General features: G+C 36.4%; 7 protein-coding genes across 12 annotated transcripts in view; 3 read left to right on the top strand and 4 right to left on the bottom strand.

Moving 5' to 3' along the window:
- Positions 1-272: 272 nt before the first annotated feature.
- Positions 273-5,559, bottom strand: LOC114310986 (psbP domain-containing protein 5, chloroplastic). The gene is made up of 11 exons (XM_082903456.1): positions 4,869-5,559; positions 4,616-4,785; positions 3,591-3,699; positions 2,479-2,528; positions 2,179-2,246; positions 1,958-2,056; positions 1,577-1,636; positions 1,368-1,427; positions 1,228-1,282; positions 717-766; positions 273-496 (listed from the first exon to the last, which is right to left on the bottom strand). The coding sequence occupies exons 1-11, from the start codon at positions 4,946-4,948 to the stop codon at positions 398-400; spliced, it is 900 nt and encodes a 299-aa protein (XP_082759582.1). The 5' UTR covers positions 4,949-5,559; the 3' UTR covers positions 273-397.
- A 1,899-nt stretch (positions 5,560-7,458) lies between these two features.
- On the top strand, positions 7,459-12,011 carry LOC114311344 (uncharacterized). 3 transcript variants are annotated; one of them, XM_028257484.2, is made up of 6 exons: positions 7,459-7,679; positions 7,857-8,021; positions 8,131-10,278; positions 10,795-10,896; positions 11,111-11,229; positions 11,650-12,011. In XM_028257484.2, the coding sequence occupies exons 1-3, from the start codon at positions 7,509-7,511 to the stop codon at positions 10,132-10,134; spliced, it is 2,340 nt and encodes a 779-aa protein (XP_028113285.2). In that variant the 5' UTR covers positions 7,459-7,508; the 3' UTR covers positions 10,135-10,278; positions 10,795-10,896; positions 11,111-11,229; positions 11,650-12,011. The 3 variants fall into 3 exon arrangements, with proteins under 3 accessions (XP_028113285.2, XP_028113286.2, XP_028113287.2); XM_028257485.2 differs by lacking the exon at positions 10,795-10,896; XM_028257486.2 differs by lacking the exons at positions 10,795-10,896; positions 11,111-11,229.
- LOC114311360 (uncharacterized) lies at positions 11,589-12,051 on the top strand. The gene is made up of 2 exons (XM_028257506.2): positions 11,589-11,600; positions 11,650-12,051. The coding sequence occupies exons 1-2, from the start codon at positions 11,589-11,591 to the stop codon at positions 12,049-12,051; spliced, it is 414 nt and encodes a 137-aa protein (XP_028113307.2).
- A 1,746-nt stretch (positions 12,052-13,797) lies between these two features.
- LOC114311345 (DNAJ heat shock family protein) lies at positions 13,798-17,645 on the top strand. The gene is made up of 3 exons (XM_028257488.2): positions 13,798-14,766; positions 15,278-15,678; positions 16,830-17,645. Exons 1-3 carry the CDS (start codon positions 14,602-14,604, stop codon positions 17,266-17,268), a joined length of 1,005 nt encoding a protein of 334 aa, XP_028113289.2. The 5' UTR covers positions 13,798-14,601; the 3' UTR covers positions 17,269-17,645.
- Positions 17,646-19,276: 1,631 nt separating this feature from the next.
- Positions 19,277-30,525, bottom strand: LOC114311343 (uncharacterized). Of its 3 annotated transcripts, none has more exons than XM_082903455.1 (7): positions 30,296-30,525; positions 29,041-29,156; positions 25,080-25,129; positions 22,885-24,977; positions 21,613-21,733; positions 20,495-20,554; positions 19,277-20,391 (listed from the first exon to the last, which is right to left on the bottom strand). In XM_082903455.1, exons 3-7 carry the CDS (start codon positions 25,080-25,082, stop codon positions 19,378-19,380), a joined length of 3,291 nt encoding a protein of 1,096 aa, XP_082759581.1. In that variant the 5' UTR covers positions 25,083-25,129; positions 29,041-29,156; positions 30,296-30,525; the 3' UTR covers positions 19,277-19,377. The 3 variants fall into 3 exon arrangements, with proteins under 3 accessions (XP_082759581.1, XP_082759580.1, XP_082759579.1); XM_082903454.1 differs by having other exon boundaries at positions 29,041-29,134; positions 30,296-30,442; XM_082903453.1 differs by lacking the exons at positions 29,041-29,156; positions 30,296-30,525 and having other exon boundaries at positions 22,885-25,129.
- Positions 30,526-48,202: 17,677 nt separating this feature from the next.
- On the bottom strand, positions 48,203-52,855 carry LOC114298629 (uncharacterized). The gene is made up of 2 exons (XM_082901651.1): positions 49,121-52,855; positions 48,203-49,028 (listed from the first exon to the last, which is right to left on the bottom strand). Exons 1-2 carry the CDS (start codon positions 49,616-49,618, stop codon positions 48,942-48,944), a joined length of 585 nt encoding a protein of 194 aa, XP_082757777.1. The 5' UTR covers positions 49,619-52,855; the 3' UTR covers positions 48,203-48,941.
- Positions 52,856-52,989: 134 nt separating this feature from the next.
- The window catches only part of LOC114298647 (E3 ubiquitin-protein ligase At1g63170), a 7,174-nt gene continuing 1,808 nt past the window's right edge, over positions 52,990-58,355 (bottom strand). For both annotated transcript variants that reach the window (XM_028243256.2, XM_082901650.1), the window contains exons 2-5: positions 57,828-58,355; positions 54,842-54,967; positions 54,437-54,728; positions 52,990-53,653 (exon numbers count right to left, since the gene is read on the bottom strand). The exon at positions 57,828-58,355 is cut by the window's right edge. In XM_028243256.2, the coding sequence (XP_028099057.2) occupies positions 53,423-53,653; positions 54,437-54,728; positions 54,842-54,967; positions 57,828-58,355 (1,177 nt within the window). In that variant the 3' untranslated portion in view covers positions 52,990-53,422. The remainder of the gene's footprint in view (positions 53,654-54,436; positions 54,729-54,841; positions 54,968-57,827) is intronic.

The raw sequence follows: 58,355 nt of genomic DNA, 5'->3' as shown, positions 1-58,355 counted from the left end.
ATTCTGAATTTTGCTGGGAGAGCTTTAGTCAAATGGCATGAAGGCAAAAGGCATTCCATTCCAGCATTTGAAAATGGTGATGTAAATCTTTTGATGCACTACTTGTCTGATTGCAATCTCATTTTATAAAATTTTCATTATTGTTTGGAAGCCCAAAAAAAATCAATTTTGAGTTTGTCATGAACCCAAGTGTTAGTAAAAATTATGAAAATGGGTGCAAACACCAAAGTAATTTGCTATAATTTACAGCTCACAAAGCATTCTCAAGCAGAGACAAAGAAAAGAGACTCAAATTGCTATTCACAAAATTTCGTTACAAATTTGCTGCCCGAATTCTCTAATCCTTGTACTTGAATTAAATACAGTAACAAAAATAGAAATTAAAACTATTTACGGGTCACCAAAATCTCCAGGGATCCTTGTATGGAGGCACATAGTTTTCTGTGGGAGGGAGAAGGCGAAAAGATGCTGCAGTTTTTTCCAAGAACGGCCCCATCTGTATCACATAGAAGATTAGCATTAGTCATGAATTTTTATTTGTTTTGATTTAAAGACAAAGTAGAAGAGAAGCAAAATCTTATGTCGCAATGGATTCAAATTGCTCCATTTTGTTTCCCATATGCTTTGAAGATACTATTCCATGGTGGAGTGCTCATGTATTTTCGATAAATTTGAACGAATATATACAAATTTCAGAAACAGAAAGACAGACTCACAACATTCCATTGCTTGTTAAGAGTTGAAGCACTCAGAGAGTACAAATAACCTGCAATCAAGCACCTTTGAAGTTAAAAACATAACAAAAGAACATATATATATGTGTTGAAACCTAAATAAAACACACACAACATCAACCAAAAAAATAAACATAAAACAGAATTTCTATTACACCAATTTAAATTCTTCTTTTTTGTTTTCTTGGTTTGATCTACCAATGTAAGTCAACGGCGTTTCAAAAAGACCAGCAATAGATCAACCACGGTGAGCAAACTCAGCACAATTTTTCCTTTACTTTTTGTTTTCTATCCACTTAGATGAAATTTCATGCAAAAAGCAAAAGCCAATTCAACACTCTTTATCATGTTATTTTCATTTGGAATTTACCAATATCTCCTAAATTTTATGAAACCATCAAATCAATGTTAACAATCATGTAAATGGAAAAGATATAGTTACATAATCATGTTTGCATAACAATGAATAGTAGAACTGTGAAATAGGGTCTACCATCTCGTTCACAAGTAGAAGAAATGTAGTGCCGAAAAAGATTTGATTCTTGAACCTGCATGCACATAAAACGTGAACACATGACTCCAGCATTTATGTATCTTTCTGCTCTGATCTTATATAAGTGAAGTAAACCTTACAGTTTTCGTTGGTGATTTACGAATGAGGTATTCACAATACCAGTATGGCTCTCCATCAATCTGAGGAAGAAACAGTAAGTTCCGCGTATGCATATAGAAGAAGTAAAATGATGAAAACACTCTAACCATGCTAGCCATTATTATATTATGAATATTCTTGATTTAAAGTTACGAGTGCCATATAGCAAAGCAAAGTTTGGAGAACTCACTTCAGAAGAATGTGTGTCAAGAACTGAACTCTCAGCCATCCGTTGACTTGAGGTGATTCGCTGGCCAAAAAACATAAACATGCGGTTGCAATAGTACTGAGATTAGAGGGTTAACTTTTGGAGGAGACAAGTACAATAGACCCAAAAAGGACTTTGCCCGGTGGACATGATCATTAAAAGTAGAAAAAAATCTACACCAATGAAATTTCTATATCAATCATTAATTTAGAAGAGGCAGTGAATTATCAAACAGCTCAAAATATAAATTTATTTTTAATGTAGATGACTGGTTACGTTGTTGTCCACCTTGAAAAATTACCACATAGACTATCATAATTATCAAATACATTTAAACTGTGAAGAGACAGGTGGGCAAATTACCAAAGCAGATTTGTCAGATAAAACAGAATCAGCAACATCTTTTACACTCCATGTGCTCTTGTCCTTTGATTTCAAAAACTGTGAATTGGGGGGACCTATCTGAACCAAGGATTGAAAATCAACAAACCTTAAAACCTTAAAATAATAATAATAACAAAAAAATAAATAAAAAAGAACCATAAGGATCGCACTTAATAAGAGTATGATCTTATTGGAGTTACCGAAATAGAAATGATGAGGTTATCAATGATGTCCACACGCTCGGACACGATGCGTAGACGCGCATCAGCTGTAACATGTTGGAAGCAATATCTAGTAAGTTTTCTGTAGCATGCATAAAAGCTCAGGCAATTTAAAATCTGATATAAAACCAATCCTTTATGGTATTTCTGTAAATTCCATATTCCTTTGTGAAAATTGATCAAGGGGAATATATCTATCTATAAATCGTTAAGCATGGTTTCAATCTTCTGAGAAGTTCAATCTTTCCATTTGACCAGTAAAACACATTACTAACTTACGAGTGAGTGGTGCAGCTGATGAATAACGCTCTGGCTTTCTGGATTCCACCCTGCAAATGGATGAAACGAGTTAGGTTTCTACATGTTAAGTATGCTTGATAACCAAGAAGTGAACTTATTTGTATTCAAGTGGAATAATAAGAATAAGGGTCTGCTTGGATGTCTGCTTTAATTTATCACTTTTCACGTAGCCTTTAAAGGTATAAATTCATCCCTTGATTTGAGCCATGTAGGATAACGGTAGCCATCACAAAATTGATGTTTGGAATCCTGAATTTTGTGAATTCAGGGTAACCTAAAAAGAAGCATATGAATGATACTTAGGCCTCGTTTGGAAACAAGTTTTTTTAGTAACTTTTTGACTAAAATATAATGTAAAAAAAACTAGTATATTTGGGATGAATTTTTTCACTTTTTATAAAAAAAAATGTGAAAAGAAATAATATAAATAATTAAAAGTGGGTAATTTGACAGAAATGCGACAGACGGAAGATTGATGCCAAGGCTGCACGGCTGCTGCCTAGTACATATAAAATAATATAATATATTTGAAAACATATAAAACAATATAATATATTTAAAAATATCAACTCATCTTGTAGGCTGCTGCCTAGTACACTGTGATAGTACACTGTTACTTAGTACACTGTCACGGTGCATAGGTTTATAGGATAAAAATTGTAGCCTTTTTGGTTTTTTTGGTGACTTTTTGACTTTTAGGCTAAAACCACCACTTGCCAAAGGAGGCCTTAATTTTATACTAGCTTCATTCAACAGGTTGGACTTCTTTCTTACTTATCATGAAAGAGATCCCATGCAAGGAGATGTATTAGATAGCTTGATGTACATTGTTGGACCCATTTCACAATAAATAAAACTTTTCAACTGATTGGGACTTTAGCACAATCTGACATAATTTTAAACAATGCAAATTTAGATGTTTGAAAATTTAGCACCTCTATCCTATAAAGACAAAGTTATGGAGGATTTTCAACTCACCTACAGGCTACACATAAACCATTCATTTGAAGTAAAATTGTTGCTCTTCAACTTTAATGACAGTGAGCATTTAAGAATAAAATGCATTTCCGTTAGTTGCATAAAATGCCTACCATTTGAAGACAAACTTTCTAGATGGCAATTCTGCAGGGTACAAGTAAGAATAAGCATTTATGTCATCAACCATTGAAGTCATTTTCACTTCTTCAGTGGCACTGAACCCTGCAACAGTGATTAATGCAATGTTGATGAGGAAAACAAACCAAAACAGAAATTGAGCAATCATGTTTCCAAAATGACCTCAACCCATCTCGAAAATAAATAAATAATGCAAGCTTGTCAGTGTCATAAATATATATTGTTGATGTCAATGAATATCATGTAAGGTTTACACAAAATCTAACACATAGGAGAAGAAATGGAATTAGTGGGAGATATCCCTCCTCTTGTTTAATTGGGTAATAACTAACCGTTTTATAGTAATATTTTTTTAATAGATAAGCTAAGGAGGCTTGAACTTGAGTATTTTTACTGAGGGAATGGGACCTAAGTCATTGGGGTGTCCTATGGAGGGTGACCTTTCCTTCTTGTTTGGTTAGACAATAATTATAAAGGAAAGGGATGTGCATGAACTGAATGAATAACAGAAATAAGTTTTACTCTTAGCAACTCACAAACTAAGGGGTATACTTTGTAGTAAAAAATTATCTTAATCAAAACCTCCATTTCCCTCCTCTCTATTCAGTTTCTCTTCCCTCCTTAAAAACAATCCAAACATAGTGAATAATAAATATCGACCCTTTTCCCCGCCTATCCTTTGTTTCTCAAAAACCTTCAATCCAAAGATAGTGTAAGAGAAACTACTAATAAAAATTAACCAAAATCATCTCCAATTCTTCTTATAAAACTGCAAATTTGTCATTATCGCCAAATTATAAATTAATAAAGTATTCAATACTCTATCATTATCATCAAGATATATTACTAACGGTATGAATTTAGCAATCGTTAAAAGAATCCAGAAAACCCCATCTGAAATTTGTCAGGCGCTAAGAAATATAATATACCCAAAATTCAAATTCAAATACTTACAATAACCAAAGAACAAACAGCCAATGAATTGTGAAATTGGGTTTACCTGACTGTGGAAAGATCAAAGCAAGTGAAGAAGAGAAACCAAAAAGCATCAAGTCCCTCCTGAAAAAAATACCATTTTGCAAGGTGGCATTTGAAGGAGCGCACAAGCATACTGGAGTTTTCTCAAGTAATCTGAATTTCTTCTTAACTGAATCAACCCTTCTCCGATTTCTAAAAACCCAACCCCAAAAATCAGTAAAAGACCAAATGCATATACATAAATACATACACACATGTAGAGAGAGAGAGAGTACCTGAAGAGGGAAGCAATTGGAAGAAGAGGATGGTTGGAGGTAGAGAGAGAATGAGAGGGAAAAAGAAGAGATGTTGCCATGAAGAGAGAGATTAGAGAGCTCTCTCGCTCTATTTCCCCTCCTTTCTCTTCTTTTGTGGTCAGCTCAACCACTCAGCTTTCATTAGCCACAACGGGAATGATAGAAAGCTCTAAATATAGAGCTCTAATGATGTGTCAAAACAAAAAAAAAAATAAATAAATAAAATAAGGCACAAATATCACATTAAGGTGGAATTTACCTTTTTATTAGAGCTATTAGAGCTCATATATTAGAGGTCTAAAGCATTTTTGTTACCCATAAATGGAGTTTTTTTTTTTGAAATATTCTAAAAAAAAGAATAATTTTAAAAATAGATTCACTTTTCAAACGGATTTACTTTTCAAACTATCTAAGAAATTAACCTATTTTTTAAAATCATATTTTAAAATATGATTTTAAAATTAAAATTTGACATCGCATGTTGAAAATACAATTTCAATTTAAAATTATATTTTTAAAATGTAATTTTAAAAATCAAGTTAATTCTCCAATAGTTTAAAAAGTGAATTAATTTTCTAAATTATTTTTTTTATAGGATATTTATTAAAAAAAACTCCCCATATATGCTGTAGAATTGTATTTAATCTTGAATGCAAATGAAAAAAAAAAAAAAAAAAACATGGGACTATTTTGCATAAATGAAAAAGGGTGAACCTGTTTTAAAATTTATTGAAAAATACAGTTGCCGTTTGACAATTTAGTTGGGATTAAAAAAAAAGTATAAAAGGATATAATCGATAAAATAAGTTAATATGATAAAATGTTACATTCAAATGATAATTATTTCATTTTTTCTCTCACAACTATTGCATCCAAACAAAAAAAATTAATTTTTTTTCCTAAACGGAGCTAATTTAGTCAAAAAACCAAGCTAAGTTAGCGCTTCTCAAATGAAACTACAATCAATTAGGGGTGCAACTTGGGCGGGCTCAATCTAATCAACCTGAACCCTGCCTGGTTTTTTTTAGGGTTTGGACAAGATATTTTCAAATTCAGTATGGATTTGGGCAAAAATTTAAAAGCCTGAATTAAATTTGGACGGGTTTGACCAAAGACATCAAACAATCCGAGTTGCCCAAAGCTCAAATTATATATATATATATATATAGATATATAAAAATATTAAATATTCATATACATTATTAGCCATTACATGATATTAAAGTAATTTAGATTATTAAATCATATTGAATATATATTATATATACAAATAATACAAAATCTTATTTTTTTTATTTTCACTCGTAAATTGTGAAGGCTACCAAATTACTATAGTGACATCTTTCTTACATTATATAAATTATTTATTTTGATGGTATTAATGATTTTCTATATAAAAAAATATATAAATATAGTCAAATTTTAATAATTTAATAATATAGTTGGAAAAAAAATTGAAATTCGTTTACAATTCGGGCAACTCGAACAATTCGGATTTAACTTGGGTCGGGCTTGAGCAGGCAACCTCCGGTTATAATTCGGGCTTGGACGGGCCTGGGCAGGTCTCAGTACAACTTGAGTTCGGTTTGAATAACCTCCAAACCCAAGTTGCATCCCCTACAATCAATTTTACAATTTTAATATAATTATATTAATTTTGTTTTTAGTATACTTAAAGCGACCAAAATTAATACCAATTATAAGTAAATACTAAAATAAATAGATATATATATATTTTAGTAAGAAATATATGATAATATTTTTTTTTTCATTTATACAATTTATGAAGTATTGATGAAAATAACTCAATTATTATGTATTTTTTTATTTTTTTGAGTTCAGCAATTAGGGGTGGCTGGATCAAAGGTGTACTATTTATTTACGCTGGACTAAGGAATTCATAAGTAATTACTTTTTCGTAGCATGGCCTCAACAATTAAACTAAACCCTGAACAATTGTATGGAGCACATCCATCACTCGGGGGCAATTTTTAAAATTTAAATGTTATGTAAATTAAAATTTTATAAACAGTAATATAATTATGTTAAAAGTATGAGATTATTTATTGATGTATTCGATTTAATTTATTTTTTTAACCCTATAAATATATTAAAATGTATATTATAACGCAAGCAATGCAGGAGATCAATCTCAACTATATCATGCTATAAAAATATAACTTAAAAAAGATATAAAAAAATTGATGTGGTTTTAAATTATAAACAAATTTAAATTCTAAGGCCTCGTTTGGCAACCGAACTTTTTAGTTAAAAAGTCAAAAGGTTACTAAATTAGTCAAAAAACCAATAACTCATATAAAAAAGTCAAAGATTCTCTTTTCTCTCTACTTTTTGTACATTTTTTCATAAAAAGTAAAAAAATCATCCCAAACATACTAATTTTTTTAGTTCATATTTTAATTAAATAATTAAAAAATTACTAAATTAGCCTATTCCCAAAAGAGGCTTTAAGTGTTGGGCAATTTTATGCGTGTTGCACTTTTTGATGATTTATTTATTTTAAGACAATCTAACTGCAGTATTAAAGAAAAGAATATCCATAAATATTATGGCCAATAAAAAAGTGCTGCAGGTATTGGCCGAAAACGGCGTCGTTCCATGACTCGTCTCCCTGCTTCGTTCATATCTCTAGGGTTTTGCTGCTCCGAAGGTCCAGAGTGGAGGGGAAAAAAAAATTCCACAAAAGGAATCAAATCGAAAATCCGAAACATACCCACACAAAAACTCAACATCCTCATTCTCTCAGCTCTGTTTGGTTGCCCAGAAAAGGTACGACAAGAAAAAAGAAAGCAACTTTAAACATCGTTAACTCTGTTTCGTTCTTGTTGGTACCAAGAAGCATACTTTTGAGCTCACTTGGGATGAATTCAGCGTTTGAATTTAATCTCTGGAGAACTTCAAAAGCATTATCTACAAATTTGATATTTTTCATTTTCTTTTCCTCAGTTTTCTCCGAAACCAAACAGTGGGTTATGTCATGCATTTCTGTTGTTGCAATCAATCAATATGTGTGGGATAGCTATATTGGGTCGATACTCTGTTCTTGCTTTTCCTGGAAATGAATTTCTGTACAGTTGCTGTAGGAAAGCCTTCACATGGGATTTGCAACAGGTATGGGGTTTTGCATCAATTTGTGAATCTTTTTTCATACTGTGCTGTTCGAACCTTAGATTTTCATGAAGAAGGTGAAAGCTATGAGTCCTGTTATGGTGAATTACAGAAGAGGATGCAGGGTTATGCCACATCGGGTTGCATTAAGGAAGCTATCGAGACTTTGAATTTCATGAGGAATGTCCCTGGGAAACCGACTGTGTATGATTATAATGCTTTAATACATTGTTATTCAAAATCAAAACATGTGTTGTTGGAAGAATTGGTTGGTGTTTACGTTGCGATGAAAAGGTTTGGGCCTTACCCAAATGCATCAACCTTCAATACCCTTTTGAATGGGATGCTTTCGCACGGTAACATTAAAGATGTGTTTATTATTGCAGAGGAAATGTGCACAAGTGGATTTATACCTTCATTTAGTTTTTTGTCGAAATTGTTGAAGAAGTCATTAAAATCTGGATATCTAATTGATGCACTTCGTGTATTCAAGTTAATGTTGAGACTGGACTATTGTCCAGCTGAACCCAATTTGAATTTGTTGATTGTTTGTCTTAGCAAAGCTGGGATGATTACCGAGGCATTTTTTGTGTTCTCTGTTCTTCTTGAACGGGACTCTTTTCGAGGTGCTTATAGTTATAATCCAATATTATGGGCTCTGTGCAAGTCTGGTCAGAGCTATACTGCCTTGGCATTGTTTTATTCTTTAAAGAAGAAGGGCCTTGCACACAATGTGTGTTCATATACTGCTCTGGTTTATGGGTTTAGTAGGGAAAGATTATGGGAAGAGGCTTTTCGTTGTTTAGCTGAAATGCAAACTTGCAGCTGTAAGCCTAATGTGATAACATACACTGCAGTTGTTAAGTTTCTTTGTGATGATGGGAAAATTGAAGAGGCATTAGGCCTTTTGGATAAGATGGAGAAGGAAGGATGTGATCCGGATTTAGTCACATACAACATAATTCTCCACAAACTTTGTCACCAAAGTAGGGTTGCTGAAATTGGTGAGCTTGTTCGGGTTATTGATCAAAAGGGATTATATCCTGATCCATTCACTCATGCTGCTTTGGCTGGCGGCCTGTTAAAAGGGGGGAAAATAGGGGTTGCCACTAAATTCTTGCTTGACATTATTTCAAGGGGATGCACTGTAGATGTTGTAATTTACAATATATACTTTAATATTCTATGTCACGAGAATAGATCAAGTGAATCATTATCTCTGTTGAGGAGTATGATGGAAATAGGTTTTAGACCAAATAATGTATCATATAACACAATTTTGAAAGGCTTTTGCAAGGACAACATTGATGAAGCTCTGGAACTTTTTGATCATATAGAGTGGGGTGTGAATGGACCTGACATAGTTTCATTCAATACAATTTTGTCTGCAGCCTGCAAACAAGGAAATTCTCCAATGATTCGAAGGATCTTTTATCGGATGGAGTATGAAGGTATTAAGCTTAATGTAGTTAGTTCAACTTGTTTGATTCAATATTTTTGCATGGTTGGAAAGATTCCGGAGGGCTTGAAGTTGCTGGAAGCTATGACATCAAATGGTCCCAGTCCTACTATAGTGACTTTTAATACACTTATGAGCAGCCTTTGCAAGAATCAGCTACTTGGAATTGCACTCCGGATTTTCAAATACTTGAAAGGAACTGGATTATTACCTGATATGATAGCTTATAATATTCTCATACGTGCTTCCATAAGAGAAGGCAATGATCAGCTGATGGGTCAGTTGTTAAGAGAGATGTCTAGCCTAAGTTTAAAACCAGATGCTGTTACCTTCGGGTCCTTCATTTATGGCCTTTGCAAGGGAGGCAAGATATCAGAAGCCTTCCAGCTGCGGAACCAAATGATTGAGAATGGGATTACTCCAAGTATTGCCATTTACAATACACTACTTGAGGCACTGTTAAAAAGAGGGAAGTTTTGGGACATTATCTTGTTATTGAAAGAGATGGTGATGGAGGGGTGTGAACCTAATGCAGTTTCTTTTGAGATTCTAAGCCGAACAATTACGAAAGGTTGGATGAAGGGATATCCTAGGGCTACAAAGCTTCTGGAGTTTTTCATGTCTGCTAATGGTGAGAAGAGACACATCATGGACTGAGATAACTAGTTGATTCACTTGGAGAATTGGAGACTGTGATGGTTTCTTTAATTATCCGGTATTGCAACCTGGATCCTCTCACTCAAATCCAAGCTTTGTCTTGATTGAGGTTCATTGCAGACAAAATTCCAAACTTTGTGAAAGGTCTGTATGCTTTTGATTATTTGAACATTGAAGAGACTTATTATTTAGTATGTTGTGGTCATGTTATTTGATCCTTAAAGATAGTTTCTGGGTTTATGTACAATACTGTTTCTGAATGCTGGACCTTCTTTTTATTGTCTTCTTTAGAATTTCCTCTCATTATCACGGAACTAGATGTTCATGTAGTAGACTGATTTTAGTGAAACTTCTCTAGACCAAGCAAACGAAATATTTTTTCTTGGATACAGGAACAGATTACTCAATCCATTTTCATATTGCTCATGATATATATATATATATATATATCATTACTTAGACATCCATTTCAAGTGCATGTCCCATTTTTGCACAGCATGGTTATGAAAATCCAATTTCCATTTAGCTAATAAGCTCTTCCAAGATTTTACGTCATAAAAAATTTATTATGTTTTTTGTTTTATGTACTTCCTGGAATTTGCTTAAATTTAGTTGTCAAGTATTGAACTCAATCTATAGCCATCATGCTCTGTGTAACAGGACCTGCTGTTACTATTCATGGAGTGAAACTACAATGCTGGTGTCACTAGAGAGCCAATGGATGAATTTTAACTTAATCCAACACATTTTGCTAAAAATTAGGTACAATTATATCGTATAAACACCAACGTTGTACCTTGAATTGGCTGTTTTTCTGTGGCTTACTGATTTTTGCATTTGTTTTCGTGTTGACATTCTATTGTCTTCGCAGTCACATTTGACATGCTACTCTGGATTTTTTAACTTGTATTTTTCATTACATTATTGGAAGATTTGTTGGACTTGACATGTACAGTTAACGGTTAAAAATTTGCAGAGGATGCATCTTATTGGTTGTATTTGACATTGTCAACAAGGAGCTCCACCTGCAATTGGATTGGTTAAGAAGTCCACTTGTCTAATTCAGGGAGACTTGTTTTTGTGGAATTTGTCCATGTAAGGTCCTCTTGTTTGGCTAGATATCAATTTCTTTAAGGTGTTGAGCTATTCTGCTCGTAGTAATCGATGAATAAAGTTAAACATCTTAAGGAGAAACTGATGCTTCACAGCGGCCCATGTCTATTGCATGCCCATGATAGCTACTCATGGCATTCTTTTATCCATGACATATGAACCACTCACTTTTATCCATGACATATGAATGTTATTTGAGTGCTTCATTTTGATGTATTGAATCCCATGTAAGGGAAGGTTTAAGCTTCAAAAAAGCGTAGTTCTTTTGACTAATAGCGAAAAATTGAATTCGGTTTCTAATGATAGAAATGTAATAACTTGGTAGTGATTACATCTTAGGAATGAAAGCATGGGTAAATTCAAGGATTTAAGATTGTAAATTCATTGAACATGTTTTTTCAGGTCTTGAGTGATCCGCAAAAAAGGGCAATTTACGATCAGTATGGTGAAGAAGGGTTGAAAGACATGCCAGTGCCTGGTTCTGGTGGCAGCAGTGGGTTCCCCGATGGGTATAATCCTCAGAATGCAGAGGACATTTTTGCAGAATTCTTTGGGAGTAGCCCTTTTGGACTTGGATCAGCAGGAGCTGGTAGGTCCATGAGGTTTCAATCAGATGGAGGAATGTTTGGGGAATTTGGCGGGAATAACAATATCTTTAGATTGTATAGTGATCGAAGTGGTGCTAACGTGCCGAAGAAACCACCACCAATTGAGAGTAAATTGCCTTGCAGCTTTGAGGCACTGTACAACGGATCAACAAGAAAGACAAAGATCTCTAGGACAGTGCTTGACGCTAATGGGTAGGTGTATTCTTCTCATATCATTTTCGTTGAATTTCCTTTATTTTGAGTTTGCTAGCTGTTAGATTATATTTTATCAACAAATTCTACTGTCATCTGAGTACATTGAAATTCATATTCATAGTGCTTTGAGTCTTAAATCAAACAGCAATTACACAGTTCTTAAATGGATAAATAATAGCCCTTTAAACCCCGGATTGGTGTATTTCTCTTTATCCTTCTACTCTTTAACATAATCTCTTCATCTCGCTGCATAAAATATCATTTACTTGTTTTGTTTTCCTCCTGGATGAAGATTCACGGTCCTTGCCCAATCAGAATATTTGGTTTCTTCACTTGTAATCTTTAAATTTCATTATCAGCATCACCATTTACGTTAAGAGTGATTGCTTCGGGGGGCCATGGGTAGTGGTGAAACATGCTTATGCAATTTGGCAGTTTTAACTATTACAGGGCTATCCTCCAAGGCTCTCTGTGTTGCTCCTGGTTAACTTTCAGAATTCTAACTTGCAAACTAGCGAGTTGCTGATGAAACTTTATGAATGTTTAGTTGTTTATTTGGCATGTACAGTAGCCTATCGGCAACTTTAAATTTGTTTTTTTGGGTATAATTCATTCGTGGTTGCATGATGCTAAGAAAATAATGGAAAGTATGCATAATTATAAAAAAATTATAACATGAACTGATGATAGGAAAATAGGTTTTTCCTTGATGGTGGTAAATTGGATGGGTCCAATCCAGGCTTTTAGATACTCTGAAGTTAAAATCTATTCGATTAGTGAAGTTAAAATCTTTAAAGCCTACCCTTTTCTTTTGACTCGGATGCTATTGTCAAAAAAAAAAAAATCACTAATAAATTTAATTTCTTCTAGTTGTGACTTTCCTTTAATAGCCGTGCTTATATGACATATAGGAGCTTATGCCATCTTGTTGCATAGTAAGTAATTTCTCTTTTGATTAATTTTTATTTCAAATGCAATAGGAATCAGTGCAGCATATTGTGATTTAGTCTAGGCTATTATTGGTTTCTCATAATCTTATGTATACACAAGCAATTTTGGCTTAATTGTTGTGATCAACAACATTACTGATTTGCACACTGGCGCATCTAGTCAAAGCTTTCATTGCTGATTGTTTCTTGAATGAATAATATTACAGGCGATTAGTGCCAGAATCAGAGATCTTAACCATTGAAGTGAAGCCCGGGTGGAAGAAAGGAACGAAGATCACTTTCCCAGACAAAGGAAACGAGCCAGCAGACCTCGTATTCGTGATTGAGCTAAACCAACTTCCAGCTAAACAAGCTTTCATCTGTTTTTTTTATGGTTTTCATCTGTGTTTTTTTTTTTGGTGAATTGTTTCCAAAAACTGTATTTGTTTTTTTTTTTCGAATTTTTTTCACATGATGCCTTTTTGTTCACACTTGCAATGAACATGCACTTTGCCAATGTCGGTTTGAAATAAAATAATGTGTCAAGACTAATGAAATATCACTTGCGCGAAAAAGGAAAAAAATTTGCTTTTTCCCCTCAAATTATCAGTTTGTACATGTGATTTACCTACTAAACTAAACTATCAATTTAAATAATAATTTTTGTAAACTATTGATATTAATTTATTTGCACACGTGATTTATTTAATTCAGTTGTATTAATAGGGTTACATACAAACCAATACCATAATTTTTCCAGATAAAAAAATAAAATAAAAATTAGTGACAATATGTAGTATTGTCATTTTAAAACCAGGACCATACAATTTCTAGCATGAGTGCATAACAATTTAATTTCTCTAACATGTGTAAGGCTTGCTTGGTAGTGATAGTATCAAATGATTAATTATATTTCTATATTTCACACAATTTTGGAAGTAAAAATGCGCTTAAAAACATTTATTTTTTTCAACTATTAATGGAATTTCTAATACAATTTTGGCATCTCTTTTTCACGACACTTCGATTTTAAATTATGATCTAAATACAAAAAAGTTTTTGGAGAAAAGATCCAAACAGAGTCTATAAATGTGATATATAAATAACCAAAAAATAAAAGATAAAAAAATAAATAAAAAGTACATTTATCATACATACTAGTTCTAGTGTTTTGTGACATAATTGCCTAATAGCGTCAGGGTAATAAAAATGGCGCAAAGGTTCCAATAATCGCGGTACGCTTCTTATATATAATTGTAATTCAATAATAATGATTAATAATTATATTAATAAAAAAGATGAGAGGTTCTGATTTATTACAAAAAAGATCATTAACTAAATAATTATTAATAATTAATTAATCATGAATTACCATTCTCAATATTTTCAGCAGAGACAATCAAATCTAATCATTCTTCGTTTTTTTCGTTCCATTGTTTCAGAGAGAAAATCACTTTCTGAATTCGAACTCGAATTCATACACAAAGTTTTGATTTTTTTGGTGATGTGTAGTGATAATACAGAAATTGATTATCTGCAGAGATATACATTTACACTTTTGATCAGATTATATATATACACAAACATTGTAGATTTGTATAGATAAAGATATATATAGAGTGATGGGGGTGGATTATTATAATATATTGAAGGTGAATAGGAATGCAACAGAAGATGACCTGAAGAAATCATACAGGAGATTGGCCATGAAATGGCATCCAGACAAGAATCCAAACAACAAGAAAGAAGCTGAGGCCAAATTCAAACAAATCTCCGAAGCTTATGAAGTAATGCTTACATTTTCTTTCTCGCGCCAATGTAGCTTTAATTTCATTCTTATGTCTTGTTTTGATTAGTTTTCTCCACACAATTTTCTATTCTTGTGTCAATTATGTGACAAGAACAAATGGAGGTTGAAGAAAATTAAGTTAGATTTAATTTAATTTAATTTAATTTGTTTTTTTTAAGGAATTCTGTTATTGGTTTAAAAAATTTGTGCTTGGCTTCATCACCCATTTTCAATGCGGATATCAAAATTGCCAAACTGATCAAGACCAAAATCAAAATTATGTATTTGTATTGAAGCTTATTTGAGTGCTTATTTTTTGATGTATTGAATGCTAGCTATATAAGGGGAGGTTTAAGCTTCACAAAAGCATAGTTTTTTAGCCAAAAATTGAATTCTGTTTCTAATGATAGAAATGTATTAACTTGCTACTGATTATTACATCTTAGGAATGAAAGCATGGGTAAATTCAAGAAATTAACATTGTAAATTCATTGAACATGTTTTTTCAGGTCTTGAGCGATCCACAGAAAAGGGCGATTTATGATCAGTATGGTGAAGAAGGGTTGAAAGACATGCCACCGCCTGGTTCTGGTGGCAGCAGTGGGTTCCCGGATGGGTATAATCCTCGGAATGCAGAGGACATTTTTGCGGAATTCTTTGGGAGTAGCCCTTTTGGATTTGGATCAGCAGGAGCTGGTAGGTCCATGAGGTTTCAGTCAGATGGAGGAGGAATGTTTGGGGGATTTGGTGGGAATAATAATATCTTTAGATCATATAGTGATGGAAGTGGTGCTAATGTGCCCAAGAAACCACCACCAATTGAGAGTAAATTGCCTTGCAGCTTTGAGGAACTGTACAACGGATCAACAAGAAAGATGAAGATCTCTAGGACAGTGCTTGATGCTAATGGGTAGGTGTATTCTTCTCATATCGTCCTGTTGAATATTCTTTATTTTGAGTTTGCTAGCTGTTAGATTATATTTTATCAACAAATTCTACTGTCATCTGAGTACATTGCAATTCATATTCATAGTGCTTTGAGTTGTAAATCAAACAGTCATTACCCAGATCTTAAATGGATAATCATAGCCCTTTAAATCCCGGATTGGTGTGTTTCTCTTCATCCTTCTACTAGTTAACATAATCTCTTCATATAGCTGTATAAAATATCGTTTACTTGTTTTGTTTTCTTCCTTGATGAAGATTCAGGGTCCTTGCCCAATCAGAATATTTGGTTTTTTCACTTACTTCTAATCTTTAAATTTCATTATCCACATTGCCATTTATGTTAAGTGCTTCTTCTAGGGGCCAAGGATGGTGGTGAAACATGCTGATGCAATTCGGCAGTGTTAACTATTATTAAGTATAGGGCTATCCCAGAAGGCTCTCTGCGTTGCTCTTGGTTAACTTTCAAAATTCTAACTTGCAAAACAGCGAATGTTACTGATGAAACTTTATGAATGTTTAGTTGTTTATTTGACATGTACGGAAGCCTATTGGCAACTTTAATTTAATTTAATTTAATTTTTTGTGTGGGTATAATTCATTTGTGGTTGCATGATGATCTAAGAAAATAATGGAAATTATGCATAATTATAAAAATTTTATAGCATGAACAGATGATCAGAAAAATAAGTTTTTCCTTGATGGTGGTGGGTAGATTGAATGGGTCCAGTCCAGGATTATGATACTCTGATTGATATACTTCTGATTACATTATTGGCATTTCACACTTCTATGAAAACCCATTAGGTTAGTGAAGTTAAAATATTTAAAGAAACCCTTTTCTGGATCGTAAAAGTAAATTACATTTCTTTTAGTTGTGACTTTCCTTAATAACCGTGCTTATACGACATATATGAGCTTATGCCATCTTGTTGCATAGCAAATAATTTCTCTTAATATATATTTCAAATACAATAGAAATCAGTGCAGCATATATATTATGATTTAGTCTAGGCTATTATTGCTTTAAATGTTGTGATGAACAGCATAACTGATAGCATTGTAGTCAAAGCTTTCATTGCTGATTGTTTCTTGAATGAATAATTAATATAACAGGCGATTAGTGCAAGAATCAGAGATCTTAACAATTGAAGTGAAGCCAGGGTGGAAGAAAGGAACGAAGATCACTTTCCCAGACAAAGGGAATGAGCAGCTAAACCAGCTGCCAGCAGACCTCGTATTCGTGATTGATGAGAAGCCCCACAGCATTTTCACACGAGACAGCAATGACCTCATCATGAACCATAGGGTGACATTGGCAGAGGCTCTGGGCCGGACCACAGTGAGTCTCACTACACTTGATGGACGTAACTTGTCGATCCCAGTAACTGACCTTGTGAGCCCCGGTTATGAGATGGTGGTTGCCCGGGAGGGAATGCCAATCACCAAGGAGCGTGGTAATAGAGGTGATTTGAGGATCAAGTTTGAAGTGAAGTTTCCAACAAAATTGACACCAGAGCAACGATCAGGGCTCAGGAGAGTTCTAGGTGGCTAGTAGTTCATATGTATGGGCTTTTTAGCTTCATCATCGGTATTTTTGTTGATTAGAGTACATCATTTTTAGATCACAATGATGCGCTTGGCATGCCTTGTTGGTTGAGAAGATGAGAGGGGCTCAAATTCCTCTGTGTTTTACCTACTGTCAACAAAGCATGTAGAAATTCCACCACAATTACTTTATTTATCTATTTTTTTTTTTGGGAGTTGGGGCTCGAATTTGTTTGTGTTATGTATTTTTGTTGTTGTTGTTGTGCAGTTACATGTGTTGTGCTTTTGATATAAATGTATATCTGTATATTGGTCTCAATAACATTTCTTGATGTGTTTTGTTTCCTATTGTAAAGAAAGAAAGAAAAAAATGTTACTTCAGAATTTCATGATAGCCCAATCTCTCTCTCTCTCTCTCTCTCTCTCTCTCTCTCTCTTATATTGTTATTATTTCTACAGAATTTATTTTCTAGTATTTTTAGTTTATTTATTTATTTTTATTTTTTGCATGAAAAACATCATATTTCATTTCAAGAAAGAAGAAAATACGAAAGTGAATGATTTCAAACAAACCTAACAATAGAAACAACGCTAACAAAAACAAGGTGAGCAACGAAAGACACAAACATAACATAAGCTAAGACAACACTAACAAAAAAAAAACATCATATTTCAAATGAGTATTTTCAGTTAAAAGAGTGTTTATTTTCATCAAACAATCAATTTGATGAACAATTTGCAATTTGTTATTGATGAATAAACACAGTTTACAATCAAAATCAAAATCAAAATCAAAATAGCATCTCAATGATGCCTTTTAGTTGCTTATTATCATCCATCCATCTATCAAGAAAAACACAATTCAGTTCATCGCTGCGTCGAAGAGGACCTTTGAGAGATAGCTTTGATGGTTAGTCTAAAGACTCTATTCAGAAGGTTTATAGTTCTACTCTCCTCCTGTTTGTTTGGTCGGGTTCATTGGCTCAGGGGTAGCCTCTGAACCCGTGTTTGTTCTGTTCATAAGCTTAAGGTTGGCCTCTCAACCCCACGTGGAGTAGGACGAAAAATGAGTTTTCGATAAAGCAAAAAAAATATGAAAGTGACTAGCCATAGAACAGGTCTTAAAAAGAGAAGCAAAAAAGTATACCTTCTCCACAGGCGACTCAGGTTCGACTCTGGAGGGAGCGAAATATTGGATAATTTCAATGGTTCTCTGCAGAAACCTCACTTTGTACTCCTATCGAATCCTGAGCTTGTCTGTGATGTATGGTTAATCTCCATCTCTTGAGGGAGCGAAATATTGAATAATTTCAATGATTCTCTGCAGAAATCTCACTTTGTACTCCTATCGTATCCTGAGCTTGTCTATGATGTATGGTTAATCTCCACTGGTGCCTCGGTAGTGAGTCACTTTCTTTGAGTTGAGTTAAATCAAACTGGCAACCGATTACCCTGGGGTTTGGGCCCACAAATGCCGTGATGACACGTCAGAACGTCTTCTTCTTTTTTTGCCCCAAAAAAAAGAAAGAAAAAAAAGCAAAAGGGTATTCCTTAGTCTTTATTCTATTGATTCATAACCTCTATCCTAAGACGACTTCACATTCCAAGTAAGGCATAAATTATAGATCACTCATTCTCAAAGGTCTTAACTCGTCATGGATAAATAATAGTCCAAAACACGGAATTGACTACACAGCCAATCACATAAAATAATTATTACACACAAGATGGTGAAATTCACAATTAAAGAAATTGTTCTGTGCACTTTGGTCCAATTATATTTTATGTGATTGGTTCATTGTCCCTAAAATTAATATTAATAAACTTTTTATATCATAAAATATTTACATAAGTAAGATCATAAATAATTTATGGTATATTAGTCATTGTTGTTGCATTATTGTAATAACATGCATTAGCCTATAGATTGGAAAATAAACATTGCAGAGACGAATTAAAAGGTACCATGTTCATCTACGAGATTTGCTTCAACAACTTAAAAAAAAAGAGATACATGCTTAGAACATTTTTATGGTTACATTACTGCACATATCTTACCAAAGTTTTTACAAAAAAAACTAAAAAAAGAAAAACTTTATACATGATAGGGACCAAATCAAAAACCCCTACTCCGTGGGGCACCCTCCTGTCTCCACTCCATACCAGCCTGCCCAGGTCGCAGCCCAGGCGGCACACCATAGTGGCCAGGAGGCTGCACCCACCTAGCTCCGGGTGGCCAAGGCGGGGCTACATTATGCAAGCCCTGAACCATATTACCCGATGGTTGCAAAGGCATAGCACCACTGGGTGGTGCAATTTCCAGCCGTGGGGGCTGTTGAGGCAATGCAAGTCCTGGGTGTTTATTCACTTGATGATGTGGCAGCATTGGCTGCTGAAAGTTATGCATGGGTGGTTGGTGGTGGGGCTGCTGTTGGGGTGGTGGTGCCTGAGGCTGCCACTCTGGAATATCATCATCATCGTCATCATTCCATGGTTGAATCCCCTTCCTAACAGTCCTCAAACCGGCACTATTCCCAGTTTGCCCGTATTTCTGAATAAGCTCTCTCATTTGGTCTACAGGTAAGGGCGGAGCATGAGAACTCGGATGAGAAGGGTTTGTTCCCGACCCCCCAGATCGAGTTTGGTTAGAAGGTACAGACGGTTTTGAGAAATTAAATTCGGGCAAGTCATCTTCATCCCGGGCAGTGGCGGGGCCAAACCCAGGCGGAATATCATCATCATCATCATCATCATCATGATTTAACGGAGGATGATGAGGTCCAGTTGGGCCCATGGGATGTGTTGGTTTAGATACAAAATTCACATTCATATAGGTATCTTTTTCTTGATGCTTCCTAGATGTGATATTGGAGTGTTGTTTTTTGGAGTTGTGTTTGTGGTGTGAGGACGATGATGAGTTGGGTGATATTACAGAAGAACTGAAATGAGGTCTTCTCCATACAACGATACCAATTAGCCCATTGTCTATTGAATTAAGAATCTCAGTATGGTCTTTGGATAGGTGTTTGCTCAGTATTTCAACTATTCTTGGAGGGCAGATATAAAGTTCCACTCCAGTGGCTGGTGCTGCAAACCCCAACCTCTCATCAGAAACGTACGAATGAACCACCTGCAGATTGATGGGCAAAATTCGGTTAAACAAGAAACAGAGAAAATATTAGATAAAAGGGAGGCTGATGTGGGAAAACATGAGAAAAGAATATGGAAGTAACCTCGTCAAGACTTGCATGGTCATTTTCCGAGGATCCCTCCTTCAAAACAAAATGGACAACCTGCACAGAGAGAATATTACATGAAAAAAATTTAAAATTTACATACTTTGATGAACTTCACTATCATTATCATTATGTATGAGATAATCAGTTATAATTGGATATCTATTCTCGTAACAATTTTCTGTTTCTTCACTTTATTTATTCGTTTTAATTTTCTGATGACACCCAGATGCCTTTTTCTGCTTTCTTTTTTTGTTTTCTAAAATTGAAAAATGTGCTTTATCATTTTGAAGAAGAAAACTGCATATTTCATGATGTCCAAACATGGATTTTCACAAACTAGCTGATCCAAAATACAATCTGCTTGAGTTTTGAAATGTTCTGGAAAAGCTAAATTTCTGGACATGACACATCACAAATCTATGTTCAATTTTGTTTTCCTTTTCCTCATCAAAACCAGCCAACCAACAATAAATTATTTCTAATCACAAATCTATGTTCAATCGTGTTTTCCTTTTCCACATCAAAACCAACAAATCACAAATCAATGTTCAATCATGTATTCCTTTTTCACATCAAAACCAACCAACCAATCACAAATCTATGTTCAATCATGTTTTCTTTTCCAAATCAAAACCAACCAACAACAATAAATTATTTCCTTATTTTTTAAATTGCCATATTGTGCCCTTTAAACCTTGAGTCAAAATTTCAGCATTGGGTATTTGACAATATATTCACATCCTGGCCACACAGCATGCAACCAACTAATCCTTTCTTTTTACTAGATGTGAAAAATAATTACCAGCAACACAGCTTAATTCGATACTACTAGTAGACAAAAGAAAGTGTTTCGTTCGCACAGCACATGTGCACATGCCCCACACACAGCAAGGGGGAGAGACGGAGAACTCTGGAAATGCCTTTTTACGCATGAACGATATATTAAGAGAGAGAATTTGCTTACATATATCCTTTCGTTTCACACCAATAACTATAACTAAAACAAATGTCACTACCACAGCTGAGAAAGCACTACTCTGCTGTAGGTTACCAGCTGAACAGCAGCAAAACAGCGGATAAAAATTAAATACAAAAAATGGGAGTAGAGATACCATGACTGCACGGCTACGAGACATGGGAAGCTCTTGAAGGAATTTTTCAAACGCATCTAATCTGACTCGCCCCTTGATCTCAAGAGAGTTGGGCCACTCTTTTGTCGATGTTTTTTCACCACTGTAAGAAGATGAGCGGGTAAGTGAGAAATCGACAAGCATACAGAAAAAAAAAAACAATGGAAACTGAATCGGTGTATTTTGTTATCTTTTTTGCTCACAAGACTACAAGGGAAACTAAAACCCTCAGATCAAGGGCAGCAGACCAACTGGGAACAACTTCATAGAAGGCGGGGTTGTAAATTAATAGTTATTTCAAATCTTAAACAACTAACCTTAATTGTAAATACATTCATGTTATTTCATGCATGGAAGGCACAGAAAATTTTAACTCAAGTAGAAGTGCACTAAATTTTCTTCAAAGCAGTAAGTTACAAACCACAACAAAACAAGGAAAGACTTCCCAGTCTTCAAAGTTCTAAATACACAGGCCATGTTTGGTTAGAATTTGTAGAGTGATTTTGGGAAATTTTTTTTAAAAAAATTGTTTGGTTTGTAAAATTTTCAAAACAATTTCCAAAATTACTTTCTCTCTTACCTATCAATCAATCACTTTGTCTCTCTCCTCTCTCCTTCTCAATCACTTTTTCTCTCGCACACATTTACTCAATTATAACAAAATATCAAATCATTCCAAACTTCTAAACTCCAAAACTACTTTCAAAATACACAACCAAACAAATCAAAAAAAATTCTAAACTCTCTCCCCAAAACAATTTTTAAAAACTACTCTCCCAAAACCAAACCAAACATACCCACAATGTTTTCAAGTCAACTTCTACAATTTCATTTAATACAAAAACAAACTGACGTTACTTTATAACTAACATTGAAAACTACCCAAACTTCACATCATCATCTATGACATTTAGAGCCAGATTAGGACAATAAAATTAGTTGGACAACCAACAAGCAACAAAAGAATAAGAGAATTGGCTGTTATGCAAACATATGCATAGATAACATGATACGTATTAGAAAGCAGATGGACCACGCAACAGGCACAAGATAATTTCAAGACCTATTGGAAATGCAATGACCCCCATTTTTAAGACAGCAACAGGGATTATGCACTACTCAAACGAAGATATTCTACCACAAAACAAAACTGAAGATACAAAAGAACAGTAGATTAGAGATACATAATTAGGTGAAAGGAACTGAAGCAGTAAACAACTTGCAATGATCACGACATCAACTGAAAAGACATACCTTTTAAAAAAGCCTACTACTGTTACCACAGCTGACACATTCAGCTGAAGTATGCCTTCCCATACACGGTCACCCTTGGACGCAGCACCAGGAGAAGGTTTTGGTGCTATAGGATTCTCCTTGGATTTTGTCTTCACATCAGAATCTTTGTATTTCACATCCACTTTATCAGACTTTTCTGAGGTTGCGTCCACAGGTACTTTGGAAGCTAGACCAGAGGGTGTCACTTCAAAGCCACCCTCTGTGGTTTCCTTGACAGAGGGTGATATCGTCTTCCCACCAACCATGGGTAAATTTTCAAATGGAGGTTCAGAATCAAGAGATTCCATAAACTCATCAAGGGACACAATAGGAGGAAGGAATTCTGCATCCTTCAATTCATCCACCATTAGATTTTGCATTAAATCAGTCCCATCATTTGGAATCGTAAGGCTACACGGAATATCCTGGTTTTCTGAGCTACTCTTCTCACCTACAACATTCTCTTTATCTTTGATGTCATCAGCTTTGGCAGAGGGATGAGCTTCAGTATCCTCGTCTTTTGATTGAACTCTGAGAAGCGAACTTGCTCCAACAGAAACCTCAACTGAAACACCATCATCTTGTTCGAATTCTACTTGAAACTCACCCTTGTGTGTTTTCCTCACCAGACGTCTCATGTCAACATCTGAATCAGGCAAAACTACCATTTGAGCGAGCTCTTCTGCTTTTGCAATTCGCCACTCAGAAAGCTCCTTTGAAGCAAGTTCCTCAGCTGTCATTGAACACAAACGATCAGGGGGGATTTCACCAGACATTACTCTTTCTCGTAGTTCAGGATTACTACGATCTTTTAAATTAAACATAAGAGATCTTCCCTTCTCTTTGTACTTCTTATTGACCCCTCCAAACAATTTGAAGAGTTCTACTTCAATTTTAAAAGCCAAACTTTGAGGAGATTGAAATGCTTGATCTCTTTCTTCCCCACCCCCCACATCCTCATTTACCAACTTGGGTTTTTTGGCAATTTGTATTTCCTTTGTTTCTCCAACGTCTACATCGAGTTCCAATGCCCAAGTGAGCCCATTTCCCTGCAAAAGTTCATCTTTGACAAAGAAACTGTCACTAAATGAAACATCTTCATTTGGAAAGCCAGTATTATATTGGACTTCTTGTCCATCACCTTTCCAGGTTTGAGCAGAACCTCCCATGTTTTCATTAGTAAAACTTCCCTGAGATATGCTTTGGACATTGTTGGCTATATCTACAGAACGAGATTCTTTCGATGGTAAACTGTCTGTAGGGTTTTCAGATACATGGTCAGCAGCATCAGCCGGCGCAGAAGTGGATTCAACTCGCTGAGAAACCTGTTTCTCAGAATTACTTTCTTCATTTGAAGCTTTATCTTGCCGCTGAGTAACCAGGGCCAAGGCAGAAGCTAATGATTCCCTCATCTTTGACCTCACAGATTCACATGACTCAGCCTGACCCTTTGGTGATGGTTCCATTTGTGTAGTACGATTCTTTGGAGTCAGCAATTGCTTAGTGCCAGATCTACCAGACATGGATTCATTCCGTACCACTTTCTTATTTGGTGGAGGTAAATTTTGTGAAGATGGAACACCAGACTTGGAATGCACCTGTGTAGTTCTTTTATTTGGTGATGATAGTTGCTGCAACCCAGGGTTGGTAAATGGTTCCATTTGTGCCACGTTCCTGTTTGGCGTCAACAAATGTTGTCCCACAGAATTACCGAACTTGGGTTCTCCCACAGCCTTTCGCTTACTCGGTAACAGTATCTTTTGTGAACCTATGTTGTTCAACATAGCATCCATATCTCCGATTTGATGATTTGGCATTAAGAATTGTTGTAATCCAAGATTGCTGACCTGCATTTCCATCTGCCCTGTTTGCCTGTTCAACACTGGTGAGTTATGTAAACCAAAATTATTGGTCATAGGTTCCACCAAACCCATTTTCTTGTTTGATATTTCAAACTGCCGTGGTGCAGGACTGTTAGACATGCCATCCATCATTCCCATTCGCATATTTGGAATCGATACCTCTAGATTGTCCGAAATAGGATCCATCTGCTTGTTTGGTATTGATAATGGCTGTGACACAAGATTGTTGGACATGCTACAACAGCACTGTAAAACATATGCACGTACAACTGTAACACAGCTCTGAAACTCAAATATTTACCTAGTACATACCATGAATTAGGCAATGCATCCAGGTGATCAAAAAAAGAGATTTACAGAATCTGCATTTTAAAAAAACATAAGCATTATAAGCATCCTCTTTCTTGAGTTACAATTGATGAGACAAAAACAGTTCCAATACAAATAAAATAAATAAATAAATAACAAACAGATCTACATATAAAATTCCACTTACTAGAACAATCAAACCAACATATATATATATATATATATATGCTGGAAGAGAGAGAAAATCAATTCACATCAATGAGTTTTAGAGAACTTGCATAAATGAATAACTAACTACTGGAGGCAGAAAAACAATACAACTAAATTGAACACAAACAGCACCTTAGTTGATATCAGTCCCCATATGTTAGAAGCTTTAGGCACACAACAATACACCATTATCATAGTTAACAATGTGTGTATGTGTTTTTCCAGGTCTCCAAGCAAAATAGATCATTCATGGTTGGAAGAATGCTAGAGTAAATTTATATTCTGCGTGTCAAAACCTAGTAATAGAACACACAGGATTCCACACGTTTTGTTTCTTAAGCACATTCAATTCCATTAATGCATAACTTTTTCTTGGTATATTGTCAAAAAGACATAATGGTAGATCACATTCAAAATATAATGCTGATCTATGACAAGTCCCAACAAAAAACCACCAAACACATAGGCTTCAAACACCTGTTTACTTATACATAGAGAAGCAAGATAAAGAGGTAGTACAGGGAAAATTTATGAAGTAGTTATATACACACAAAGAGTCAAAAAAGTGCACAGACAATGACAGCACGTGCCCACAAGCACATACATGTCTATGCACGTGATAGTGTGTGTGTGTGTGAGAGAGAGAGAGAGAGAGAGAGAGTAAAATGCAGGCAATGCTATATAACATTGCACACATACAACAACAGTTCTAGACTGAGAGAAACAATCAAGTAGAAGACAGCTAGATATGCAGTGGAGGAATGAACTGTATGGGACAATGTCAATTTGTTAAAATGACTTCTTTTGGCACTTTCCTAAATTACTTAACCACCTTTAATGTTCTTGTCTTCTGCTTCCCCACAAGCTCCCAATGCCAAATGCAAAGTATCACTAATCTCAGTTACACTAAGCTAAACAAGCCGCACATGTTTTATAAATGTTTCAAGTTTCCCTCCTGTTAAATATAATGATAGGATTTTCTTTACAAAAAAGTCCAAGCTTCCAACAGTTTGGACCTAAGTTGATTAAACATATGTAGCTTTCTTGAAATTTATGGGACTCCAGATGATATCTTAGTAACAAAACTCCCTTGGCATCTAATCTAAGCAATTGGGGGGGAGGGGGGGGGGGGGAGGGGGGGGGGGGGGGGGGGTGGAAGCAATTATAGAACTTCAATGTTGCAAGTTCTGTACAAATTCAGAATGTGTTGAATGATGGATGCAAAATCTTTGTAATTGCAAAACTTTTTTAAACCAAATGTTGCAAATGATAGTTGACAGACTGAATTAATCCAGACAAGTTACGAAGTAAGGACTGAATTAATCCAGACAAGTTACCAAGTAAGTTTGAATACCAATAAAACCACCATTACATGCTTGTTGAGAAATCCAAGCCATTATGGACAGGCTTGAAATATTCAAGAACAGGAGAAAAAAGCTGTGCAGTATTTTTTCAAGAATACAAATGAAAAAAATCAAATGACATTCGCCCTCATGATTTTTTTAAATAAGTTTTGCTCACATGAATGCAAGTTGCAAGTTGCAGAAGTTGACAAACCCCACCCCCCTTTGAAACTATTCACAGTTTGGGTGATGATTGCCAATCAAAAGTAGACTTGCACAACTTAGCACCCTTTTTTTTATTGTGAGGAAACAAAGCACCTCTGTACACAGCACCCTTAAAATTGTTGAGCACATCAAAGAAAATATCATTACATAACAATGATAACAAAAATAAATGTATAGATGGAAAAACATCTAATGTGCCTATGCAACGGATTTCTAAACAAATATGTGTGCCATTATGGTGTAAAAATATCTAAACAAACCATAATTATCACCATAATTCGCAGTAGAAGAAGCACTAAACTCTATGCTTTCTTTAAATGGTGTGTCCTAAGAATGGATATGATAAATAAAATTAGGTCAAACTTTCATGAAATTAGCTACTTCCTAGTGAATTCTAGCTACTTCTCTCTGCAAATCCAGCAACTGCAGAGTTCCTACAGTAAGCCAATTCCATTCTGTTCTCAACTAAAAACCACAGGATGATATTCCCCACTGCCACCCTACCCCACAAATTTCTTAACCAAATCACACATAAAACATATTACAAAAATTAGTTATTTAGTTTGAAACTTCTTGATGTCATGAACATAAGAAGTTATTTTGTTATTTCTTTCGGAGGTGCACTCAACTTGTCGATGAGATGGTTGTATGTAAGAAGCTTTTCACCTACTTATTGGTAATGGTCGCATGCAGGACATGTCACTTAGGTTGTTGCATGTAAAACCATGTCCTACTTTCTTGTCATTGAATGGCCATGTGTCAATAAGTTGTTATGGAATGGTTTCATACCTGCCACTCGTTACCTTTTGTTACTTTTAGTTTTTCTATTCCAATACACTTGATTAGAAAGTAACCTCCTTAGCTAATTATATATAGGACTGTCACTCTTTGAATGAGGTTTCAGAGAAATTAAAATTTCAAATTTTGATATCATGTTGTAGTCTTATTCGCTGCTTCTTACAGCTTGGTATTGAGCCTCATAACTCGTAGAATTCAAGCCTGCCTTGCCGGTTTTTGCATAAATTTGTTTTAAAATCTGATTTTTTGCATAGCTCGATCTTCATCCAATGTTGTTCAGATCTACCTTTGATTGTAGTTATTGGAACTTCCAACTAGACTACATCACTTGTCCTTTGTCATAATGGTTCAAAAAATATATTAGATTCACGTGGCAAGAGCACTTTCAATATCCTCCACTTTTCTTCTCAATCATTTCAGGTGACTGAAGAGACATGGTGCATCAATGAGATGCCTCATGTAGTTTTAAATATTTATTATATCATATACTATATGAATATTTCATTTAAAAGTATAAAATAATGCAACATAATACTAATTGCTAAGGTTTAAAGGAGGAGGGATTAATAAATATAAATCTCCATTTTTTATTCCTTTTATCAGGAGATCTCAAGTTAATATTTCACACTTGTAATGTGTTTCACATAACACGTGTCCCCTAGTGTTTGAAGCATGTCCAAGTCCAAAAGTAATAATAATTGTACACGTTTGAATATGTGTTGGGCGCTCCTTAGCATGTGTTCGACACATACACAACTACTTTTTAGTTGCACTATTTCTTATTGAAAAAACAAGTGTTGTGTTTAAAGTGTAAGGTGCATAAGACAAAAGGAGTCTTAACTACATCAATAGCACCAAGAATAGTAATCAATCATATCAACACTCCAAATCAACACATTCACAGAACCAATAGTGGAACCGCATTACTGTAGAGCTTTCTAACCTAATGCAATGACACCAAGTCCTCATTGACCTACCAGTGTTCCTTCATGTGTTTGATATGGAAAAACACTATTCTTGTTCTACTCCTTTTTTCTCTTGCATCTTTTTTTTTCCCTGGCTTATTTCAGCATCAGTAAACGTTATCCATGCAATAGCAATATCAAAGAATTACAACCAACTTCAACTTGGTTCTTAAAAACAACCACACCTGTTTACGATGGGTTGTCAGGAAGAGCAAAAAAAGATATGGGTAACTGTAAATTTTTTAAGTGAGAATCATTTATACTATAGTTTTACTTTTCCTCCTTTTAAAATGTGACCCTGGTTTTAAGTTGTCAAACATGAAGCATACAAACAGATTAAAGTAGAGTCACAATTGGACAAAAAAAATCCCCCACTCTCATTTCTATGTTTCTATTAGTTAACAGAGAAAAACAAAGACTTACATTTCAGTAAATCCATAGGTAGACAACCATCTCTAGGAAAATTAGCTCGCCAATTATCCAGTCGACAATGCTCAAACACCACTTTTGTTCCAATCTACATGTATCAGATGGAAACCCTGACATATTAATGACGACAACTTTCATCAGAGTACAAACATCACAAAAGAAAAACATGTAATGATGTGAGAAAGAGAAAGCATGAGTGCATACGAGAAAACAATCTTATGACTTCATTGAAACCCATTCACCCCCTCCCCCAACTTTAAAGGGTGTGTTTGGTTTGTGTTTGTAGAGTAGTTTTTGAGATAAAAAGTACGAAAACTTATTTGGTTTGCCTTTTTTCAGAAATGATTTTGGAAAATTGTTTTGGGGAGAGAGTTTTAAAAAAAGTGATTGATTTGATGTGTATGAGAGAGAGAGTGATTTTGGAAAGTAGGTAACCAAACAAAATTTTGAGATTTTTTTTAAAAAAATTTGTTTGGTTTGATTACTCTTGCAAATTTGTTTGTAGAAAATTTTTCCCAAATTTTTTTCTGAAAAACAAACCAAACAAGGCCAAAACCTCCAGAAAACAACACCTCAATACACACTCAGAAATCCTTTACAAAGTAAATAAATCCCATTTAACTGACAACAAAAACCAGGAAAAATTATTAACTATACCAGCAATCACAAATATCACAAGCTCAAATCACTTGCAACAACAATTAATTTACCAAAACCAACCTAATTGGAAAAAGGTTTGTCCAATCCAACCTGTACAAAATCTATGAAACAAAGGCCTAAAATCTATGAAGTGAGCAACAATCACACATGCCCATATCTAATACCACAAAATCAGATTTGGGGTAATAAAAATTTTCAAAAAAAAAAAGCTTCAAATCTCAACCGCACCGCACGTTACTTAATTCGATCCCTAATTACTTCAAACATGCATGCATAAAATCTCAAACTTTTAACCTTCCAACACAATAATTATGAACAACTCCTCGAAAAAAATCATAAATTATATAAATTTATCGCACGATTGATCAATATTCATATAAAATCGATAGAATTGCAGAATAATAATGAAAAAAACAAATCTTTTTTGCGCAAATCGAACCATCACAGCACACACACCCAAAAAAAAAAAAAAAAACCCTAATTTGCGATTTATCAGAACTGTGCGAATTCAACCCGAGCTGAGATGGAGGGAGAAAAAGAAATAAGTGTGTATATGTGTATACATGTATGTATGTGCACATCTGATTACCTGATCGGAAGACGAGTAGAGAGAGAGAAAGAGACTGAGTTGAAAGAGCTGAGCAGTGAGTCGGCTATGGAGAGAGAGAGAGAGAGAAGGGGGGTAGGGTGCTGGACAAATATAAACCCTAGAATCAGAGGATTGAAGAACCGCCTCGAGAACGAGTGACACGTGGCAAGCCTTTTGAGCGAGTCTATCTCTTCGATGGTGAGGTTGACCTCACGCTCCTTTTTTTTCCCTTATTCGGCAATAGGATCGTTTAGGAGGTGATAAAGGGTATTGATACATCCCACTAAGCCCGTCTGGTGTAGCTGTTAAAACAGTTTATAGATTATACCTTAATAGATTATAGATTATGACTTTAATTAAAAATTATTAATCTGTTTAGTGTAACTGTTGGATTATAGATTTAAGTTGCTGAGTAGTGTTTGTTAAATAAGCTGTGAAATAGCTTTTTCAATTAATTTTTATTTTTTATTTGTCTACATTTCTCATAAATAATAATAATAATAATTTATTGTCCATTTGAGTCTTTTTCTATTTTTAAAAAAATAAAAAATAAAAAAATTTAAGAGTATAACCATAAATTAACATGTCCACAGTAGAAGCTGATAATCAGAAGCAAGGGGTGAGCAGTTTCTCAGAATCAGCTTTTTTGAGTTAAAATAAGCTGTTAGAATCAGAAGCTGTTTGAAATAAGTTTAACCAAACGGTCCAAAATAACTTTTTCAAAACTAAAAGCCATAAGTTGGCTCTGAAAATCTGAAACAAACGCTTCCTAAAAGTGGTGCTTTAAAGCATTACTAATGAGTTGATAAGTATTTAAAAAAAAAAAAAACAAGACACAAGCATTGGGTTCCGTTCATTACCACATTATTAGTGGTGCTTTTAGAGCACCACTTTTAGTGGCCTCAAGCATTATAAATTAGTATATTTTTTAATTTTTTATAAAATTTTATGAAATATAAATTGAAGTTGAAACAATATGATAGTGAGGTGATATGAATTAAATAAAAAATGATATAATATAAATAAAATAAGAAAAATGCTTGGGAGCACTAATTAGTGCTCCCACTAATTAGGTGGCAGTGGGTCCCGCCATTAATGATGTGATGTTTTGGTCTTGGAGTTGTGTTTTTTTTTTTTTTTTTTACTTTTTTAATGCATTAGTGCTATTAGTGGTGATGTTTTTAGTGGGATGAATCATTGTTGATAAAATAATTGTGAATTAAATAAAATAATGTACTAAACTAACAAAGGTCATGGTCTTGTATCGAACTGGAGAGGTGTTGTTGGGCCTTGTAGATCTATCTTTTGATTTTGTTTCGTTAATTTGAACCGTTCACATTATACTTACAAAAAATTAAGTTGAATGGATAACAACAATTATGTGTTTGGATTAGTTTTATAAGAAAAAATAAATACACGGTAATAAAATAAACAATTCATACAAAACTGATTCGAATACGTGATTTTTGTTATCCAACCGACTTGATTTTTTGAAAGAATAATGTACCCAATGAATCCTAAAATGTGAACTATTTGAATTATTGAAACGGAGATCCAAAAGTGGACCCATTGGGCTAGACTTGACTAGATTGTCTAATTACGGATTAGAAACAGTCCAATTCTTTTTAAAAAAAATATTCTTTCTATCCAAAAATATTAGTCCCTTATTTCATTTTTCATTATTTTAAAATATTAGTCCATTATTAAAAATCAATAACTAAAATAATATAAATTTTCTATTTTGCATTCTTTTAAATTTATTAACAATCTTTGGCTTGTAATAATTGTACTATCAAAAGATAATTTTGAAAAATTTATAATATTTTTGAAATATAATAATTGTACTCCCAAAAAAAAATTACATTTCCTAAAATGAACTAATATTTTGAAATTGAGGGAGTAGAGTAAATTTTATAATTCTTGACATAATTACATTAAATTTTTTTAAGATTTTAATTCATATAACATTTAATTGCATTTTTATCAATTATATGAATAAAAAATAATATTATCATTACTTTTATAAGAAAATATATATTTTATGTTGTTTATTTTTTTCTTTTGATACTATTTGTATTAGTTTCGATTCATTTAATTTTATTAAAGGAAAGATTAACGTAATTATATTAAAATTATAAAAATTATATATATATATTTTCAAATTTTAGGAAGGATTCGTAATTTACCATTTTTTTTATGTTTTTGGTAAATTACTAATACACCTCTTGATATTTACTTAAAATACAAATTGTCCCTTTAAGTTGGAAAAATTACAAATACCCCTTGTTAAAAAAATTTATAATTATTCTCTTATACAATAATAAAGTTATCTAAACTATTAATTGAAAGGTATTTATAATATCATTAAAAACTGTTAATTGACTTAACCTCAAGGGGTGAAATGTAATTTTCAAAATTACAGGAGGCGATTTATATTTTAATCAAACTTCAGGGATGTATTTGTAATTTATTATTTTATTTTTTTATTGGTGAACTACCTCTTTTTTCCTTTTTTTGGGTGAACTACCTCTTGACCTCATGGCTTTTGCATGATGAGGTTTTCACCAAGAACCGTCTCTTCTATGGTTGAATGGATAGATAGAGTGAGCACCAAAAAACAAAACAAAAAAATTGATAGATAAAGTGATAGTTATTATTATAATTTAACAATAAATAGCGTTAAAATATTTTTATTTAGCAATCTTATTCTAATGAAATACTGTAATTTTTTTTCAATTTTATTTTGTAAAATGTCAAATTAAAATGCAATATGTGAATTCCTAGTGAAAAGATATGGAGATAAAAATTTAGCTATAGATAAATTTTGTGCTATATTTGACATAATATTTTTAAATTTTGTGCTATATTTGACATAATATTTAATGAAGTGCATAGATTTATTTTGGATAAATTACGCTTATCTTTTGAGGTTTGGAGAAAATACAATTAACCCTATATATTTTTGACATAATTACACTGATATCTCTTAAATTTTTAATTCATATAACAGTTTGATTATTTTTCATCAATAATTTATTAGTCGTATAAATATAAAAAAAATGATATTGTTATCTTTTTTTCTACTAAAATATATATTTATTTTTATTTATTTCAAGATTATCCATCATCTATATTAATTTTGATTTCATTAAACTTATTTAAAAAAAAAAGGATTAGTGTAATAATACGTAAAGTGTATGACGAATTGTATTATCTTTAAACTTCAATAGAAGTGGGAGTAATTTATCCATTTATTTTAATAACCTGACAAATATTCAAAATTGTGTAGTGGTAATTATATTATTCATCTATTTATTAATTATCAATTTTTTAATAATGCTTTAACATTTATTAATTATCAATTTTTTAATAATGCTTTAACTTATTAATTTTAGTTTTTTTTTTTTTTTTTTTTTTTTTTTTTTTAAAAAGAATATGTAAGGTTGCTCATCCTTAACAAAAACGGCTAATTTTGGACTGTTATTAATAATGGTTATTTTGTAATCTTATTTAAGTTACAGTTACAAAATTAATAAAAGTGATTTGACATGAACTTATACACCACTAAGGCACTATTTTGCGTCCTCAATATTAGCACATTTTTTAATTTTTTTTTTAGATTACATTACATCTCTATCTTTTTTTTTTTATAAAAAGTCAAAAAATATACATATTTAAATCGTCTCAAACGCCTTCTAAATTCTACAAAAGTTTTGTTAATCATGAGTGTTTTATGTGTCACTTTTAGGAACAGATTTTTTAATAACTTTTTGGCTAAAATATAGTATAAATAAAGCTAGTATGTTTGGGATAATTTTTTAATTTTTTAAGAAAAGATGTATAAAAAATAGAGAAAAAATAAAAATTTTGACTTTTTGATATAAGTTGTTGATTTTTTTATTTTTTTAATGACTTTTTAACTAAAAAATGATATTGCCAAACAAAGCCTAATGATCATAATTAATATATTCTTATTTTATTAGTGAGTAATTCACAAATGCTACTTAGGTCATCTCTAATCATTTATCAAATATTTTATCAAATTTAAATTTGATAAAAAATGCTGTAAAATTCAACTATAACGCTTTCATCAAATCAAAGAAGTTTTTATCTTTCTTCAAATTTTGCAAGTAGTCAACGGGTTAGACATCCTCCTAAACATCATCTCGAACAACCGAACTTTCTTTATTTGAATGTCAAATTTTTACTCATGACAGGACGTCTGCTTAGGACAACCAAACTTGTAACAAGATTTAATGAAAATTTTAAATTTATAATTAAAGTGTATCGTATTAGATCAAATTTTTTATTAAATTTTACAAAAATTTAATAAAAATTCTCGTGCATCATTAGAGATGCTATTAGTGACGTGTTTATCAATTAGTATTTATTAGCTTTTAGTTTAAAATTTTTAATTTGCATCACCTTCATGGTTAACAAATTATATACTATTTTTTAAAATTATTTAGGAAACTTAATGAAATAATATCTATATTGAATATGAAGCTTTATAAATAAAAAGTTATTTAAAAACTATAAAACTGAGGAATTTAAAGAAATTTTTATAGAAATTGAAAACAATGACAAAATTTTCAGTCTTTGATAAATTTTAAAATTGAGAAATTTAAGGAAATTATATAGAACATGACAATTTTTTTAAGGAAAATTTGGTCATAAACCCCTCTTAACTTCCTTTTTTTTGTTAAAAGGACAAAAACAAAATAAAATTCAAAACCCCCTTATAATTATAAAGTCTTGTATGAAGAACAAAACTTATTATTTAAATATTTTATTTGACTATTATACTTTCTCTTTCTATCTCTTTCTTTTACACAGTGCGCACACACGCGCGTGTATACACTCTCTCTCTTTCTTCACCAACTCTATTGCCGATGGTTGTTCATTGCTTCCACCATTTTCATCGTCGGCCGGTGTCACTCATCCTCACCTTCGACTGACAACCACTATTTTTACCGTCAAACCACCACCATCTCAGATTTGATACCTACGAACTCAGATTTAAGATCAATAATGTTAGATCTGAGATAAATGAACTCAAATTTGATAATAAAAAAAAATGAGAAAGCGAGAGATTGTAATGAAAAATCAAGAGTTTTTTTTGTTTGCTTGTTCATAGATCTGAAACTAAAAATTAACTCTAGTTCATTCAGTTAATATACACTATGTTTTTTGTAATAGTAAAATTTTACTCTAGTTAATGACATGCTGATCTGCTTAACGATATAAAATTTTATTTTGAAATACACTATGAGGACATCATGAACCAAAATAAAACAAAGTATCATGAGAAGAAGAGAGAGAGAGAGAGATAAGGAGATAGAGCTCAAAAATCGAGCATCATGAGAATAAGGAGAAAAAGAGAGAGAGAGAGCACATAAATAGTGAGTGACACGCACACAAAGAACAAGAAACGTTAGAACTAAAAGGAGAAAGAGTGAAAGATCTTAGATCTAAAGTTTGCAAACCGCAAACCGTCATTTTCAGAAAACAACGACAGTCAATGATCTCAAATTTGAGGTTGTGACCGTGACAAATGACGATGACGATGAAGATAGTGGAGAAAGAGTTCCATAGAGAGCGACGGTGGCACCGATAGAAAGCAATGGTGGTAAAGAGAGTGAGACAAAGAAAAGAGAGATTGAGATGAGAGAGTGTTTACAAATTTGATATATATATATATATATATACGAGGATAGTATAGTAAAATAAATAAGTTTTAAAATATTAAGAGGTTTTAAAAAAAATATTCATATAATTTTGTGAGGATATATTTTCTGAGTACCAACCCGTGGCCAAGGTGACACCGACGTGTCAGCTGGGGTGCCACGTGTCTTGGTCGTGACGCCGAGGTGATCTCGGCTAGGCCAAGGTTATCTCCGAAGATATCGGAGTCCGAGATAAGCGGATAAGGGACAAGAGTCCTAGAATGATGAAGGACTTCAACTTGGATAAGGATAAAACTCTTAGAGAGTTTATCTTTATCTATTGGAGAATCTAATCTAAGCACTAAGCAGAAGTCCATTAAGCTAAGTTTCTATTTGGATTAGGATTGTGTTGGCTATAAAAGAAAGGCACTCCCATGGGTCTAAGGTACGCAAGATATATTCTGAATAGTGATTTTAGCACTTGATCTATCTTTGAGAGATAACTGACTTGATCATTAGAGTGCCCCCAGGTGGATGAACCACCGCCGTAATCTCTTCTTTCTGTTGCAGGTTACTCAGGTGCCATCTATTCTGCCAGTGCTCTCCAGTTGAATACTGAGTTGGCAGTGTGGTCAAAAATTCACTCACACAATTTGGCGCCGTCTGTGGGAAAGAAAGGAGAATAGATGGCCAACGACGGACAGAAAGAGAAGATTGGGGATAATACTCCTACTGGGAGTGGGAGACCTGTCGACCTTGACGTCGAAGAAGACAATTGCAATGAAGAAACTCGTGACCAGAATCACGGAGGAAAAGACGTCGGCTAGGAAGATGACGTACCAAAGAAAACAGACCAAAGCGGGTACTACAACGAGGACGATCTCCAGGTATGGAAAGAAAGATGCCTGCGGAGGGACGATGAAGTAAAGACCATGGCGAACAAATTGGCGGACCTACAAACAATGGTCAATTTCATGATGCAAAATAACGTCATGCAGCCACCGTTCCTACTGTAGGACACGCCGATTCCAGCGGCCAATGCCCAGAAGGGAGGGCAAAAAACAATCCCTGTAGCCCTCCAGCACGCCAGAAGCGAAAAACACTCTTACCGACCGTCAAGGGAGGTCGGGCGAGGAGAGTCGAGAAGAAAAGAATCTTGAAGGACATATTGCACCAAGGAGACAAACCCCAGAGAACATCGGCATGTTCAAAGGCAGGAGTTGTGCTTCGATGCGACCAATGGAGAAAGATCGAAAAGGGCTCACAACGAAGCTGAAAGTAATGCACCTAAAAGACTGAAATCAGGAGATAGCCGAGCTGTTGGGCGGACCAAAGAGGACTTGAGAGATTACCTCAAGAGGAAGCAACAAAATGCCGAGATAACATCCCCTGTTAAGCCGAGAACACCATTCTCGATGGAGTTAGACAAAGTTGAGGCCCTGAAACGATTCAGTATGCTGAGGTTCCAGATATACGATGGTAAGTCGGACCCCAACTTTCACGTCGGTTTATACCTGAACTCGATGGAACTGTACACTAGAAACGAACCGTCGCTTTGCAAGGTGTTCCCCTCATCCTTCGGGGAGATTGCATCAGATTGGTTTCACAAATTACCAAAAGGAAGTGTGAAGACCTGGGAAGGCCTGGCCGAGATGTTCGTGGCCAGGTTCGTGACAAATAAACTACAGCCATTAAGGGTAGACACCCTGATAGCTCTGAGAATCAGTGAGGATGAAGGCCTTAGGGCCTACGTAAAAAGGTACTATGAGGTGTTCAATCAAATACCCGAGTGCAACCAAGAGGTGGCGGTCATGTCTTTTAAGAACGGCCTGAAAGATGATTGTGCACTATGAAAGTCATTGGCAAAGACATTTCCAAAAAGCATGGAGGAGCTCATGGCCAGAATTGAGAAATATGCCAGAGCCGAGGAAGACACGCCAGGGATTAAGGCGACAAAGCAAGAGAAAGTAAACAGCTCGCCGAAGCGAGGCCGAGATAACAACGGATCTAATAAACTAGAGATAGGGCTGAGAACTGCACAGGCAGTCACAACTGTATTCTGAATCCCAATTCACAAAGTCCTGGATAAAATCCGAACCCAACCCTACTTCAGAGCACCAGCCAGGGTGCAAGGAGAGTTTATAGGAAGAAGCCTTGGAAAGCATTGTGCTTACCATAATGAAGATGGGCATCTGACTCAGGGTTGCAGAGCCCTGAAGTCACACCTAGAAGACCTGGTAAGACAAGACCATTTGAGGGACCTTGTAGATGAGGCTAGAACAAGGGAAGAGCAAGCAAGACTTCCTCAGGCACCAGCAGCTCCACCACCCCCAACACATCAGCCGCAGGCAGGCGAACCTCGGGTAGTTAATGTAATTCACTCGGAGGTCAACGAAAACGGAATACGGGGGGAGGCCCAAAAAGTAAAGCACTTGCAGCATGTGTACCGGGTCCGACAGAAAAGACCTTGGGCCGAGGAGTGCCAGGGACCAGTAGTGTCCTTTACTGAAGCCAACTTAGAGATGGTACAACATTCGCACAACGATGCCTTGGTAGTATCCCTCAAGGTTGGGAAGTGCCAAGTGAAGCGCATCCTAATTGACCAAGGCAGCTCTTGTGACATCATGTATATCAGAAGTTACAAGGAGCTGGGCCTTCACCCAGACGATATGGAGCAATCCAATGGCCCAATGGTTGGGTTCAATGGAACGCCGACGTGGCCATTGGGCGCAACAAGCTTGGAAGTGCAGGCTGGCACCAAGAAGATAAAGACAAAGTTCACCGTAATCGACACACCCTCTCCTTACAATGTTATCTTGGGAAGGCCATGGTTGCACGCAATGGGGACTGTTCCCTCAACATTGCATCAGTTACTGCGGTTCCCAGCAGAACATGAGATAGAAGAGGTCAGAGGGGATCAGCTTGTCACGACCCAAACCCGCCCTTATGGGTTTAGCATCGTAACCGACCAGTAATCCGTGATTACCAAAGGCCTGCTTAACAGTAATAACAATAATACAGAGTGGAGGGGCTGGCGGAAGCCAAAACAGTAAATAAAAGATGTCCAATGAGCTGTGAAAACCTGAATGCAAAAAGACTTTATGCACAAGCCACATTGATAAACCGACATATATACATACGTCATATACACAACGTCCGGGTTAGGGACCAAGTCCCTTCCACAAAACTGTACAGTCAAGTCTTAAACACTTATTATAAAACAGAGACAGAAGGGTGGAACTGAGACACCCCAGAGTAGCCCTAGCTTGAACAGACATGGAACCTCAAAGTGAGGCACAAAGGTTGACTTGACAAAACGGGAGCTTAACTTGACGCTCTTAGCTTTGGCCCGGTGCTTGGACATCTACATATAAATATAAACAGTGAGCTAAAGTCCAGTGAATAACACATGCATAAAAAGGTTAAGAATGAATGTCCTTTCAATAATTAAAACAGTCAATTGTATCAGTAAAACAATTACTCAATCAGTGGCTCATATTTCATACCATAACAGTTATTCAGAAACCATAATAGTCATATGTGGTACATCCAATAGCAAAACAGTACAGTAGGTCTTGACAGAATGAATAGTCAGTTGATGGCCATCAAACAGTAAACAGTAGTGGTCCCAACATTGGAACCGACAGAGATCTCTGTAACAGTAGCAGTAACAGTAGGTTGCTATGGATGCCACGAGTACAGTTTACAAATAGGACAAACAGTCATTCGTTAAATAAAGACATTTCAGTAAACAGTACAGTTGATCATTCAAAAAATAATCATAATTGAACATATCTTTACAACATTGTTACTCACAGGGCACTGGGTTACAGGTAGGCTAGTCAGCGTCCTCGGATGCCAACCCTACACAGTTGCAGAACGAACACACACACTAAGTTACACACTTGGGATAAATAGCTTGGCCCCTAATCTTGACTTAATGTGGTTCTATAACATTATCCTCATTAAGATGCCTTAAACTTGGCTTAGGAATGCCTATGATGGAATGATGATGCAAAAGTTACACTTTAAAACACTTTTCAAAATTTGCTGAAACAAGAGTCTCGCTCGAGCGTGGCTTTCTACGCTCGAGCGGACATGCAGACAAAGGAGCTCCGCTCGAGCGCGATTTCCTTCGCTCGAGCGGACTGTAAACTCATGAAAAAGTACTGGATGCACGATTTTCACGCTCGATGGACGCTCGACCTCCGCTCGAGCGTGAGACTCAGACCCTCGTTCAAGCGTGAATTCTCTCGCTCGAGAGGACTGTAAAACACATGAACTTCTGGACATATGCATTTCACGCTCGAGCGTGGCTTTATACGCTCGAACGAAAGTGCATGTACTCAGAGTGTACGCTCGAGTGTGAAGTCCTCCTGTCGAGTGTGGATCCAAAATCTGAAATGTCCAGATTGATCCCCAAGCACAAAACCAAGAGTCAAACATGTCAAAACTCAACCTTTTGGGCCAATTTTTTGGAAAACACTTGGAAACTCATAATGTAACACGTTTTGAAGATCATTTAATAAAATCAAAGCCCAAAAGTAAACCAATTGAACACCAATTCAACTCAAAATTCAAGAACAAGATGTAAATATGCCATGCATGTGTTTATTTGAAATCAAAGCTTCTAACACATGATCAAATGAGCCAAGACTCCAAAAACATGATGAACTCTTAGATTACATCCATAATCTAGACATGCATAGAAAAATTTCATGGAAAACAACCTTGAACTTCATGATATGTACATGCATGTGAGGATTTCATGCAAAACAACCCCAAATTCAAGAACATGTACATGCATGCATGAATTCACTCTCAACTCAACACTTTAAATCAATTCTAGACTCTAATCATCAATTTCCCATGAATCATGCAAGTAACAACTTAAATTCATAATTGAAAGGATGAATCTCCTACCTTAGGTCTTGAATTCTAGATGTGGAAGCTCAAATATGCAAATTCCCCTCAATTCTTCTAAGTTTCAAGCCAAACTAGATGAACTCAATTTTTCTTCCAACTCTCTTACTCTCCCTCACGTTTTTGGTCTAGAAAATGGCTGAACAAGTGATATGTCAAATGTGTATGAAGTGGGGAGGAGTTAGCCTAGGATTATCCACTCAATGGCAATTTGGTAGTAATTGCAAACTAATGTAATTTAACATTATTTAATCTAATTTAATCATTCCAAATCAAATTTTAATTAAACCTACCATAAAATCATATAAATTCTAATTAGCATAAAACATTAATCAATTTTTGATTCGGTCGTTGATAAGACCTTCGATTCGCAGTCCGAAACTTAAAACATGAACAGATCATTCGGCAATCAAACAGATATAAATGCATTTAAAACAATACACTCATGCATTCGGTTCAGAATTTCAGTCTGATCAATTACTTATCATGCTAAAACACAGATTAGCACTAATCAGAGATGAGGGTTGTCACACAGCTGCAGGCAAAGAACTGCTCTATGGCAGCAATGAAATCCACCTACAGCGTACGAGAACCAGAAGAAGCAGAGATCGAAGACGAGGACGTGAAAGTCCTAGAGGACGTCGGCAAGGAACCAGCCGAGAAGAGTGAAGAAGCCCTAAAGAAAATCCTCGTCCAGCAGGGGGATGAAGAACGCTACTTCCTTTTCGGCTCGGGCTTAGCCAAAGAAGAGGAAAAAGAACTGGAGGCATTCTTGAGAGCAAACATCGAAGTGTTTTCCTGGATGCCTTACGAGATGCCTGGCATTGACCTTGAGGTCACTTGCCATAAACTGAATGTAGACAGGTCGGCCAAACCTATAATCCAACGGGCAAGAAAACCGACGTTGATACATGTCGAGTGTAGTGACCCCCATCCTCGTCTTAGTCATGTTCATGTGCATCTGCATGTTTTGTTTTGTTAAGTTTCCACTTGTGGTTTTGACTTGTTTTGCCTAAAGTAAGGTTTTCGTCTTGTTTTGTACCTATGTGTTTTGGCTTGAGTATTGTTTATACATTTTGTCCCTTGCTTGGTGTGTGTAGCCGAGGTCATCTTAAGCCTAGGTCACGCCTTTAGACCTTTTACACCTAGGATTATCTTGGAACCATTTTGGCTGACCTCCACCTTCACCCCAGCATATTGGCCGAGATGTCATCATCTAGGCCGAGGTGTGCATCACCGAGGCCAAGATATGTATCATCTAAGCCGAGATGTTATCCTTTAGTTATTTTAGATCTTTGATCCCTGCACCTAGTGATCTTGTTCCTGGACTGGTATGACCTAGACTTAGGTGTGGCACATCTAGGCCGAGGTGTGGCACAGCTAGGCCAAGTGTTAACCTTTCTAGCCGAGATCATTGAGACTCTACTTGCCGAAGTCTTGTCCTAATCCGAGGTCCCTACTTGCCGGAATGCCCATGTCACCTTACTTGTTGAACACCCTTTGTCATGCTCTTGTCTTGTCATTCAGTCACCTTTTTGAGGAAACCCAATCCGGTAGTGCCGCGTGCCCCAGCAGAAGGTTAAGTCAGCCGGCTGTGGAAGAAAACATATCATTGTGTGTCATATTTTGCATGGTAGAGAGAGAAGCTCTAGGAAGAAGAGGAAGAAGTTCTAAGAATGAGAATAGATTTCCAAGCTTGATCCTTAGAGGTTGAACCGTTGGATTCGTGTTTTGAGGTTAGATTCTTGATTTGCTCTTGTTGTTCTTTATGTTCATCTGACCGCATTGTATGATCTAGCATGATTCATGAGCCATGCCTTGCTTTGAAATTCAGTTTTAGAAAGAGAAAATGATGTTCATGTGTTCTTGAAATAAAACCATGTTTTGATTCGAAAATTTGTATCAAGATCCATGTTTTTGTGTTTATTTTTATAAGATCTTCAAGTATGGGTACCCAAGTCCAGGTTTTTGAACTGATGCCATGAAATCTCAGATTTTGCAATAACAAGTTATGATTTTTGCATTTATGTTCTTCGTGTTCACGTTCTTCGTGTTCTTCAAAGGGAAACCCAGGCTTTCCCGACTTCATTTCCCCTTGAATGTGGTCATCGGGACCATACCTCGGCCAAGAGGTGTGGGACCTCGACCAAGACCTAATTGGTATCCAGCATGTTTTCCCCGAGACGAAAGACAGTATTTTAACTTCCAGCATGTTTTGCTTTGACTTGACCTAATTTTGAAAGAAATGCCGAGATCCTTTCATGCTATGTAAAGCTTGTTCTAAGGGTGCATTTCATATCCATCTTTGAGCATCTCTTCTTGTCTTTTTGAAATGCATTCAATGGAATTTATTATGTACTTGTAGGCCTTGGATCCTTGCTTGTATCCCTTCACCCAAAGAGCTATGTGAGTGGTATTTTTAATAAAGTTATGTTATAAAGTTTTGATAAAGCCTTGATTCGTTTTGGAAAAGTATTTGATCAAGCATGAATGATTGTCCCTAGTTTTGTATCTAGTATTATATTTGTTTTAATGACATTCTGGGAAAGTCCTTAGTGTCAGGGGACTATAATGTAACTGCACCCTTGTCTTGAAAGTCTTTAGTGTCAGGGGATTATAATGCAACTGCACCCTTGTCTTGAAGGTCCTTAGTGTTAGGGGACTATAATGCAACTGCACCCTTGTTTTGAAAGTCCTTAGTGCCAGGGGACTATAATGCGACTGCACCATTGTTTTGCCACTGTCGGTTTTTCACGTGGGTTTGTTTGTCCGGAATGTCATCCCTTGTACTATATTGATGCTAGTAAGCATCCCTTGAAGCTTTGATAGATTTGACAGATGGACTTGGTTCATTCTTTGATTTTGTACAAGATATGCCATGTATTGTTTGATAAAGATCTTGATTATCAGTCATGCAAACCTTTATTTCTAATATCATTAACTGAGTATCCAAGCTCACCCTCTCCTTATATATATATGTAGGAGACGAGCAAGAAGGTGGTGACGTCTAGATGGTTATTTGCAAGATGTTTTGAATTCCTATTTGTAGCATCTTGAAGATTATGTTTCTTAGCTTTGTATTGCATATCTTTTGTATATGTCGGCTTGAGAAGCCTTTTGATCAAGATGTAATATGTACTTTATTTTTATCTGTATTCAAGTTATAGACCATGTTAAGATGTATGTCATTTTATTTAATCTATGCATAGCTCTTATGGACTAATTAGATCGAAATTTATTGCTTCCGCACATATAAGCCCCATATATATGCTCTGATTGTGTGTGAATCTTTGTAAGTTGGCCTTTGGTAATTTCGGATTACTGGCCATCACGGCACCATTTTACTAGGGGCGGAATGGGGTCGTGACATCGAGGTAGTGGCAGAGGAAGTAGACTGACTTTTGGAAGCTAGAGCCATTCGAGAGGTAAATTACCCGACATGGCTATTGAACATAGTGGTGGTGCAGAAAAAGAACGGTAAATGAAGGGTCTGCGTAGACTTTACCAGCCTAAACAAAGCTTGTCCCAAAGATAGTTTTCCTTTACCCAAGATTGACCAATTGGTGGATGCCACTTCAGGACATGAAAGGATGAACTTCCTAGATGCCTACAGAGGGTACCATCAAATAGCTATGTACCCACCAGATGAGAAGAAGATTGCGTTTATCACTCCAAAAGGATTGTATTGCTACAGAGTGATGCCTTTTAGGTTGAAAAACGCCGGAGCAACTTACCAGAGATTGGTAACCAAGATGTTCAAACATCTAATTGGCAGAACAGTGGAAGTCTACATTGATGACATGGTCGTGAAGACCAAAGAACCGGAGGGTCATCTGGCTGACCTAAAAGCAGTCTTTGATATCCTTAAAATATATCGGCTCCGACTCAATGCATCAAAGTGCGCATTTGGAGTGGGATCTAGTAAGTTCTTGGGATACTTAGTGACCAGAAGAGGCATTGAGACCAGCCCAGATCAGATCAAGGCCATCCTAGAACTGGAAAGCCCAACATCGGCGAAGCAATTACAGATGTTGACTGGAAGGGCTGCAGCCCTGAATAGGTTCATAAGCAAAAGTTCTGACAAATGCAAACCCTTCTTCAACTTAGTGAAGAAAGCCACAAACTTCTTATGGACAGAAGAATGCGAAGTCGCCCTGGCCGACTTGAAGAAGTATTTGACCATGGCTCTAGTTCTCTCAAATCCAGAACCTAGAGAGGAGCTGTTCTCGTACTTAGCAGTTTCGGAACATGCGGTAAGCGCAATGATAATCCGAGAAGAAAAAGGAGAACAAAGAGTTGTTTACTATGTAAGCAAAACCCTGGCTGATGCAGAAACCAGGTATTTACCTCTGGAGAAGTTAACGTTGGCCTTAGTAATGGCTTCAAAGAAGCTGAACCATTACTTTCAAGCCCACAAAATTGTGGTGCTGACTGAACATCCTTTGAAGTCCCTGTTACAGCAGGGAGATCTGACAGACAGAATAGCCATGTGAGCAGTAGCCTTGGGCCAGTATGACCTGGAATACAGACCCAGAACCGCAATCAAAGGCCAAGTCTTGGCCGACTTTGTGGTCGAGTTCACTCCAGGAGCCATCGTACCTCGGGCTCCGTTGAGTCGAGGTGTACGATGTACAAGCGAGCAAAGAGGAGCCTAGCCGAAGGAACTAGAACAAATGAAGAAAGAAAAACTCAAACCCTGCAGCATTTACATCGGCGACTCCTTTCGACTATTTGTTGACGGAAGTTCAAACCGACAAGGAGCAGGGCCAGGAGTAGTACTGGTATCTCCAGATGGACAGATACCAAAACAATCCATTCGTTTGGGGTTCAAGGCCTCAAACAATGAAGTAGAGTATGAAGCACTGATTGCAGGACTGAAACTGGCAGTAGTAGTAGAAGCAGATGAGGTGATAGTCTTCTGTGACTCTCAGCTTATTGTCAACCAAGCAACAGGGGAATTTGCAACCCGAGATGAACGTATGTCGGCATACGCAAAAGAAGTAGGTAGGTTGGTGGCCTTGTTTCAAAACTGCTGACTACAGCAGGTTAGCCGAGATGATAACAGTCACGCCGATGTCCTGGCTAACCTGGCTAGTGCCATAAAACCTGGAAAGACAAGGACGATAATGGTTGACTACTTATCGGGCCCAAGCATCGAACCACTGACCACAGAGCGTGAAGTAATATGTATGGACATAGGACCAAGCTGGATGGATGCAATAATAGCTTTCTTGAAAGAAGGAAAACTGCCAGATGATCACAAAAAGGCACACAAGATCAGATTGAAGTCGGCAAGATTTAATTTGACAGCAGAGGGACATCTCTACAGAAGATCCTTCACTAGACCCCTTTTAAGGTATGTACATCCTTCACAAGTGGAAGATTTTTTGTACGAAATACATGAAGAAGTATGTGAAAGCCACGCTAGGGGCAGAACACTTGCTCATAGGGCCATTACCCAAGGGTATTGGTGGCCCTACATGCAGAAATATGCACAAGCCGATGTTAAGAAGTGTGAAAAGTGCCAAAGGTTTGTACCATTGATACACCAACCAACAGCAGGCCTAAATCCAGTATCCAGTCCTTGGCCATTTATCCAATGAGGCATGGATCTTGTTGGAAAACTACCCCAAGCAACTGGGCAAAGGAAGTACCTGCTGGTAGCAACAGATTACTTCACAAAATGGATAGAAGCTGAACCCCTTGCCAAGATCCGAGACGTGGATGTGAAGAACCTTATAAGGAAAAACATCATCACCAGATTTGGGATTCCAAGAGCAATAGTTGCCAACAATGGAACACAATTTAACAGTAAGCTAATCAAGAGCTTCTGTGCAAAATTCAAAATCAAGAATTATTTTTCAACCCCAAGCTTCCTCAAAGCAATGGACAAGCAGAAGCATCCAACAAAGTCATCTTGGATGGGATTAAGAAGAGATTGCAAGCAGCAAATGGGAAGTGGGTAGATGAACTACCAAGTGTACTCTGGGCATATCGAACTACGCCGAGAAGATCAACTTGGAAATCCTCATTTGCCATGGCTTATGGCACAGAAGCAGTCATTCCTCTTGAAGTCGGCATCCCAGGGATTAGAACCTAGGAAGTAGAGAACGGAACTACTGATGTATTATTAGCTCGAGATCTGGATCTGCTAGAAGAAAGAAGGGAGAGAGCTTCAATTCAGCTGGCGGCATACCAGCAGCAGCTTGCTAGGGCTTATAATAAGAAGGTCAACCCAAGGGAGTTTCAAATCGGTGACCTCGTCTTGAGAAAAGTCGTCGGCAACAAAAAGGATCTTAGAGAGGGCCAGCTTGGCCTAAATTGGGAGGGACCCTATAGAATCATCTCGGTATTGGGCAATGGGGTATATCGGCTTGAAGATAATGTAGGCAAAGAGTTGCCAAGGCCCTGGCATACTTGAAATTTTTTTATCATTAGATTCTCTTGTTCTTTGTTATTAGCCGAAAAAATAAATAAAGTTTCAGCTTGATTTTTTACACTTGTGACTGTTAAGATAGTTGATGATATTTTTAGAATACATGCATAATGAGAACCCAAGTGGAACTTAAGTTCACATTAAGGGGCAGAAAGTTGGAAAATGGTTCCTGGCAAGGTAGAATATACAAGCTAAAATCAATCTAACACTTGTTGAAATTTGAAAAAAATTTACAAGTTGAAGTTAGACCGAGATCATGTTTAACACTTGTTGAAATTTGAGAAAAATTTACAAGTTGAAGTTAAACCGATATCATGTTTAACACTTGTTGAAATTTGAGAAAAATTTACAAGTTGAAGTTAGACCGAGATCATGTTTAACACTTGTTGAAATTTGAGAAAAATTTATTTAACACTTGTTGAAATTTGAGAAAAATTTACAAGTTGAAGTTAAACCGAGATCATGTTTAACATTTGTTGAAATTTGAGAAAAATTTACAAGTTGAAGTTAAACCGATATCATGTTTAGCACTTGTTAAAATTTGAGAAAAAATTTACAAGTTGAAGTTAAACCAAGATCATGTTTAACACTTGTTGAAATTTGAAAAAAATTTACAAGTTGAAGTTAAACCGATATCATGTTTAACACTTGTTGAAATTTGTGAAAAATTTACAAGTTGAAAGTTAAACTAAGGTTATGTTTGACACTTGTTGAAATTTGTGAAAACTTTACAAGTTGAAAATGAACTGAACGTTTAAAGTACTTGTCGATGTAAACCGTTGGTAGATATAACCGAGGAATTCGACTCCAAAAAGATTACACAGTTAAGGTGTACATTAAAGATATGTAGAAATATTCTAAGTATGAGAGCCATACAAAGCATTCAAAGAGAAGAAGTTGTATTTACATTCAAAAGAAGGCACATCGGCCATAACGAGAGCTTACATTGTTTCAAAGAAAGGAAAAAGTACAAAGAAACTGAAAAAATGAGAAAGACATCAAACTAAAACTCTTCGGTGGCACTGGCTGGTTTGGTCTGGAGATCGGAAGACTGCTGAGAAGACATGTCGGTCGTCTTTTCAGCCGTGAGCTCGGCATCTATTTCTTGGAGGGTTCCGTCGAGGCTCTTATTAGCAATAGGCGCGTCCAATGTTGCCTTCTCAGGAGTAGCATCTTGGGGAACCTCCTCACCTTCCTCATCTTGAGTCAAGTCCAAGACTTGCTCATTTGAAGTAGGGGACTTGGCCCCAGTAGCTTCCTTTGACTTCCTCACCAAAGCTTCCTCCTCAGACTCAGAATCGTCGTCAGATTGGCTTGGAGTTGGAAGGAATGGCAGGACGAGGACGTCGGTGTTCCTGAGCGAGGAGTCCTCTAGGGCTTCAAGCTTTTTTAGGAGAGCCATCTAACCAAGGGTGAAACCCTTGTTGCATTCCTGCTTCACCTGATTCTCGTAGTCCGCCGTGACATCGGCCACCCCCTCATTGTATGCCTTCTCATTGGCAGCCTTAAGCTCGGCTTCTTTGGTGGCCAATGCATCATGCAGCTCTTTCTGGGCCTTGGCCATTTTTTCTTTGGCCTCTTTCTTTTTCATCTTGGCCTCAGTCTTTTTAAGGGTCTTCTGCTAACTAACAACCTCCTTAGTCTTGTCGGCCAACGCCTTCCTTGTCTCAAAAGATTGCATTGAGAAGGAGTGGGCGTGCTGGATCACCTGAAGAAAAGTGGACAAAGCAGAAGTTATTAGAAAATTCACCAAATATAAAAAAGAGAAAGAAAGAAAAATACCAAGTATCAAGAACTTACTTGAACGGCACGCTGCAGTATTAGAGCAAAATTTTCGTATTCGCTCATCTGAGCGTTACGATTAAGATCTTCGGGTAGAAGCAAGGCGGTGGAAAGTGCAACGCCGACCTCAATATCGTTGGCACTGTCACCAGCCTTAATTGGCTTGTTGTTAATTGTGATTGGCGGGGCCCAGGGGGAATCATGATTTAGAGACCCCGAGGTGGTTGCAGAGGATGACCTCAGCCTATTTGATTTGGTGGACTTGGATGGTTGGGCCTCGGCAGGCCTCTTCTCGCAAGCAGAAGAGGTCTTCTCACTCTCTGCTAATTTTGAAATTGGCAAGGTGTCCTCAGTGTCAATCTGAGTCACCGTTGCCTTGGGCTGAGCCTTCTTCAGACGTTTTGGCTTTGGCTTTGGCTTTGGCTTTGGCTGAGGCTGGGTTTGTGCTGGTTGAGCATCAACTGAGTCAGGAATGTTGGCCAAGAGATCTTTAGCGATTGCTTTCTGACGGCCCATCTCAGCAGCAAAAACAGTTTGTCGACGTCGTCGGCGTTGAGATGGTGGGATCAGTTGTGGAGCTGAGGTGGATAACTACTCTGCTGGATCTAAAGTTGATCCTTGATCTGGCCGAGATGAGGACGCTGTCGAAGGAGTTGTGGCAGAAGAAGAAGATTGGCTTTTCTTCCTATTTGGGACGTCAGGGAGTACCGATTTATAGGTTGGGATGAAATTGAGTACCAAAGGGGCTCTACGCTTGTGGACTGGCAAATCCAATAACTTCTTCAAACTCTTACTGGGGAAAAAGGACTTGCGGAAGCCTTTTTCTAGTTGGGGAAGAGTTGCAAGAAAAACAGACATTAGAACAAACGAAGTATTGAACACCTTAAAGACAAAGTAAGTATAAACACTGGGCTCTTACCATTACTGTCTACAAAAACTGTTCGAGGAAGAGGGTAGAAGTGAAGGTCCTTATCTGGAGCGAACTCCCAGTTCCTCGAGATAATGAAGTAATCATCCCCGGCACCATTGTTGGAGTCTGGGAGGTCAGCAACGATTTTATACTCTGTGGACCTCGGCTTGAGGTAGTAAATATAGCCTTTCTCGTTTTTAAGGCCACACATGGTGTAGCAATATTGGATGTCGGCTAAGGTAACCCTAGCATTTTCTTGTTTGGCTAAGGCTATTATACCATTTATGACTCGGTAGGAATTGATGGCAAGCTGCATTGGGTTCAACTTATAGTAATGGATTATCTCAGGGAAAAAGGATGTTGAGTGGGAGCCTAAGTCCGCACTCGATAAAAGCTACAACGGGGAAGGGCATAGAATCAGTTGTAGGCATGATGGAGTCATCCTCCCCAGCCAACCTCAAATAAACGTCGGTCGGGATGTCAAACTCCCGCCTAAAGTGTTCTAACTTGATCGGGGTGTCTACTCTATGCTTCCATAAACCCATAACGTCAGCTTAAATTTGAGGAGTTGGATTTCAGAAAGAAGGTGTTTTGTAAGAGTTATAGAGACCTCGGCAAAAACCTAAAATGTGAGCTGGGGTAAGAATTTGTGGGGATCGTTTAAGTTCTTCTTAGAATTTGTGGGTTCTATAAACAAATCACAAACCTAGATCTATAGAAACGAAGATTGGAGGCAAGAATCTGGAAAAAACACGGCAAACAGAAACAAGAGCAATGATTCAGAATCAAGAATAGGGGTAAATCATCAAGAACACTGTGACAGAGTGTTTGCCAGGGTGCAAGGCCAAGAACAGTGGCAGAATGGATAAGTATGTGGGTATTACGTGTATATTAAAGAATGGTTTGGGCAAAAAGCAAAATCATGAGAAAAATATGATCAGAATACATGGTTGGATTCAAAAAGACAAACATTGCAATTACAGTATACAAATGTAACAATTTGAGGAAGAGTAAAAATCAAAACGAAGGAACAGTGACTTACAAGGGAAAATTAGAGTCGCCGAGATTAGACGGTGGCAGTAACCGGAAAAGTGCAGCAAAAATCCTCGTTGGAGGGGAGTGAACAGAAGTAATTGCAGAAAGCTTCGCAAAAACGATAATGGCAGATTTGGGAGAAAAAGTTAGAGAAAGAAAGAGTTGGGAGCTTGAAAACGAAGGATACAAAAGTGAAAAGACGGAGAAAGAAAGTTGATTTTGATCAAAATGCGGAGAATGGCGGCAAAAAGTCATCAATGCGTCTAGAGCGACATGCTTACCAGACGTCGCACCCAGACACAAGACGACTTACAGGCGCGTATCGAGTACGATCCAGTAGCAAGAAGACGTGTGGCAGAAACGGTTGATTTATTTTGTGTGACAACTCATACGTGTGATAAAACTCTTGGAGTACTTAAAGCAAGTGACCTTGGCTGGACTTGGTCATGTGAAGCCGACGTATTATGACCTCGGTAAATGGGTGATACAGCAAGACAGCCGACATTCTGAACGATATGACGATATAGGTTCCATCACCTCAGGATGTCGAGGTAATAGAACCTAGGGGACAGTTGTGGGGATATATTTTCTGAGTACCAACACGTGGCCAAGGTGACGCCGACGTGTCAGCCAAGGTGCCACGTGTCCTGGTCGTGACGCTGAAGTGATCTTGGCTAGGCCGAAGTTATCTCCGAAGATATCAGAGTCCGAGATAAGCGAATAAGGGACAAGAGTCCTAAAATGAGGAATGACTTCGGCCTGGATAAGGATAAAGCTCTTAGGGAATTTATCTTTATATATTGGAGAGCCCAAGCTAAGCACTGAGCAAAAGTCCATTAAAGCTAGGCTTCTATTTGGACTAGGATTGCGTTGGCTATAAAAGAAAGGCACCCCCATGGATCTAAGGTACGCAAGATATATTCTGAATAATGATTTTAGCACTTGATCTATCTTTGAGAGATAACTGACTTGATCATCGGAGTACTCCCAGGTAGACGAACCACCGCCGAAATCTCTTCTTTCTGTTGCAGGTTACTCAAGTGCCATCTATTCTGCCAGTGCTCTCTAGTTTAATATTGAGTTGGCAGTGTAGTAAAAAATTCACTCACATAAATTCTTATCATTTTAAAAGGCAAATTAGATAGTGAAGGATCTATCACAAAATTCCCATTTTTCAATTTGAAAAAGGGAGAAAGAGAGAAATTTGACAAATTTTTTTTTTTTTTTAAATCGTGAAATTTCTAAATAAACTTAAAAAACTAACAATTTTTTTAATTTAATTTCATATTCAATATAGATCTTGACAAGTTATAACAAAAAAAAATATATAATTTTTATTTTTATTTTTTTTTATATAAATGAACTACACATACATTCCAATAAAATGAATAGTTCCTATTGCCAAATCCAACAGCTTCTCCAAAGATCAGTTTTGATATGCCCATTGGTATGTCTGCTTTTCCCTGATAAATGTCGTACAAATAACTGAAAATGATGTTTACTCATCTTTGAAGTGAGTGAGACATAATCCACCACATTGACTGTGCCAAAACAATGAACCCCTCTTAAATTAGTGGATCTACATAGAAAAATAAAAACCAATAGGCGATGTGGGCATCTCTTAACGTGAGTGAATAAAATTCAACTCAAAATACACGTGCTAATACACATTTCCATAGAATAATCATACAACTCAAAATACCTAGTCTTTGCTAATTAATACATATTTCAATTCGAGTGGAACCAATGTCTCATATTATCTTAGTCGGCTCAACATGAGTAGCCGAGACCAAAGATGACGTGACGACAAACCACCAAATAATTTCCCATTTTAAGGAGCATTATTAGGCTTTTTGTGGGGAATTAAGGAACAAACTAATTTCCCATGTTTTTACACAATCACTTTTGAGATCCACCAAGAGAGAGAGAGAGACAGAAAGAGTTGTTCAAATCCTCGGAAGACACCGACATCGAATTATGAAGAATAAAAATTCAGTTGGAAATATAGGGTTTCAAATTACAATCTGCAAGAAGCATTACTCCTTTCTAATAAACTTCTACTAATGTCGCATAAAACAGTGGTATACCTAATATGAAACCTAATGCTCAAACTTTGTCTGTATTTATATCCTTACAACATTATTCATAAGTAATAATTTTTCTTTTCTTGCCAACTTAAGAGAGGTACACATTGGCCTTTTATCATTGAACAATCTCTCACTATTACAGAGGCTTACAAAGAAATCGGTCACAATATTGCATCACCAAGCTAACTACTTTTGGGTAATGATTGGTCTTACGCAAAATGTAAATCCCAAATTTGAAGCAACAGTTTCATATAGACATGGTCGGAAGGGTTGTTATATTTCACCAATTCAAAACACATCAGTGGCTAAGTCATTACCTGCTCTACTTCCACCCTGATGCAGAGAAGCTGCTCCGGAAAGTGAACTCAAAATGCTCTCACCCACCTCACCCTTACATAGGGGACACAACGCATTGATCTTCAGCCACTTGTCGACACACTCCTTGTGAAAGAAATGAGTACATGGCAACTCCCTAAGCTCGTCATTGTGTGCATACTTCGCCAAGCAAATGCAGCAGACCTGAAAATAACAGTCATTTGGAAATATATCCATTTGAGGGTATCAACTGATCAAAGTTTATGACTCGACAGACCAATCAAGGTCAGTTTTACCACAATAATAATAATAAGGCCATCATTCATAACATTTGCAAAATGTGATGCCAAGTAATTTTCAAATTCTATATATAAGGCATTTGTCGAATTCAAAAGCTTAATATAAATGATGAAAAAAGAAAAAGAAAAAGAAACAACAGATGCCACAGGCCATTACGGAAAATCACAGTAACAACTTGAAAAGTTTATCATACTCCAACAGATTCAGAGGTTTCTCTCGTGAAAATATACCAGCAAAAATGAACCTTCTGCAATATTCCCAATAATTTGTAAACACCTCTCAAGTCAGTATCTTGTATTGGTTTAACCAGGAGCCAAATTCATATCTAAAATCTTAAAAGTCCTTGGTCGGTTTGTAATATAGTCTATAGTTAGGACCACCCATTTTCAGTCAGTTATTCACATAACACGCCTTCTAAAGCATAATGTATCATATCAACAACCAGGTATGAACCTTCCCAATTTCTAAGATAAAACAATCCCAATAAGCTGTATGGCAAGCACAAAGGGCAATGTTTAAATTTCACCAAGAAGCAAATAACCTACTATGTGATTGACGAAGACAACGTCATGTACTTTGGTAAAACGTAGGGCAGTGGTCCTTCATAAAGCGAGTGAATCAGTGATACAATATTAAAGAGTGATAAACAAACCACAGAAGCTTAAAGTGGATAAGAAATCAATTTACCGCATCTTCTCCTGATATCACACGCTCCTTTTCTGTTCCTGCAGCAACAACCCCGCCTTCACCAGCACCTGAGCTGATTTCTCTACCATTGCCATTTCTGGTTTTCTTTATCTTAAACTTGTAGGTTGGCAGAGAATTTATTGATTCTGGTGTGGCCCCTCTATTTTGATTCAGATCTTCTCTGAAGCCCAGTACAGAAATTATACAAGGGAGGCAGCAGCAGATTGTAGCACACAGAATAAATGGCATTGCATACCCAATACAGCTAAAGATGAGAAACACTATACACAACCTGAAAATTGACAAAAATGCATAAATAGGTTGAGAACCCATAAAAAGGAATAATGGAAAAGAGAATGGAGAAACAGAAAACAAAATATGCTGTAGCACGACTTGGTGATATACCTGTACAAGTTGGGAGCCTCAGCGGAAGGAGAGTGCCCACCAAAAATCCAAACATTGCCAACCACAAACCACACAGCGAAGAAGCAATCTAAAGTCATCTTGAAGTATTCCACAAGTGCCTTGAGCCTGCAAGGTAGAAACCAGAACATTTATGTGTACTTTCTGTACCGGCACTTGCAATTACAATGCACTTATAAATTACATAAACAGAATGTATCCAGCTTCTTAACAATCAAAATTTCAAAAGCATAAAAAGATGAAAAATTAGGAACCTTGGATCCAAAAGTCACAAGCCACCAAATAATTGACAACAGAAGCATGCCACTAGAACAGCAAGAAAGTAAGCAGCATTGTCAAAAGGCGGGAACAAGTTAACATCCGACAATGTTTTTTTCCTCCATCTCAAGTTATTGCCAAAGAAAGCAAGCAGCCAAGAATGCCAAATCCAAGAACCACAGTTTTTCTACCACTCTTATAACTATGCACATTCTTGTCAACACAGTGCTCCAGGAATTTAAAATGTGTCCAGAAAAGAAATTTCTTCAACAATGGTTAGCAGGCAAGCAGTAAATTCCTAGCACTTGTATAGCTGCCTTTAATGCTAAGGAAGCGGTGGTTCCTGCTCAATCAACTGATGAGCTATACAGGCAAAGTATTAGTACTTATGTCTTCGATTCTTTGAAGACCTCTGCTTAGTTTTCCAGCTAATAAGTTAGCTGCAAATATGTTGAATTACTTCATCCTACTGTAAAGGCCAGAGAATTCTTTGAGTTTGTTCTGATTCTATTAAAGACATTTCTCGAGTTACTAGGACCGTGGTAGAGTACGCTGATAAACTTGATATCTCAGCTCACTATAGATATAGTGAAATTACACAGATTACGGATGTCCTGCTGATCCTCGCACTTATACCTTTTGGAATGAATTTCTCTTATTGAGGGAAAAGAGGGGGGGGGGGGGGGGGGGGGAACACCAGATAGTACATTATCACCCCTTACCCCCCAAAAAAACAAAAAGCACCAAAAGATAGCTCTAGTTGTTTCACATTTTTTGCATGTGTTAAAAACCATGAAGCAAATGAAAAACTGTGAGAGCAAACTGCATGCCCAAAGGGAGCAGAGCCCCGCTTTACCTTTTATCATCTTTAACTCAAAGTAAACACGTTTAGAAACTTATCAACTTAAGTTTGAAAATAGCCTAATCCCAATTTCAATTTCAAATGATAAGCCTAAAGTATAATTAATAACGTGATTCTATAATAATTGAAGCAAAGTGAGAAGGGCAAGCTATTTATTGTTACATAATAAATTATATCAGTTATGCAAAAAAATAGTGGGAACATAAGCTAAGTCTTTTCTCCTACGAGTTCGGTGTTAAGAATGGAATTATATCAGCAGAATTATCTGGGTTGGAATAGGTTTCAAGTACGGAAGGACCATATTATTAAATGTTGGACAGACAGGTGGTGAAGTGATGAGCATAGAAAAGGTAAATTTCCTTGATATCCTAGTGAACATGGATAAAGAACTTTGGTTGTTCGTAAAATTCAATTATAGCCCAACTTTTGGCATCTCGACATCTAATCTTAAAAAAAAAATTCAGATATGAGAGGCCTGATAAAGTCTGGAGGAGGTGGAAACTTGCTTGTGCTAAAGGGATCTTTTTGTGTAAGATCTTTGAATTCTACTTTACAACAAACCATAGGCAGTTTTGTTATGTTCAAGTTGGGAAGAATCTTTCAATGTTCATTCCTAATCAAAACGACCTTTTAGAAGATTACTCAAACTCAAGACCAACTTCAAGCAATGGGTGTGATTGAAATTGGTCAATAAACATGCCATTATGCATGTGTTTAAATGTAGAGAAGTAATGGATTGGCCTTTTTTTGATGATACCCAGAGGCAAAGCCAATTTTTTTTTTTGTTTGGAAGGTGGGAGGGCATTGTTTATATAAAAGAAGCCTCTTCCAAACTGCGGCCATTCAAGGAGGAATCTCAAACCCAGGGGGGGCCCATGGCCCTCCTTCACCCTACCCTTGGTCAGCAACTGATTGTACTCCACTTTTCCAGTTTCATATATCTTGGGTCCGATCCAGCTCCAGTTCCTTTTATGTCCATTTGTCATAGTCAGCAATTGGGCACTCTATTTAGAAGGTAACATCTTTTAAAATCCAACCCATTTTTTCCCTATAGAGCCTGTAGGAGACAAAATGTTAAACTTTCATAGGTAGTTCTTGAGATTTGCTCATATCATGAACCAAGGTAAAATCATGTATTTAGTTCAATTCTTTGCTAGTAGTCAAGATTTCAACATGACTTTTAAAGGATCATTGCATGACAACTGAAAATAATACACGTGTGTCCAATGCATATCGGAAATGTCCAACATGTCAATGTCCAACACAAGCATGCTCAAGTGGAAAATCCACTCGGCTAGACTAGGGGAGGTCCAAGTATACTGGCGTGAGTGAAGATGGGTGCACTCAAATAGACTTAGCTTGAGTGAGGGACAAAAGTTTAAGCACGCCTAAGTGGCTCCTCGGAGATTGCCTTCTAAAAACGTTGACTTGAGATTAAGGCACCAAATACATTAGATTTGACCATTAGAGCTTTATCCTGGAGGGAGAGTTGATTGTGGAGAGTTCCCATCAGACCATATGACACCTCACGAGCCTAACACATGGAACCAAGGTTGGTGAAGGAGTTTATAAGGAGATGAGGCTCACCACATAGGCAAGTGGGCCCATGTAACTACACTCAAAACAAAAATGCAGCCATGAAGCACCTATCACTAGTTATAGCCAACACAAGTGCAATAGCTGTCACACATACAGAGAATTTCACTTGTTGAGCAGGAAAGTTAACTTGATCAGCTAAACAAACGGGTTTGAAATGGCAATAGAAATACAAACAAATCAGACGGTTCAAAGACAAATCATGGCATGTCCAAGGACAAACAAATCCTAGTTTACAGCAATAATCCATACCTTGGATTTGGTATTCTCACGCTTTGAGTGCCTCTAGAGGCTGTACCTGTGAGCCGGCCTTCCCCTACTGAAGTTCTCGGAATTGAAAAGGTGGAGAAAGAGGCAGGAGGGTTGCTCTGAGTAGAACTCTGACGGGGCTGAGATGAATCTGGTTCAGAAGCCTGGTTGCGATAATGCCAGCGCCAATAAAGAAGAGGAAGTGTTGCAACACATCCGGATGCATAACCCACAATCCACTCAAACAAAGGAGCACGAGAATGCTCATTTCTTGACAAGGACAAAACTATAATAGCTGCAACAATCTGGCTCACTGTTAGAACTAGTTCAATAGATATCCATAACCCTGAATTTAATGGACGACTGCGGCGACGACCATGCCCATCCCCTCTCCTGATGACTGGCGTGTTCCTTGCGTTCAATCCATTGGCAGAAGAAAGTGAAGGTTGAAAAACAGGGGTCCTTGCAGTTGTAGAAATCCAGTCTTCACGCTGCAGTGTGTCCAAGCCATTTGTGTCAAGGGATAAACCA

Source organism: Camellia sinensis, chromosome 13, assembly GCF_055761805.1.
Source record: "Camellia sinensis isolate YWXY chromosome 13, ASM5576180v1, whole genome shotgun sequence".
In the NCBI taxonomy this organism is placed as follows: domain Eukaryota; kingdom Viridiplantae; phylum Streptophyta; class Magnoliopsida; order Ericales; family Theaceae; genus Camellia; species Camellia sinensis.
This window is presented reverse-complemented; position numbering and strand designations above follow the sequence as displayed.

Coding starts and splice junctions, on each gene's coding strand:
- LOC114310986 (XM_082903456.1), bottom strand. CDS start 4,948: ATGGCAACATCTCTTCTTTTTCCCTCTCATTCTCTCTCTACCTCCAAC. Junction 2,529..3,590: donor AGAAAGTTTGTCTTCAAATG/GTAGGCATTTTA, acceptor ATCCATTTGCAG/GGTGGAATCCAGAAAGCCAG. Junction 767..1,227: donor TTCTACTTGTGAACGAGATG/GTAGACCCTATT, acceptor GCTTGATTGCAG/GTTATTTGTACTCTCTGAGT.
- LOC114311344 (XM_028257486.2), top strand. CDS start 7,509: ATGACTCGTCTCCCTGCTTCGTTCATATCTCTAGGGTTTTGCTGCTCC. Junction 7,680..7,856: donor TGTTTGGTTGCCCAGAAAAG/GTACGACAAGAA, acceptor TCTTTTCCTCAG/TTTTCTCCGAAACCAAACAG. Junction 8,022..8,130: donor TCACATGGGATTTGCAACAG/GTATGGGGTTTT, acceptor GGTGAATTACAG/AAGAGGATGCAGGGTTATGC.
- LOC114311345 (XM_028257488.2), top strand. CDS start 14,602: ATGGGGGTGGATTATTATAATATATTGAAGGTGAATAGGAATGCAACA. Junction 14,767..15,277: donor AAATCTCCGAAGCTTATGAA/GTAATGCTTACA, acceptor ATGTTTTTTCAG/GTCTTGAGCGATCCACAGAA. Junction 15,679..16,829: donor ACAGTGCTTGATGCTAATGG/GTAGGTGTATTC, acceptor TTAATATAACAG/GCGATTAGTGCAAGAATCAG.
- LOC114311343 (XM_082903453.1), bottom strand. CDS start 25,001: ATGTCCAACAATCTTGTGTCACAGCCATTATCAATACCAAACAAGCAG. Junction 21,734..22,884: donor GTAGTAGGCTTTTTTAAAAG/GTATGTCTTTTC, acceptor ATCTTCTTACAG/TGGTGAAAAAACATCGACAA. Junction 20,392..20,494: donor ACCATGCAAGTCTTGACGAG/GTTACTTCCATA, acceptor ATCAATCTGCAG/GTGGTTCATTCGTACGTTTC.
- LOC114298629 (XM_082901651.1), bottom strand. CDS start 49,618: ATGGGCCGTCAGAAAGCAATCGCTAAAGATCTCTTGGCCAACATTCCT. Junction 49,029..49,120: donor TACTGCAGCGTGCCGTTCAA/GTAAGTTCTTGA, acceptor ACTTTTCTTCAG/GTGATCCAGCACGCCCACTC.